Raw genomic sequence first — 72089 nt, forward strand, 5'->3', positions numbered from 1 at the left:
GGATTAAGTGACTTACCCAGCGTCACACAACTAGTAAATATCTGAAGCCAAATTTGAACTCGGGTCTTCCTGACTCCAGGCCCAGTGCTCTGTCCGTGTACCACCTAGCTACCCTATGGTGTATCCTACCAGACTACAAACTCATGATGGCATTTAATGCCTTTCACAAGGTTCCAAAAAATCCTTTTCCAGTGATTTCGTGTCATTTATATGCTCAACAGTATGGTCATATTGAACTCTCTGCTACTGTCTGTAGACAACATTCTCTCTCTTGCCTCCATGCTTTTATAGAGGCTGGGTGCCCTAAGTCTAGAACATTCTCCCTTGTCATTTTTTCCTATTTTAAACTCTCACCCCTTTCAAGCCTCAACTCAAATGACCCCTTCTACAAAAAGCCTGTCCTGGGTCCTCCCCATTGTTGGTGCCATCCCTCCAACTTGGAAATGACTTTGCATGTGTATGTATGAATGTGCTTCTCTGTCTACACATTGTTCTCCCCGATAGCATGTGAGTTCCTTGAGGGCAGAGGCTGCTTATCTTTCTTTTTCCTATCCCTAATACCTACCATAATGCCACAGTAGTTGCTTAACAAGTGTCTTTTGGATTGGATTGATCTGCAGTCCCACGGTTACATCTGGGCTATCGGTTTTGTCCTAAACTTCTAGTACACAAGGTTTTCAAGAAGTCATTCAAAGGAGACTTGTTCAAGGTAGAACCCCAGGTCTTGGTAGAACCCATAAAGGTGCTCTTCATTCCTTTAAGAAACGCTATGTACCTTCTACTGGCAGTTCTCTCCAAAATATAGCCCTATTACCTTATTAAGGTTGGGACAAGTTAAAAGGAAGATCACTTCCTACACAAAGGAAAATGAGTCACCATTGCTTCATTATCTCCTGTGCCACATGGATTTCACTTTCGAAATCCAGTTTGATAACAAGGGGCCGCTTTCTCTTCTTGTAACTCCTCATGAGCTCAGTGTGGTAGAGTTTGTGTCTTGACTCTTCATGGTAAATATCCTTGTTCTTGTCATAAGTGGAGGGTTGTTGCCTTCAGGGCCACCTCATAAATGAGTCGTAGGCCTGGATGACAAGTTTTAGTCACACTCTCCTCTTTACCAAACAAAAGTCCTGTACATTGGCTGTTTCCAGGAAAGAACCAAGGTTAAGGACTCCAAGCCTGAGGGATTGGGTCTTGACTTGATATTCCTTTCTCGTTTACCACCACCTACACTTTAAGAGTTGTGGCAGCCTTGAAAAAAGAAAGGAAAGTGATGAGAGCTTTTTTTCCCCCACAGTGGCTTTGGCAAGTCCTTGACACTGTCCTCTTAGAAATTCAAATATCATTTGAGCCCTCAACTTGGTATTTGAAGATACATTTTCTTTTCTCTTCCCACTCTTTTAAATGTTTATGCTTCATTTTTTTGTATGCAGCTGCCTTGAAAAAAGCAATATACAATGATAATGAAAAGAGAACATAGACTGGTAGGACACAATGGTATCAGTGCTGACCACATTGTTTTAATAAGAACAGTGACCTTGAGAGCCCAGATGCAAGTGGTGGAGAGAATGGTGAATGGGGATGTAGGAGGCCTGGATTCTAAAAGGAATAGTTGAGGGGGTGGGGGTGCTAGACAAATGGACAGTAGCCCTAGGACCTCACATGGTAGGGGTGCTAAAGTTTTTAGAGAAATATTTCATCCTTGAAATACCAATGTTTGCCCTTCCAGGAGCATTCTCAACTCAGGTTCAGCCCTAGGTTCTTAGCCTGCCTTTCCACTGACTAAGATATTACTTTATCTTTAGGCTTCCCTTTATGGGTCCCAGTTTTCATAATTTCTATATGATAGAGTTGAACTACAGCACCTCTAAAGTGCCTTCTGGCTTCTTTGTTTCTAACCTTTAACACTGTCTGACTCAACTCTATGCCTATCACTGGGCAGAGATGTAACTGGCATGGTGCCAATGTGATACCTTATGGCATGAACTCAGAAGAGAGGGCGTGCTTCTCCCCAATATTTGCCATTCTAGTGCCTTGTAGCCCTCTGCCAACCAATTTCTCCATTTTTCTCCAAGTTGCCACTTCCAGAGTCCTCCTGTCATGGTGTCTGTCATCTCCCTGTTCTTGTTTTTACTACTTGGGCCTACATTATCCCATCTCCTGATGGATGAACTCCTGGTCAGACCAGCTATTCTGCTATTCTTCCTATTCCAGATGTTTCTCACCCTAGTTTCAAAACTGAGTTACAGCTCTGCCAAAGAAGCTATATTTGTTTTTTGGAAAGAGACAAGAGGAATGAGCTATGCCTCTGAATTATACACAAAGCCTACTCTGAGAACTTACAATGTTTGACCTCCAAAGAGCATTAAGTAATCTCTTGGCTTATCAATGATAGTCAGAGGTGAGGTCTCTCTAAATCTTCTCTGTTGCCCAGGCCCTAACTGTGCCCAGTTCTATTTCAGGTGCTCATGGCTCTAAAATGTCCTAGAGCTTCTCTTCACCCCCATGGTGAACAGCTCCCAAACTTCTTCATGAGTCAGCCCTCTCAACCTGGAAAAACACAGAACTTAATGCTTAATGGGTGTTTTATGGCTTATTGTTCACTCTGGGACAAGGATCAGTCTACGAGCTCCTTGAAGGCAAGTTCCCGAGGGACAAAAGTAAATTTGGGGGTTCTATAAAACAATTATTAGCCCCCAAGGGAGCATCTGGACCATGGATGGAACCATTCCTTCCAGATATTTGAGCTGGTAAATAATGAACTCATTTCTGGTAAAAATGATAGTACCTAGCAATTAGAACAAGCACATAAAACAAGGAAGGTTGGTTAATGGGAAGTTTGGATGATATAGGACAGGCCAGTCATAAAACAATGGATGCAGTGATCTGAAGGTATATCCCTTTGGCTACTGTGGCTTCTCTCTTCAATAACAGCAATAGTCCAAAAACTGTACACGGACAATTAGCCCTCCAATGTGGGCTGAGACAGAAATTAATTCCTTACTATAAATAGGAATCTAACAATAGTTTAGAAAATAACTGTTGCTAGATTTACTGAGAACAACAGTGACAGACCAGTAAATCATGGTTGCTAGACTGTATGTCGTACCACACAATCCCATTAATAAAGCATAGGGGGAAAATGCACTTTGAGGTCATATTAATTGCGGAGTAATGCCTCGATAAAGGAAGGGGATGATTTAGCATGATCATGGACTGGTAAGATGACCATTTCTGAAGAAGTGTGATATTTTTAAGTTTCATGATTAAAAAAATTTGTGAGAAAATACACAATCACTTCCTCCTCCTCAACCTACCTATAATCAAAGTGAACAACCCTCTTTATTAACAAAGCAAAACAGATCAGCACAAATCACCGGGTATATCTCCAGGTGTCTGAATTAAGACACCATATTGTAGAAAGGATATTGTCCAGTTTGAGTGGGACTAAAGGATGATGGCATAATATTAAGGAGCTGTGAAATGAGACACATATCTTATTGGAAACCAAAAGGCAGAGAAAGCATGTGCCCAGCTGAGTGTAACTGGAGGCAAAATATGTTTGTCTTTGAATCCCCTATCATAGAGTCTTTCTCCTAAATGGACATTAGACTTGGGAAAAAGAACTGGACTTGAACTGAGTAAATTTTTTTTCTATAGAAGTGGTACAAAGTATGGCAGAAATATGGAAGAGAGAGCTGATTCTGTGCTTAGGGGTCAGGGAAGACTTCATAGAGGAGATGGCATTTGAAAGATATATAATCGTCTCATGGTTATAGATAGAGGGGGAAGGGTATGCCAGGTGAAGTAAACACTTTAAGTAAAAATATGGTGGAAAAATAGAGATTTTGGTGAACGTTGTGTACTCCAGCACATCTGGAGTCCAGTGGGGCATAAATGTTAGTCAAGGGGTTGCAGATTTTTCAATTGCTACGTTTGAGTTATCTCCATCTGCAGAAATAGAATTAACAGCATCAAAAGCAATAAGCAAATAAGAGGTCAGTTTTTTTTGTCCTTTTCTGGAGCTTTCTAAAATTCTTTATGTGTGTGTGTTTATACTTATTACTGTATGGGCAGGTCTGTTTTTGCTTTACTTCTTTGTTACTTCCTTATAGAGATCTTTCCATATATAGTTCTTAATTGTCATAGATCCATAATATTCAATTTTGTTAATAACCTATATGTTGTTGAACTATTAGGCATTTTAGTTTCTCTTTTCACAGTTTCAAAGAGAGCAGCTATGGATATTTTTATATAGATGAGTCCTTTGTTTCCCTTTTAATGATGTATAAGGGATAGCATCCTAGTAATAGAATCATGAGGTCCAAAATGATGTCAGGTTTTTATATTTTACTCAATGCATAGCGACATAGTGTTCTCCATACCATTTCCATCATTATTCTACAATACCACTAACAATGGACTCATGTTCTCATAGGCCTCTCCCCATCTTAGATTTTATTTTTCCATATATTTGATTTTAAGTAAGATTTAAGAGGCATCTTAAAGTTGCTTTCATTTATATTTATCTAATTATTAGGAAATTTGAAGAACTTTTCTTGTGGCTACAACCAGTTTATCCTTCTCTCATTTTCACTTCAGAGTTTTTATTATCAGTACATTATAGGTACCAGATTTCAGACATAACCACTTTTCCACATTTCCACTTCTCAGTTCATTCTCTGGAGATAGACTTTCAAAGATTATTCTTCTAATATAAAATCTGTAATTGAATAAGTGTTCTCTTGGTTCTACTCATTTCACTCTTCATTATCTCTATGGTTTTTCTAAGATTTAAAAAAATTAATCTGCCCATTGTTTCTTATAGCACAGTTGCATTCTATCACAAACATATCCTACAGCTTGTTTAGCCATTCTCTAATCGATGGGCATCTCTTTGATTTCCAGTTCTTGCCACCACAAAAAGAGCTGCTGTCAATACTTTGGAACATATAGGCTACTTTCCTTTTCCCCTGTTCTCCTTGGGAAATAGACCCAGCAAAGCTATTTCTGGGTCTAAGGACATTATACCCAGTTTTATAGCCCTATGGAAGTAATTCAAATTGCTCTCCAAAATGTTTGAATCAGTTCACAGTTCCACCTCACTTTTCCACATCTGCTCCAACATCTGTCATTTTGCCTTTTGTCTAGTTAGCCAATCTGATGGGTATGAGATGATACCTCATAATTATTTTGGTTTACCTTTCCCTAATCAGTATTAATTTATAGCATTTATGTAGCTATATATTTCATCATCTGAAAGTGGTTTCTTCATATCTTTTTTCCCATTTATCAACTGGAAGATAGCTCTTATTCTTATTAATTTGAAAAAATTCTCTATTTTAGATGAGATCTTTATCGAGAAGACTATGACAATTCCCCCCTCCCAGCTTTCCATTTTCCTTATAATTTTGGTAGCACTTATTTATACCAAAACTCTTGAATTTACTCAAAATTATCCAAATTACATCTCACAATGCTCTCTATTTCTTGTCTTCTTATAAATTCTTCTCCTATCCATAAATCTGATAGGTAATATATTCTCTGTTCTTCTAATGTACTTATGGTATCTCCTTTTATGTCTAGATCATGTATCCACTTTGATCTTCTCTTAGTAAATAGTATAAGAAAGATAATGGTCTATACCTAGTTTTTGCCAAACTACTTTCCAGCAGTCCCAGTAATTTTTACCAAATAGTGATTTCTTATCCCAATAGCCTGGATTCTATTTTTTAAATCAAATACAAGATTATTATAATGTTTTACTACTGTTTATTGTATGTCTATTCTGTTCCACTGATCTATCTTTCAATTTCTTTGCCAGATAATTTTGATAATTATTGTTTTATGATACAGTTTAAAATCTGGTACTGCTAGAACTCCTTCCTTTCTTTTCATTCTTTTGCTATTTTGATCTTTCATTCTTCCAAATGAATTGGGATAAGAAATCACTTTCTTACACCATTTACTAAGAGAAGATCAAAATGGATACATGATCTAGACATAAAAGGTGATATTTGTGGTACCTTTAACGTAATATAATTTGATGTTTTTTTCATTTGGTGTTTTTCTTTGCTATTTTAGAAGTAGGTGTTTTAGGTTCAAAGTCATCCAAATTTGTGCCCAGGCCTTCTTTGTTCCTGTAATAGTTATATATATTTGGGGTCTTTCTCTTTGGTTTACTTTTTTTTCAAATTTTAGCAGAACAAATTGGTGATAGAATATTATTGTGCCATAAGAAATAATGGACAGGATGATTTCAGAAAGAATTAGAAAGACCTTCATGGACTGATGCAGAATGAAATAAGAAGAACCAGGAAAATATTGTATGTAGTAACAGCAATACTGTGGAGTATTCAATTGTGATAGACTTAGCTACTCTCAGCAATACAATGATCCAGGACAATTCTCAGGGACTTATGACAAAGAATGCTATTATCCACCTCCAGAGAAAGAACTGTTGGAGTGAGAATACAAATGAAAGGATACAATATTTCAACTGGTCATTTGGGTTTATCTTTTGAGGTTTTGGTTTTATAAGATTATTCACTTAAAATATTCACTTACAAATGAACAATATAGAAATATGTTTTGCATGGTAATACATGTATAATCCAGATCAAATCACCTGCCAACACTGGGAAGAAGAAGGGAGGGAAAGGAGGAGAAGGAGATAAGTTCAATCATCTTACTTAGGAAAACTTTCATGGAATTGTAGTATTATATGTTATTGGTAAAAAAAAAAAGTAAAATCAAATTTAAATTTAAAAAATCAGATTTTAGCAACCAAACCTTTACTTAAGTTTAAGTCAAGTCAAGGCTTAACTGCTGATTTTATATTTATGCTTCCAAGATATGAAGGGTAGAGGTGATGCCTCAAGTTTCAGAATTTTTTGCATTTGTTATTTCATGGGCCCTATGTAGTTCTCTTAATTTTTATAATTCAGGGCCAGGTATAGTCCCTGCTCCTCCCTGGCTCAAAACCCAGTCTGTGGTTGAACTCAGGTGCTCCAACCTAGTAGTTCTGCCACTGCAAGCAGACAACTCACCTTCCTCCTGTGATAGCAGCCAGGAACTCCACTCTCCTTTTATCAGTTGGGGAATACTCTATATTTTTTTATCAATTTGACACAATTGTCTATATATCTGAGAGAATAAGCCTTTTCAGAGATATTTGCTTCAAAAACTTCCCCCATATTTGTTGTTTTCCTTATAATCTTGGTTGTATTGGTTTCGTTTGTACAGAAACTCTGATTTAATGCAATCAAAATTATCCATTTCAATGTTTTGCAATATTTTCTATGTTTTGTTTGGTGATAAGCTCTTTTCTTATCCATAAGGTCTATTTGGTACATTTTTCTGTGTTCCCATAATTTGTTTATAATGTTATCTTTTCTTTCTAGATAAAGTATCCATTTTGACTTCATCTTGGTGTATGGTATGAGATGTTGGTCTATACCTAGTTTCTTCCATACTGTGTTCCACTGTTCCCAGCCTTTTTTTTTTTCAAAAGCTTAGGATTTGGGGTTTTTCAAACACTAGGTTACTAGGGTCATGAATTACAGTGTGTTAAGTACCTAAACTAGTCCACTGATTCACTACTCTATTTCTTAGCCAGTATCAGATCATTTTGATAATTATTACTTTATAATATAGTTTGAAATCTGGTATAGCTAGGCCTCCTTCCTTAATATTTTTTCATTAATTCCTTTGATATTCTTGTTTTGTTTTTCCAGATGAATTTTGTTATTTTTCTAGGTCTATGAAAAAAAATTTATTTGTTCAATTGTCATGGCACTATATAGGTATATTAATTTAGTTAGGATTTTCATTTTTATTATATTGGCTTAGCCTATCCATTAGCATTTATTTAAGGTTTTTTCCAATTGTTTAGATCTGACTTTATTTGTGTGAAAAGTGTTTTATAATTGTGTTCATATAGTTTCTGTGTTTGTTTTGGTAGGTATGTCCCCAGGTATTTTCTCTTGTCTACAGTTATTTTGAATCAAATTTCCTTTTCTATCTCTTGTTGGGCTTTGTTGGTGGTAAATAGAAATACTATTGATTGAGGTGGGTTTATTTTGTATCCTCCAACTTTGCTAAAGTTGTTAATTGTTTCTTTTAGGTTTTTTCATGTATTCTCTCTGATTCTCTAGGTATACCTTCATAATATCTTCAGAGTGATCATTTTGTTTCCTCATTGCCTATTCTAATTCCTTCAATTTCTTTTTCTGTTCTTTTGCTATGACTAGTATTTCTAGCATAATATTAAATTGTGGTGATAATGGGGTTCCTTATTTCACCCTTAATCTTATTTAGGAAGACTTCTTTTTAATCTCTATTACAGATAATGCTTGCTGATGGTTTTAGATATGTCATTTATCATTTTAAGGAAAGCTCTTTTTATTCCAATATTTCTAGTGGGTTTTTTTAAAATAAGGAATGGGTGTTAAATTTTGTCAAAGGTTTTTTTCTGCATTTATTAAGATAATCATATGATTTCTGTTGGTTTTGAAATTGCTATGGTAATTTTCCTAATGTTGAACCATCCCTGCATTCCTAGTATAAAACCCACCTGGTCATAGTGTATGATCTTTCTGATATAATCATATAATCTCCTTCCTGGTATTTTTTGCATCAATGTTCATTAGGGAGATTGCTCTATATTTTTTCTCTATTTTAGTGCTTCCTCGTTTAGGTATCAGTACCTTGTCATAAAAGGAATTTGAAAGGATTCCTATTTTTTCAAATACTTGTGTATTAAGTACTTCAGAAGATTATACTGTCAAGCATGTCCAAGGTGGTGGTTTAACTCTATTTTGTTGTTTCAAAAGTGCATTAAAACAAATAATGTAATAGATGTTTGTTCCTCTCTCTCTCTCTCTCTCTCTCTCTCTCTCTCTCTCTCTCTCTCTCTCTCTCTCTCTCTCTCTCTCATATTTCAGCCTTTCCTTGTTCACAAATGTTATGCTTCCAACCACTGCTTCCTCCAGCTCATTCTTCTTTTGTTCATCCTTGCACACTTAGTCCCCTTTCCTTCCTACTTCTCTACAGGGTAAGGTAGGTTTCTATAGCACTGAGTGTGAATTTTTATTCCCACTTTGAGTTAATTTCTATGAGAGTTAAAGTTCAAGAATTGCTCATCCTCCCTCCATCTTCTCCATTATATTGACTCTTAGTTACCTCTTCATGTGAGATAATTCACCTCCTTCCATCTTTCCTTTTCTCTTCTCTTTGTTTTCTTCTTTCCTAATCCTTGATTATTTGTTTTTGGACACCAACCCATCCTATTCAGCTAACTCTCTTTCTTTTTTCTATGTTTAGTCCTTCTCATTGGCCTAGTAGTGATAATGTGCTTAAGTATTTTAGGTATCTTGAGTACTTTATGTGCCTTTGATAACTCATGTATCATAGATTGCTCAGGTATCCCAATTATCATCTTCCCAAGCATGAATGTACTCAATTCAACCTGCTTAAAATCCTTAAGTTTTCACTTTACCTTTTTATGCTTCTCTTGAGTGTCAAATTTGCTCATCAGATTTTCTTTTCAGCTCTATTTTTTGTGAACAAAAAAGTCTGGAAGTCCTCTATGTTGTTAAAACATCAAATTTTCCTTCTATTTTGACATTTTAATGCTAGGATAATGAAGTACTCTGTTCTATTAGCTTCTTCTGCATCTGATAATATGAAATTGATTTTTTTCTTGTTGATAACATACAAGTTGACTGTTTTCCTTGAATTATTTTTTTTTCTTTCATTCCACTTATAATACGTGGAATAAATAAATATGTGTGTATATGCATAGCATAGTTGAATAAGTATTGAATTTGAAAGCATGTACCTCATTCAGATTTCATTGTTGTAACTTGCCAAATATCACAGAACTCTTAAATGACAGGACTGGAATTTGAACTCAGGTTCTCTGATCTAAACCCAGTATTCTTTCAAATATGGATATGTTGTGACATGTTTGTGCCATATATTGCTGTATTCTCTTAAAGTATCTAATATTTTGGCACTGAAATAGATAAATCACTGGGCGTCAAGTTTTCTTTAGCTTTCTATTCATTGTTATGTGGATTAAGATCATATTTTCTATGCAAAAGCTTTAAGAAGTCTACTCTTTCAATATATTAAAAGTCATCTACATTATTATATAGAAGTCACTATTTATTAAAAGCTTGGTTGATTTTCCTTGTGAGTTCAACTGAACAGAGAACAGAATGGGCTCTTTATTTTCTCCCTCTGAGATAGTTCTGTTTAGCCTGTCCATTTATTAATTTCTGTATGTTGTATTTCTGACATAATTATCCCTATCATTTAAGGTCAAACATTAATTTACAAAGATCTGCATATAATCTCATATAATTAAAAGGAAATTTCTCTTTTCCTTCCTGGGAGCTCATCTTATCTCATTTCCAAATTTGGTGATTAGTTTCCTGTTTTTTTTTTTTAACTAGACAAGGTAAATGTCAATTTGGAAAGTCCTTTAAAAGTAATTCTTAGATTTACATTAATAGTTTTATTAATCCCTGCTTTGATCTTTATTATTCCTCTTTCTGTGCTTTGTTTTGCTTTGTTTCTCTCCCAAGATTATTTTCATTTGAAATCAACTTATGTTTTCCCCCAGTTTCATTTTCCTGTTACATTTCTCAAAAATTTTATTTCACTAAAACATTCAGAGGTTTAAATTAATGTCTGAGTCATTCCTGAGGGACTTGTGAAAAAGAATGCTAGTAACATTGAAAGAACTATGGCACTAGAAATGCAAAAGAAAAATTTATGACTTATCACTTTTTTATATGACTACATGATTTGGGGTTTCAGCTTTAAAAGATTGCTCTATGGTAAAAATGAATAATGTGGAAATAGGTATCAAATGATAATATTTGTACAACCCAGTGGAATTGCTCGTCGGCTCTGGGAGGAGGGAGACAAGAAGGGAGGGAAACAAAATGAATCATGTAAGCATGGGAAAATATTTTTAAAAATAAAATGAAAATTTTAAATGAAAAAAATTAATGTCTAAGTGTAACTTTGTATGCTATAAAGTATGGTACACACTTGATATCACTATATCTTATGTAATTCATTGATTATTCTTTTTTATTGAATGCATTATTACTTACTTTCTATACCTTTTATTCATTGCACCTTTATTTGTTTTAGTTTTATTGAACTATGTTCTAGACATATATGCCACTGACATTTTAGTATTTGCCCATATCTTTCTGGTTCAATATGTCAATAATTTTTGCATAATTTTGTGAATGTTGATGAAGAAACTATATTTTTACTCACCCTATTAGATTCTCTTCACAAAATTATTAGTATATATATATTATAATCTAGAAGAAAAGATATCTAGTAGAAAAACAAACATATATATGTGTATATATATAAATAGTTCCATATCCTGATACTTTTTTTATTCAAATAGTATTTATCTTTTTTCTTGGATTTCTCATATTCCGATAATAAGGAATTAAAAGTCCATAACTTCAAAAAACCATTTCTTTTTAGAAAGCTGTGAGGTTTCCTTTAGAGCACTACTTACATTATATTAAGTAATGTATTTTACATTTTATTTTAAAGTGTGTATCATATATATGTATATGTACATATATATGTTCAAAATCATAGACTTATTTTTCATAGCAACTTTTCAAATAATAAAATATATTCTGGTTTGAATTTAATGCCTTCTAATATTGTTAGAACAAGTTTTGCATTATATTTATTTGGTAAGTAGCATGGTAAATGTTTGAACAATCTTACATTTTTTGTTTTAATGCACTTTTGAAACAACAAAATAGAGTTAAATCACCACCTTGGACATGCTTGACAGTGTAATCTTCTGAAGTACTTAAGAGTCCACAACCTCTGTACTAACAGTAGGAATGTATACTTTGCCATCACTCTCTGGAAGTCACAATTAATCATTTTATTGATCAGAGTTCAGATATCTTTCAGTATTTTATTTTACATTTTAGGGGTCATTCTGTAATTTTCTTTTGGTCCTGCATATTACATTCTCTATCTGTTCATTTAAGTCTTCCCAAATTTCTCTGAGTTCTTTGCATTTATTGATTCTTGTTGCAGTAATATTTTATATTATTATATCACAATTTTTAAGTCATTCACTAAGTATCCCGTTCATCAATGGGTATGGGCTTTGTTTTCAGTTCTTGGCTACTACATTTTTTTGGTAAATAGAACCTTTACTTTATCTTTGATCCAATTAGCATATGTGTTCTAAGTGTTCTTCTTGTATTGAAGAGTATTTATATTTTAGTGACATTTTATATCATTCCAAATTATTTTCTGGAATGATTGGTATAGTTTAGTAAAGGAACCCAATTGGATTCTTTTTTTAGTTTTATTTTTTTTAGTTTTATTTACTCTTTAAATTTTATTTATTTATTTAATTAATTTTCAGTATTTTCCCATGGTTACATGATGTGTAGTCTTTCCCTACCCTCTTCCCTCCCCACTCCCGTAGCCAACAAGTAGTTCAACTAGGTTTTACATTTATTATTGATCAAGATCTATTTCCATATTATTAATATTTGTAATAGAGTGATCATTTAAAATCTACATCCCCAATCATATCGCCATCGAACCATGTGATCAAGCAATAGTTTTTCTTCTGTGTTTCTATTCCCACAGTTCTTGCCCTGGATATGGATAACATTCTTTCTCATAAGTCCCTCAGAATTGTCTTGTATCATTGAATTGCTACTAGTAGAGAAGTCCATTAAATTCTATTGTGCCACAGTCTCTGTGTATAATGTTCTCCTGGTTCTGCTCCTTTCACTCTGCATCCATTCTTGGAGGTCATTCCAGTTGACATGGAATTCATCCAGTTCATTACTCCTTTCAGCACAATAGTATTCCATCACCAACAGCACAATTTGATCGGCCATTCCCCAATTAATGGACAGCCCCTCATTTTCCATTTTTTTGGCATCACAAAGAGCATAGCTATAAATAGTTTTATACCAGTTTTTTCCCTTATTATCTTTTTTTGGGTACAAACACAGCAGTGGTATGGCTGAATCAAAGGGAAGGCAGTATTTTATTCACCTAATTTACTTATATTTTCCTACTTTATATTTAAGTCGTTTACCCATTCTGAATTTATCTTGGTATAGGATGTGAGATGTTCATCTAGATCAAATCTCTCCTATACCATTTTCCAGTTTTCCCAGGAGTTTTTGTTAAACAGTGGATCCTTGTCCCAAAAGGTAGGATCTTTGGGTTTATTATACACTATTTGCTAAGGACATTTATCCCAAGTCTATTCCATTGATCCTCCCTTCTGTCTCTTAGCCAGTACAATATTGTTTTGATGACAACTGCTTTATAGTACAGTTTAAGATGCGGTACTGCTAGACCCACATCCTTTGCATTTTTTTCATCATTTCCCTTGATATTCTTGATCTTTTGTTCTTCCAAATGAACTTTGTTATATTTTTTTCTAATTCCATTAAAAAGTTTCTTGGTAGTTTTATAGGTATGACACTGAATAAGTAAATTGATTTGGGTAGGATTGTCATTTTATTATGTAAGCTCATTCTACCCATGAGCAATTAATGTTTTTCCTATTATTTAGATATAGTTTTAATTGCATGGCAAGTATTTTATAGTTTTGTTCATATAATTCCTGTGTTTGTCTAGGCAGATAGATTACTAAATATTTTACATTGTCTAGGGAGTGATGGGCAAACTACGGCCCGCAGGCCAGATGCAGCCTCCTGAAATGTTCTATCCAGCCAGGAGACATTATTCCTAATCTGACAAATACAATGAAACTTTGAAAGAGTTGCCTTTGATTGACAGATGAGCATTTTCTTTCCTTTGGCCCCCTCCTTAAAAAGTTTGCCCGTCACTGGTCACTGGACTAGGGTGATTTTAAATGGCATTTTTCTTTCTTACTCTTGCTGCTGAGTTGTGTTAGAAATATATAAAAATGCTGATGATTTATGTGAGTTTATTATATATTCTGCAACTTTGCTAAAGTAGTTGATTATTTCCACTAGCTTTTTAGCTGATTCTCTAGAATTCTTTAACTAGACTATCATATCATCTGGAAAGAGTGATAGTTTAGTCTCCTCATTGCCTATTTTAATAACTTCAATTACTTTTTCCTCTCTAATTGCTACTGTAGTACAATGTTAAATAATAGAGGTGATAATGGGCATCCTTGTTTCACTCCTGATCTTATTGGAAAGGCTTCTAATTTAGCTCCATTGCAGATGGTGCTTGCTGGTGTTTTAAAATATATAATGTTTATTATTTTTAGGAAAGGTCCTTCTTTTCCTATACTTTCTAAGGTTTTCATTAGGATTGAGCATTGTATTTTGTCAAAGGCTTTTTCAGCATCTATTGAGATAATCATGATTTCTGTTGGGTGGCTTGATGATATGGTCAATTATGTGGATAGTTTTCCTAATATTAAACTAATATTAAACCATCCTTGCATTCCTGGTATAAATCCCACCTGTTCATAGTGAATAATCCTTGTGATCACTTGCTGGAGTCTTTTTGCTTGCTAGTATTCTATTTAAGATTTTTGCATCTATGTTCATTTAGGAGATTGGTCTGTAATTTTCTTTCTCTGTTTTTGGTCTGCCTGGCTTTGGAGTCAGTACCATATTTGTGTCATAAAAGGAACTTGGTAAAATTCCTTCTTTGCTTATTATGTCTAATAGTTTGTATAGTATTGGCATTAGTCGTTCCTTAAATGTTTGATAGAATTCACTTGTTAATCCATCTGGGCCTGGGGATTTTTTCTTATGGAGTTCTGTGATGGCTTATTCAATTTCTGTTTCTGATATGGGATTATTTAAATATTCTATTTCCTCTTCTGTTAATCTAAGCAATTTATATTTTTGTAAATATTCATCCATATCACTTATCTAGCCATATTTGTTACCAAATAATTGGGCAAAAAAGTTCTTAATAATTACCTTAATTTCCTCTTCATTAGTGGTGAGGTCTCTCTTTTCATCTTTGATACTGTTAATTTGGTTTTCTCCTTTCCTTTTTTATTAGATTAACCAATACTTTATTTTATTTGTTTTTTGAAAGTACTAGCTTCTAGTCTTATTTATTAATTCAATAGTCCTTTTACTTTCAATTTTATTAATTTCTCCTTTATTTTTTAAGATTTCCAATTTAGTTTTTATCAGAGGATTTTTAATTTGCTTTTTTTTTAGTTTTTTTAATTTGTATGCCCAATACATTGACCTCTTCCCTCAATGATTTGTTCATATATGCACTTGGAGATATAAATTTTCCCCTGAGAACTGCTTTGACTGCATCTGATTGATTTTGATATAATATCTCCTCATTGTCATTCTCTTCAATGAAATTATTGTTTCTATAATTTATTCTTTTACCAACCAATCTTGGAGACTCATATTATTTGATTTCCAACTAATTTTTGATTTGCCTCTACATGTACCCTTACTAATTATTATTTTTATTGTATTATGATTTTAAAAGGTTGCTTTTATTATTTCTGCCTTTTTTGCATTTGTTTGCAATGTTTTTATGCCCTAGAACATGGTCAATCTTTGACTATACCATGTGCTGCTGAAAAGGTGTATTCCTTTTTGTCCCTATTTATTTTCTCCATATATCTATTAACTCTAATTTTTCTAAGATTTCATTCACATCTCTTACCTCTTTCTTATTTGTTTTTTTTTGTTTGATTTATCTAGATTTGATGGAGGATGGTTCAGGTTACCCACTAGTATAGTTTTAGTATCTATTTCCTTCTTAAGTTCCAATAGTTTCTCCTTTAAAAATTGGGATGCTATACCATTTGGAACATACGTGTCGAGTACTGCTATTTCCTCTTTGTCTATACTGGCTTTTATCATGATGTAATTACCTTCCCTCTCTCTTTTCATCAGATTGATTTTTACTTTGGCTTTCTCAGATATCATGATTTGGACTCCTGCCTTCTTTTTCTCAGTTGATGCCCAATAGATTTTGCGCCAACCTGTTACCTTTACCCTGTGTGTGCCTACCTGCCTCGTGTGTTTCTTGTAGACAACATATGGTAGGATTTTGGTTTCTAATGCATTCTGCTATTTGCTTTTTACATTCAGAGTTATGATTTCTAATGCATTCTGCTATTTGCTTTTTACGTTCAGAGTTATGATTAACACCTGTGTATTCCTATCATTTTGGTTTCTTCTTTTAGTCCTGCCCTTTCTTCTTTCACTATTTCCTTCTATACCAGTGTTCTGCTTTTAATCAGTCTTCCTATTCCCCACCCTTATTTTACATCCCTTTCACACCCCCTACCTTCTTATTTTTCTTTAAAGTCTATTAAATTCCCTCCCCCCTCTCCTTCCCTCTCTTTTGGTACTACCTGCCCCACTCCCCACCTTGGTTTTTCCCTCTCAACTTTCCTGTAGGTGTCACATCTGATTTTGGTTTTTGTACTTTTGAGATGCTTTGTTGTGATCAGTAGTAGGAATAGTTATAAAGTTCCTTCTACTCTGTGGCCATCTTAGCCCAGAATTGCCCAATTGGATTCTGACTAGGGTCCCTTGATATGTGATTTTTCTCTTCTAAGCTAATTGTACTTTTCTTTTTGTTTCCTGATTATCACCTCCCTCCTTTTTATGGATGAGGTCATCCTATTCATGTTTATAATTATGATTGTTAGCTTTGTTTGGTCTCTATTACATGTTCTTTTTGTGGGAGAGTTCATTCTATTTGTTTTTAGAGTTACCTTTGTTAGGTTTGTTTTGTTTCCATCACATGTGAGTAGAATATTTCTTTGTTCTTACATGTTTTCTCTATTTGATACTCATGATTCCAGTTATTTCTTTTCTTTTACTTTACCTAGATTGAGATCTTTAAGGGTCTCTCTTCATCCTGGCCTTTTTTCACCTATTTTGTAATCAGCCCTCTCTATTTTTTATTTTGCTTATGTAAATCTCTTCCCTAATTCTGCCTTTTGTTATGAACCTCACCCCTCCACTCCTTCTCTTACCTGTGTTGGCCCAATTTGCTTTTTCATTCATTGAATTTCTACACAGAACCCTTTCCCCCAAAATTTCCCTTGTTTAATTCAGATAAGATCATCATGCCTTATTGCAAGAGGCATGGTGATGAAGTAGCAAGAATTTTGCATTGAGAATAAGAGGACCCAAGTTCAAATTAGGGCAGCTAGGGCTCATCTAGCTCAAATCCATCATTTTTAGATGAGCAAATTTAGTCCCTGAAGTGCTAAATGATCTAACCCTTAACTCTGAGGTCACACAGATAGTAAAGTTGCCAAGACAAGAATTTGAAACTCTTCTTCCTAGACATTTTTCAGTTTGCCATTTCAAGTTACCATGGCTTGTGTGCCTTTCTTTGGATTTTGGCCCAAGTTTCTCATAAATATTATGTTCTAATTTCTGTAAACATTCTTTGCCTTCCTTGAAAAGTCCATTATAAATTTAATTATATTTCATTGGTAAATGCTTTATTTTTCTTCAGACAGCTTGTAGAAATTTCCCTCTATATTTGTAACTTGGATGTTTAACTTGAATGCATTCAGTCTTAGCATGTCCCCTCTTAGGAATCCTCACCAATTTCTCTATATTTCACCATTTCTGAGAAACATTTTCCTGATATATAACAACCTGGTTTTTATTTTTTCAAGTCCCTTGCCCCAAATTACTTCACATTTATTTTCTATTAACTTATCTGCTCTCATTGTGTTCTTCCTACTTTCATTAAATATGAGCTTCTTGAGAGCAAAAACCTCCCTTTTGTCATTGTAAATCCTGAGTCTAATACAATGTTTGGTGTATAGGAAGTACTTCATGAATGTGTGCTGAATTGAAGTGAATTCAGTGCAGCTCAAATGAATGCCCATAAATCTGATATTGCTTCTGTGTGATCTCTGAGTCTCTTACTTATGGCTATGAATTTGGATAAATGTGTAATTTTTCAAGCCTCATTTTCTAACTAAACTGTATTGGGCAACATTATATTGTCCAATGCAATAAATATGTTGGTTGTTGCTTTTGAGGACTTTTTCCTGTAGCTTCTAACAAATAGGTCATATTCTTCATCAGTTCCTCTCATTCTTTTTTTGGTGTCTTCATTCTTGCTTAATTTCCTCACCTGATTTTCTTCTTCCTTCTTTCATTTCTTTCTTTTGGTCTTGCCATTCTCTTAGCATTCTCGTTTCTGACTTAATGTCTTTGAATGTGCCATCCATCCCCTTTGGAACAACTCTGATATTCTGGTAACTTTAATTCTTCTATGCTATTTGTCCATCGTATTCACACTCGGCTTTGCTTGGCTTATTTAAAATTTTGAGGTGCTTTTTATTTTCTTCTGTTCTTTTCTGACTTATTCTCCTCTTTTGTGTTTACTGGGCTTGTGTGTATGTGTGTTTCTACTTATAGTATTTTACATTGCTTTTTCTTTAAGTCTGCCTCTCTCTAATCCTCACATATTTTGGCATAAACTTTAGATCTTCCCATCTGACTGATGGCAAAAATTGAACCTTTGATGGATTAAGCTACTTGCTCTTGGACATAGAGCTAGTAAATATTTAGAGAAGGATTTGAATCCAGGACTCTACTTTATCTATCTCTTAAGCTATAATGTTACAATGCTATTGCCAGTGACATCTGTAACTAAAGAAAATACTGATCTTTAATAGGTGAGAGGGGGTTATGTGGAGTATGGTGAAGACTGAGTTTTAAAGAAATAACTCTTGGCACTGATAGCATTCTTGCCTTTGATCCCATTGCTACTCATAATCTTTACTCCATTATCTTCTATTATTTTGTATTCTGAATCTCTTTCATGTTTACATTGTGCCAACTACACTGTAAGCTCTTTGATGACACAAAATATAACTTCTGCTACTTTTCATATTTTCTCTCTGCCCTCTTATATGGACCTGGGTAATTTTTTGAAGGGGGGAGATATCCAATCTTATGGTTTCATCAGTGGTGGAAATGCCCAGGTTTAGAAACTTTCTTCACCACTGCAGATCTTTAATTCATTTATGACTGAAGATCATGGAAGAATATCATGGGCCATCTGTTCTTAGAGAGTTGCCTCAGAGCAATAAGAGTTTGAGGACCTAGCTCCCAATCGTACAGCTGGTTTGTTTGACTGCAGGACTTGAACTAAGGTTTGGGGCTTCCAAGTATGCCTCTCCTTGCCACTCAAAGAATTGAAGTGATGCTCCAAAAGAAATCCCCTTTTCCATCATCTCAGGGAAGGCTGAACAAATTGTGGTATGTGATTGTTATGAACTACAACTGCACTATGAGAAATAATGAGCAGAATGATTTTAGAAAAAATTGGAAAGACCAAAATGATGCAGAGTGAAATAAGCACCAGGAGAACATGGTACACAATAAAAGCAATACTGTATAATGATCAACTGTGAAAGACTTAGATCTTCTCAGCATTACAATGACCCAGGATAGTTCTGGAGGACCTATGACAAAGAATGCTATCCACCTCCAGAGAAAGAACTGTCGGGGTTGGAATGTAGATCAAAGCATTTTCCACTTGAGTTTATTTGTGTTTTTATTTGGGGGTTTTGGTATTATATGCATATTCTCTTACAATAATAGCCAAAATGTTTTACATGAGAATACATGTATAACCCTGATCAAATAGCTTGCCATCTCCAGAAGTGGAGAGAGAGGAGGGAGGGAAACAATCTGGATCTTATAATTTTAGAAAACATATGTTAAAAATTGTTATTACATGTAATTGGGAAAATATTTTTAAATGAAATCCTCTGTGGTTAGGATATGAACAGAGATCTGGGGTTCCCAATTTGAACTTGCAAATACATTATCTGCTGAAGGTATATGTAAAATATTTCATAGGTACTCAAAACCCAGCACTGTCCAGTTCTTCACCAATACATCATGTGTGTCCTTGGACTTCTGGTATAGGTAAAGTATACATATAAACCAGAATAAAAAAGGGACAGCACTGGATTGTCCTGTTCCTTGCTTCGGAACCTCAGCTTAATGACCTGTATGTGGACCAGGAAGTCATGCAGTTAAATGAAGGCTTGAATTCGCCATTTATGTGCCATTAATATAGAGATTTATCTGTTTACCCCAAGAGCTGCCTAAATTCATGGCTTTGGATGAAAGTCAACCTGTTGCTGAAAGTCGTTACAAGTACTACAAAGTTTATTAGGATCATTTCTCTTTCCCCCGTCTCTACATGCTACTTTTAGCCGTGAACATGCAATAACAAATGAAAGAAGGAAGGGAGATTTGGGGGTCAGAGGTCTAGACACATTCAAGACATGAGTATTTTCAGTCTTCTTCAGTAGTCTCCAGCCTGTGGGCTGAAAACTGCAGAGCAGGATGCAGAGGCGACAATAATATTGCTGCAGGGCTTCCATTTATTCTAAAAATAAGCAAATATACTTGGGTTAGTGTGAACAGTCTTTCTCACATAAGCATCAGGCAATTTTTAAATGTATAAGCTATTGTTATTAACAAAATACAAATTTACATAAAAGTTTTCCTGAGAAAGGGTAGCTTTTTGCTCCATCATGTGTCTTCCTAATCCATGGATATAAATAGGCACAGGTGGGACGCACAATATTTTAGGATGTTCCAATGGTGGCAGCTGTACAAAATGGTTGGAAACCAGGGCTCTCCTGTTGCAGAGCACATCTGCTTTCAAAAGGATTCTTGGGACATTCATTTTCTGACACTTAAAAATTCAGATTCAGCCAGCAGCTTAAGATCCAATCAAACTTTAGTCCTCCAGCCCTTCTCTGTTTTCAGCTGTCCTGAATTCCCTTCCCAGGGTGGCTTAGGACGGTTAATTGTATGTACCTTTCAGTAATATTCCTTTTCTCATATCAGATTTAGAAGTCATTAGAGTAATTGAGACATTTCGTAAAAACAAAATCTCTCAGACATCTCCATTTGCTTTTTTTTTTCTTTTCCTTTTAAATATGACTCCTAAGGATTGAAATTTGATGTCTTCTCTTTGATCTTCTGTTTTCATTTGCTGATTCTAAAAGGACACGGTACCTGAGTGTCTCTTTTCCTCTAACCCTTTAAATAGGGAGACAATTAAATTTTACATGGTAGGAGCAGGTGGCAGATTACATTTATAATGGTTTTCTGTTTCCTCAAGAGTTTGTTAAAACACGGGCACTTTGGACATAGTGACAAATGAGGACTTTTAAGAAAAATCAACAGAGCAGAAAAGTATTACCTCAGCTGGAATCATTTTCCTCCTCACATTGGATAGAACTTCTTTAAAAATTGAATCAAGGGATCTCTTAATTGGTTAAAAAAAAGGACCACAAATGTAGATGATAAGAGTGTGACTGGAAGTGAATTGCTGCCTTCACTTGGTTAGGTCTAACAAGAATAGGTTTTCTCATTTAAATGGAAAAAGCAAGAGGTGAATGCTTGAGTTGCTGGCTTGTTGTGATGGGTTTCTCTCTATTAATAGTGAAAAAACTAATTAAAATGTGACCCCTTCTTCAGCCCAGCGTGTTGTTCCCAGGAGTATAAAATTCATGCAGTGAAAAAGTTGAATTGTCTGTGCTGGAATTTCCAAATGATAAATTTCCCATTATGCTCGCTCCTTTGGAGAGCATCACCTGAGACTGAAACCATACGGCTTCAGAATGCTAAGCATTTGCGAAAAACGGTGATCATGGAGTAGGGGTACCCTTTACAAATGATACCTTTTACTTGAACCAAAATGAAGATGATTTCAGATACTAACCATCCCCATTAGTAGAAATTATTAAGGTAAATGGATTGTAAAATATAAGTGTGTTACATACACACACACACAAAAATAAGATGCTGAGAGACCCTTCTGGGTAAAGGTCTGGCTTTATTGCGACAGAGGAATCACAAGGCCAACTCCCAGTTCAAAACCTGATTTCATGACCATGGACAGGTTTTTAAAGGCGAGAAGAGGAACTTACAGAATGGAGGTGAAGACTTGTAGGGGCCACTCTTGACATGAGTAGTAGTTACTTATCTAGGTCTTGGAAAGGTCAGAACCCTTTTGATCCGGGCTTCTTTATAGGCCATTCTTGACACAGCACATCCCAAAACCATGAACTCTCTGAGGGCCCCTGACCTCCAAGGCCTCCCATCCTCCATGATCTTTGGGTGACTTTCTGGTCCTTGTAGCCTCTTACACGAATGAATTTGATACAAAGTACTTTGTAAAATGGATTTACACTGAGCATGAATATTATAACTTATGATTAATATGATAACACATATTAGCCTGAAGTTACTATAAGAATACATACACACACTTGAAATTATAACTCAGGCATTACCCTGGGACTACATTCTTATTCTGGTTACATACGCAGATTCTGGTCTGGGACTATATTATTACTACATATCGCACACTTACAAGGTTTCAAACTAATGAGATTATTAAGCTAATGTAAATGATGGGCTGCTTAATTAAATTTCCTTCTTATACACACATCTACTTTTTGATCTATCTATTTCTCTCTCTCTTTACATATATATAAATATATATAATATATGCATATATATTTTATATATAAATATATATATATTTTTATAGGTCCTGGGCTTCACCTATTTTTTTGCATATCATTTGCATGCGTTCGCACACATGGTTAATATAATATGCAAAAAAATAGGTGAAGCCCAGGACCTATAAAAATTCACATTGATTTATTTGTTGAAATAAAATGAACACCAGTAAGTTGTATTTCTACTGGGGAAAATGAAATAACATTAGACATCTTGAAAAAGGCATTATTATCCATTCCTTTGGGACTGCATTTCATTACCAAGGGGTGAGTGCAGAGGATAAATAATATCAAGACATATTTCACTTGCGGTGGATAAAAATAGATCTTTAAGTGCAAGAAAATGATTTCATTATGCTTTTCTTATGGGATCCAGAGCAATTATGGATATTTAAGTGTATTTCCCAAAGGATTTCAAGTGGAATAACATAAGAATAAACTCTGTTGACTTTTGACGAGCATAAAAGGGGGAAAGGGCTGCTTTCTGTCCTTTTCATCTTCTTTTTACTCTACTTCAGAATACTTAGCTTTTGGAAAGCTAGAATGGACCTTAGAAACTAGTTAGTCCAGAGGTATCAAAGACATGCAGCCACATTCCTAACTCTGGCCTGAACCGAATTAAAATGCTTACTTAAGAATATAAATATATTTAAGAAATAAATATATTTAAATAAAATACATCAAAATATAGATAATGTTAATATATGGTTTTCTAACTCAATGTGCCATTACCAGGGATCCTTAAGCAGAGTTTAGTGGCCCCCATTTGTATTTGAGTTTGACACCATTAATCTAGTCCAACCCACTCCTTTTATAAGTTGCCTTTATGTTTTTTTATACTAACCTTTTCATTAGACTGAAGTATATAGGTGACAGGAGTTTTGTAATTAGATAAGTAAAAGATCTCTTTTTAGAATAAGAAAAACATAATTATTGAGCTTTTCCAGTATAATGAAGTTACATGGAAGCTAATAATTCCGTGATTTTGAAAATCATATTTCAAAGCAGAATGAATGAGTCCTCTTGGATTTTGAATCAGAAACTTTTAACATATGGAATTTCCATTCAAAATAACCGTAGGAAGCACCTACCTACATAAGGCCTCCTGGAATAGAAAATGATGAATAAGAGAACATGCTTCTTGCCCTGATGGAGTTTACGGTGCAGGGGGAGGATAGGATACCCCAAAATGATCACATAATCAAGCCAAAGGAAGGTGCTGATGGCCATGACATGTTCACCCCAGTTGTTCTGGGCTCAAAGTAACTTCCTAGGGTGCTTGAAACACCTAACTGATTTTTAGAGGGTTGGCAAATTTAATCACCTCACTTTGGCTCTTTTGTGTGTGTGGCCCTCCTTGTCTTCACATATTGTTTCAAAGATTTTACATATCTTTTTAGATCATACAGTCATAAATTTAGAACTGAAAGAGCACTTATCAGTCATGTGGTCCAACCCTCTAAATTTATGAAGAAACTGAGGCTTAGAGAGGTTAAATGACTTGTCCAAGATCATAAGATCTTAAATGGCAAGGCTGGGATTTCAATACTGATCCTACCAACTCCCAAAGCGCGGTGTTCTTTCTATTATATCACATTTTGCTCTCCCTGTTGCCACATTTGAGGGAAACCTAATAATTTTAGTATGTGGTTCAATGGAGCCAACAACAAGCATGATTTAAATGAAAACAATGAGGACCTCCCTCTATCTGTGCAAAGTAGCACCTTCTCTGTGTAAGAAGTAAAAATTATGCTTAGACTGAATATTTAAGAGTTTTGGTTGCCAGGAATTGGTTACACAATTCCAAATTAAAGACCCAAGTCAGGATGACTTTATGGTCGTTTATTTACAAATAGGAAGAGTGGAAGTAGAGAAAATGAGAGAGGGAGAGAGATAATTACTCTGGCCTGGTTCAAAGGTCCGAATCAGGCAGGGATTCAGAAGCCCCAGCAAAGGGGGGTGGCACAGAGATTAATTAAACAAGGCTTCTAGCCATGAGGCCTCCTCCAAGAGGAGAGGCCTCTTTGGAGGCTGATGCCTCCAGAAAGCTAAAGAAAGGGAGTCAGCTTTTAACTCACCCATGTGACAATTCAAAGAGAAGCAGTCTGAGGTCTCAACTCGAGCCCTTTCAAGGCCAAATTTCCCCTCACAGGAAGTTACCACCATATTTAAAAGATAGTTCTTTGTGTCACTTCCTGCATCCACCCTCCAGTTTAACATGTACAAATGGCACCTTTAACCTTGTTTCGGACTGCCCAGGGGGCAGACACTTGTTTTTGATTTGTCACTCACTAGCACGTGTGGGTCATAGACCTCCCCCCTCGCCACTTAATTCTCATTTGGGTGGGGTGACATATTCCTGGTGTCTAAAGAATTAAATAGAGGAGAGCTAATTCCATCTTCACATCTGCCACTTGCAATCTTGGAGAGTTGTCTGGGGTTCTAAGAAGATAAGTTACTTTCACAGGGTCACAGGTCAGTTTGTATCAGAAGTGGGACTTTGGGAAGTTTGAAAAATACTTCTGCAACACATCTTCCTTTGCCCAAGGCCAGCTCATGATCCATCATGCCAAGTTCCTTCAATCTAGTTCTAGGGTAGCAGGCTTTTGAGTTGGAGCCTGCTCACAGGTGGCTCCTGTGAGATATAGTTTGAAGGAGACAGAGTTGTCTTTTCCCATTCTGGAAGACTTTGGTAAGAAATGGTACTCAGAGGCAGGGTGGGGATTTTGAACTGAGATGCAGCTGGCAGAGGAGAGGATGGTTGGCATCTGAGGAGTCAGTTGTAGCAGCCATGCCAATGGTGTCTGTGATAGTGAATGAGGAGCCCACCTCCTAACTAGTTTGGATATGTGTGCATGTTGTTAGTTGTGTACTTGGCCTGTAGGAGGGAGGAGAAGCATTTGCTTCTATTGTACAGAGATTTGGAAAGGACCTTGGAGCCCTGTCTAAAAGTACAGGTCTTTTAGCTAGGGGCGGAATCAAATCAGTTCTTATGGGTTGGATCAACAACAACAAAAGGCAGGAATTACCAAATCTAGGATTTTCCTTCACATCCTCAGGTGTAAAATGAGTCAGAACTTCATTTTTTCTGCTGGGCTATCTGGTCATTATTCATTTCTTTCCCCTCTATAATACTAGTACACGGAAACATCTCCATACGGGGAGAGTTGAGGAGAGAGACTAGAGAGTAAGACTTGTCCAGTGGGAGAAGAAAAGCTGTGGCTGGTCCCAGTCAATCAAACCCATATCCCAAAGGGAGGAGGCCTTTGTCCCTTTCAGCTTCACCTCCAGCTTCATCCCCAGAGAGGAGCCTTTAAAATGCTTAACTGGGAAAAAACATATATTTGAAATAAAAAAGGGATCAATATAGGCCGAGAAAACCGAGTTCATATATCTAGAGAAGAATAGGGATGGTACCTAGGATGTCATTGGTATAGGAACTTCTGCATAGGAAAATTTCCTTTGTCACCATAAGTCATCGATATTTTTCTCTTATAAAGTTAGCTGCATTTGAACATTTTTATTTTTGACTTTTGAATCCACCTTAACAATTTGTCCTTAAAAAGCTCGTTTTCCTGAGAGACATGCATTCTTGAGAAAGATTGATTGGCAATATTCCCAGAACGTGAATAGCAGGGTTATTTTGGAATATCACAATCCTTTTATCCTGTGGAGGTTGACCTCTCTTTTTTACCTCAAAGTTCAATTTCTTGTTAAAAATGCCGTTTGATCCTTTAACTAATACACGGAAGGTAGACAATCTTGTGCCAAATTATGCAGCTACTAGGAATCTAGCACAGTTACAAATTCAAGGTCCATTCTAACCCCAGAAGATAGCACAAGAGGATTGCTTGAGTGGGTATTGGCTTCTCTGGGCCACCAAAATCTCATTTCTTCTGCCTTTCCTGTGATTCAGTATTTCATAATGTCTTAAGGGCCTTGCTTGCCAAAATTCAGCCTATCTACTCCAAATTCAGTTCTAGCACCACACTCCATGTTTGGGAGTTAAAGGCTCTGGATTTGAATCTTGGTTCTTCTGCCTATTTCTATATGACCTGTGGAACCTCTCAACGAAACCTCAGTTTCTTCATCTGTGAAATGATATTATTGGAGCGAATGATTTTTAAGCTCTTTTCCAGTTCTAATGACAAGGATCATAGGATTCCTTCAAATTTTGATGCCATATGATGCGTAAAGTAAAAAGGGGCAATTGACTCCACTTTGTGGAATAACGAGTACCAGGTCCCTCAGATGTTGGGAATCTTATTTTGTTGTTCTAGATTGTATATTCTAAAAGCAAACTTCTGACATTAGTTCCCTTTGCTGCATCTTTTAGCAGACTGCTTTGGACTCAGGAAGATCCTGCCTCTGAAACATAGTAGGTAGATAATCATGGCAGAGCACTCAACAGTCTGCCCTCCTCTTCCTTTCTAGGCTGAATTCACATTATTTCCCTTCATGTGTCCTACATTCCAACAAAGTTGACCTATTCACTTTGCCTTGAATTTGATCTAGTGTCTCTTGCTTCATTTTCTACAATGTGTTCCCTCCTCACTTCTACTTCTTAACACCCTTCAAGGGTCTTTCAGATGTCACCTCCTACTGGAACCTTTTTATCTTTCTCTAGTTTGCTAGTTCTCCATTTTTCCTTAAATTTCCTTCTGTTAACTTATGTACATATATTTTGTATTCTTTCAATATCCTCGCGGTAAACTCTTTGAGAACAGACATATTCATTTTTTGTCTTTGTATTCCCAGTATTAATAAAGTGCCTGGCACATAGTTGGCATTTAGTAAATGCTTACTGAGTTGAACTTAAATCTCAGTATTCCTCACAACGAAGCTTACAAGTTACAAATAACTTCCCCATCTATGTCAGGGAAGGGTATTTCCAAATGAGAGTTCTCTACCATGGTGAAATCATGGATCTGGGCTAAATAAAGATAGGTAAATATTCCTAAATTCTCCACCACACTCCTTTCAGTAATTACAAATCAATGGTTGTGATATGTGGTGGTAACAGAATTTTATGAATGGATAGTTTTGGGGTTTTTTTTGGAGGGAGAAGGGATCAGAAAAACTCCAAACTACAGCCTTCCATGATCATAACACAAAAGTAGCACTGTCCTTTCTTCTGATACATGGTAGTTAAATAATGAATTCTGACTAGGGAAAAAATGAAGACTTCCTTCTCCATCATGATGTGGGAAATTAACTAATATACCAACCATCCTGTGATTCTACAAATGCTAAGTTGTACGTGGATTTTGTTGGGCAGTTGGGTGGGCAATGACCTTGAAAGTCATTTCCAACTCTGTCTATGATCTTGTCACCTGTGACTTCTTCCTAAGTAACTAAATGAACATGTGAAAACTCACATCCTCCTTAGAGGAAATGCACAAATTTGGAAGCATATCACTGTCCCTTTTCCTCCCCACACCCAGGAAAAAAGCGTGATTTCTCACTGAAAAATAAACATTGCATTGAGGCCCCTAATAGCCAGTAGTGTTTTAGCACTGTCTAATAGTCCCTTGGGAGTCAAGAAAGCCCCAGAAAAGAGGTCATTTGTAGTAATGGTCATAACTAAATATTTCCTTAAAAAAACAATGAAAGTTAGTATAAGAATCTAATCATTTCAGATTTACCATACAAACCAAAAGAAAGGGAGTGGTCATTTGCCGAGCTATTGCTTAGATCTTTGTGATCAGCCTTTTCTACATCTACAAAATCAGTTAATAGCATATATATTGTTAAATTGAATGTTACTATTTGGTCATTTTTTTTTTCTTAATTTGAGGAATGGGAAGAGAGTTCTAGGGTTTAAGACTATTCAAAGAAAGCCATTATGGCAAGCCGATTGAGTTGGAACTTATGCCTTGTAGAGTCCGTCCTTCCCCGTGATGAAGATGGTAACACCACACTCAAGAAGCTAGTTCTCAGGCTGTTTAATAGGTATGCAGAATAGCCTGGTATGGCCTCTGCTGGGATGGAGAAAATGTCCAATGAGCCATAGAATGAAGGTAGCCAATAGCTGCAGCTATAATGGATTTAGTGATGTATAAGACATCCTGGACCAGAGGTGGAGGTGGGAGGTGATGTCCTGGAGTCATCACAGATACTCACCCAAGCCTAGTCAAGGTTAATCCAGCCAAGCTATCTTGATCTACCTGGAAATAGCTGGTGTTGGGAAGAGAATAAGAAGTCAGCTAGACCCGGTATAGTAACTGGAGAAGTGATTTCTCTAACACACTCATGAGCTCTGTTGCCATCTGACCTTCAGCTGATTTCTTTCTATTTATAAACCAAATAATCATGTCATAATATGCACCTTTCTCATGTATACATGAGAATGAACAAATGCTGATTGAATTAACTAGCATTTATATAGCACTTTCAGGTTCACAAAGCTTTTTACAAATATTTTCATTTGGTCATCAGAACAACTTTGGGAGCGAGGTGCTATTATTATCTCCATTTAATAGATGGAAACTCTTGACGCAAACAGAGGTTAGATGACTTGACCAGGGTCATTTTTATTATTAATGAGGTAGTATTCAAAATCAGGTCTTTCTGAGTTCAGCTCTAGCAGTATGACCCACTATACCACCCAACGTCCTTGGAATCAGGGTTAGTGTCTTAACACTATCATGATTAAATGACTTTCCTGGTTATGAGCTAAAGATGTGCCAGTGGCCTTGGAAAACATATGTGCCTTCTCTGGAGTAGGAAATACCTCTTCTATACTGAAATATGTCTGGATGCTAGTTGATAACACCGATTCTCATCTGATTTAAGCTCACTAGATAGTTACATGCTGTGCCCACCTCTTTCTATGAGATGTAACATGGCTATTGCACTCTAAATACTAGTGTTTATTCAAGTTCATCCCACATATGAGTCATTTACTGTGAGGACCCTTGGGCCAGTCCCATCACCTTTACAAGCCTCAGTTTCCTCATCTGTTAAATGGGGATGATAATTTTATAAAGATAATATTTGCAAAGTGCTTTACAAAATATAAAATACTCTACAAATGTAGTCCTTGGCATGGCCCTATCTGAATGGCATTAGTTTGAACTGATAAATGTATAAGATTAATTATTTGCCACCTTTTTCAGGTGGTGAACAGAGTGCTGGGCTTGGACTAAATTCAGGAAGACCTGAATTTAAAACTGGTTGCAGATACTTACTAGCTGTGTGACTCTGGGGAAGTCACAAACTCTGTGTGTCTTGGTTCCCTTGTGTGTAAAATGAGGATAATTACAACATCTATTTCCCAGAGACATTGTAAGGATCAAATGAGATATTCGTAAAGAGCTAAGCATGATGCCTGGCACCTTGAAGGAACTATATCAGTGTTTCTTTTCCTTCCCTTCTTTTTGAAAACAAGGTAGTACACGGAACAAACAAGATGAGGGAGGAGGAAACGTTAGGGGCGTGAGGCAAGGAGGGAGCATGAGAGTACTGGGAATTCGGAGGGAGCCCAAGAAGGCTGAAGTTAGTGGCAGAAGGGTTTGTCAAAGAATCACTTTATCTATGTCCCCATTTTGACTAGGGCTGGTAGTGGTACAGCCCCAAAAATATCTAGGAAGAAGCAAAGAATTCACTCTATCACATATGTTTATTTTATTGAAATATGTAGAAACATCGAGAAATGTATCTCTGTATAGTAATATCAAAGCCTTCATCTTGTTGAGGATGAGAGTGTGACAGTTACTCTGAGAGAAAAGCTACCGAGTGCCAAGGATGGCAGTATGTATCCTGCACCTAGCTAAGCATCCCCTTCCTGCTCCTGGGCACCATTCTGCCTGTTTTGTATGACAACCTTTTCTCAGTTCCCCAGCCTTCTTGACCCTGTTCCTAAAGCCCCATTCAAATACAAACTGGGCATGGTCGCCAAAATGGGTTTGCATCATTTTCCATTTGGTTTCCCTTTATTGGCTGATGGGTTTCCACCCAACAAATCTGTCTTTTCCTTGCTACAGAATGGCTCCTTTTGCTGGTGGGTTTTTCTCATTTCATTTACACAGCAAGAGCCCTTTTGGAGTTTCAAAAGATGAGAGAAAACTTGTTGTCAGTTGGTTTCATAGCTTCAGTCATCAGGCATTATTTCTTTGCATCCATTCTCTCTCATGTTTAGAAATCAATCAAGACATTTACTGTATTCTGGGAGAAAGCTTCATCACTGTTATCCAGGCACATTTCCGGGACGAGCATTTTAAAAGGCATCAGTAATGAATGAGATTTTCCAGAGAAAATGTGTATTTCAAATTCTAACTTGTTTTTTCTCTTTTGTTCAAAGGGACTGATAATCAACAGTGCTGAATGCTTATCATGTGTTTGTTTTCATCATCTTTGTTTACCTTAGTCTGTCTTATCATGAAGTCAGAAATGCCTTTTTCTAAATAATCTCCTTCTCTGGTCATGCAATTTTTATGTTTGCATCTCAGTCTTGAAACAGAGTACATTAATGATTAGTGAAACCAACATTGTTTGAAGAGTCAAGACTTTGAGAACTCATTGTAGGAAAATCAGGGGTTTCTCTTGTGAATTAAAGAACCTAATTTTGCTCTGTCATCTAGCAGTGCATTTCCTACAAGTGTGAGGAGAAGATGGTAGTAGCAGCAGCAGCACCATGGTCAGTAATAGCCTCCTGGAACATCCCATCTTACCTGAAAAATATGCTGAGTTTCAATATAAAAGGAACATGAGCTCTCATGGTCAGCAGATTTCAGAGGAATCCTAAATTCTCCAGTTTCTCTTCAGGAACTTGTATTTCGAAGAAACAAATGAATTGCTACTCAGTTAAGCTTCTTCTAGAGTCGATGCTGTATAGTTAGTTGAATCTAGTATTTTGACAAATTGATATAGTAAAAAATTAGTACGAAACCCAGATTTTTTTTTCCTTCAGATATACCACTCTCCTTTTTCCATGAAATATCTTCTTTAGTATAAGCAATTATGAGGGGAAATATAGGCAGACAGAATGACAAACTCGGTGGGAGGTTGATGGCAGCTACAAAGAATGGAATGAGCATATAGCAATATGCAGAAGGGTTTGGATCGGATTGGCGGCCCCAGTGCCAATATCAAGAGAGCCAGCCATGAGAACCATCAGTTGCGATGCCTTCCTTATATTCAGTGTGATGGGATTTTTCCATATTCAGTGTCTCATTGGGCTAACGACATTGATGAATTTGTCATCCAAGTAAGGGTAAGTTTTAAAAGAAAAACAGTGAGTGATAAGCATGACTTTATACCTTGAAAGTGCAACAAGTTCATTTGGAAACTAGATTTGTGTTCTACAGAGCTTGACTCCCTTTGTTCATGGCTCTGATTTATTGAACAAGGAACAAGCCGGAGCTTTGCTCCATTTGAGTCACCTGCATGTCAGGTTGAACTTCATGCTGCTGTCATTGGTTGTCCAGAAATCTTCCTCTCTGCTAGACTGTCTGGCTTATGGTAACACTTAACCATCAACTCGCCATCCAAGCAAGTGACAATGATCTGCTTTTCACATAGCTTTTATCCAGAAATGTGGAACTGAAATTACTGGTTCAAGTCTATCTAGCTTACTTTCCCAGCAGGCCAAGATTATGAAGGGAAACAAGAACATTATCCATGCAACTGTGGTGCTTTTATGCAGCTAGGTAAGAGTGGATAAAGCATTAGGCCTAAAGTCAGAATGACCTGAATTCAAATCTGGCCTTAGAAACTCACTGTGTAACCCTGGACATGTCACTTCTCTACTCTTTGCCTCAGTTTATTCAGTTAAAAATGGACATAATAATAGCTTCTACCCACAGGGCTGTTGTGAGTATCAAATGAGGTAATATTTAATAAAGTACCTGGCCCCATAACAAGTGCTTAATAAATACATATTCCCTCCCCAACTTCTTGTGCTATTTATCCATGAAGAAAACATATCTAGGTAAGAAACTCAGCATGAACCATATTCCTCCTTAGTGGAGAGGGTAGAGAAAAAGTAAGTTTAGAGGGAGATTATCAATGATTTATTTCAGGTACAGCCTCTTCTGTATAATAATAGTATTGTAGAATTTTCTCCCTAAGGAACCCTCAGTGGCACTGGGATGACATCCGTTATCTATCTTTCCATGATTACCTATTGATAGGGTTGGCAAAGACCCAGAAAGACATTCCATTTGCATTCTAGCTGTCAGGCAGTTTTCACAAGATTACAAATATGCAAATATGTCTCAGAAGAAATCCTTAAGCTGTGTGGATATTCCCTTTTGTGGTGTATGCAGCAACCAATCCACACCTTCTCATTCTGTGTGGTTCTTGACCATGTCCTCCCCAAAATCTTCCACAGAAGATATGTTCCACTTGTTCAAAGTCTTCCTTCTTGATCTTTCTCCATTTTCCATGCCAATAAATAAGGGACCTCCACAGTGACAAATCACTGAAAGGTAGATATGAATTCTAAACACAATGTCTTTAATGAACATCAGGATGAAATGCCTCCAGCAAGTGCCATTGACTATGTTATACTGTTATCATTGCCTGGAATATATGATGGTTTAAGAAACAGGAGCACCTAGAGTGACTAGGTAGGAGGGTGGGCAACTCAGTAGTACATGGTGGGTACTTCTGTCCCCTCTAAATATCTCCTGCTGCTATTCTGGAGAGACATGCCTAGGAGGGATAAACTAAAGGCAACCTCAGTGGGCCTATACTCTTTGATTTAAAAAGTGAGACTAAAGGCATGGCTAGGTTTCAACTTTAATCTGACAGTAGCTTAGGAAAAGGCTCTCATTTCTTTTTCCTTTGTTCCCAAATCTAGCAATTTAAACAGAATGCTTTGGAAGTTAATTGTCAAAAAGGGAGAGGGGTGGTAGAAGCTCTGTTCCTTCAAAATACCCACTTCGTAGCTGTTTCACTGACGGAGACTATAGCTCTAGCTTCCTGTCAAACAGAGGAGAACAATTTAACGTTGTCTTTTTTTGAAAAAGTATTCTCTGTCTCCCAGGGGAAAAGGGGTTGTTACTCCAGAATACATGTTCTCTCCTGACTTTGGAAGCATTTAGCAGAGTTCCCTCTAGGAAGAGTCAATTAGAGACTTTCATAAGGATTTCGGAAGTAGTCATAGGTTTCGGTCCAAATTTCCAAATGGGGGTAACTAACAGAAGTCTCGGACTGGTAGAAGAGGGCATTTTCTTGCTGGGAAATCATAAAACCCGTGACTTTGTCCACTTCTGGGCATTAGAGGTCTGAATTTATATTTTAGAGGAGCATGAAGAATTAAGAGGGCCCAACTTTTCCTTTCTCAAGAACCAACCTAATCTAGTTGCTGTTCTCTCAAATACCACATTATGGTTGCAAGTTGGTTGACTTCTCCACCCCAATTTATATGCCAATTAATTAGCTTTTTTCCTCAGTACTGGATAACTGCTAAAGTGTCCTAACTGGCCTCTCTGCCTTCACATTCTGTTTTCTCTAATCAACCCTTCAGAAAGCAACCAAAATGATCTCCTGAAAACACAGGTCCAAATTAAGTCACTCTCCTAGTGTTACATTTTTAGTGGCTCCCCAGTAATTTCCCAAAGGCTCTCGTGTGTGTGTGTGTGTGTGTGTTACCTCTCCAACTTGGCTTTTAAGCTCTTCAAGGATAGTGATTCCGTTTCCTCATCTGTAAACTGAGAAGGTGGGATTAGATGATGAGCTCTAAAGATTCATTCCAGAATCTACATCTATGACTTTATGAGAATGATGTGGAGAAATAATTATCTCTCAGGGGTTTGGGAGTGTCCCAAGTTAATCTGTCCTGGTCACAAAAGAAGACTTAAGCAATGCTCTTTCAAGGTTGTTATGGACAGGAATCATCCTTTGAAGCCCAGATAAAGTGATATGCGAGAACACATAGTTAATCTGTGACAAAAAAGTTCAAACTGAATCCTATGCTAAGTCCTAGGCCTGTTCTCTATCCTTCTATCCACTGTGGGAAAATTCACTTCTAATATGCAAGGCTTGAGAATTATAATTTTGCCTAAGGCATTGTAAAAAATTACATGTGGAGCTTGAAAAACTGATTATTGCTAATAAATCAACTGGCAAGGGTTGAGAAGTCCATTGTAATCAATTATCTCATACTGGATTTTTGAAAAGTGTCAGCATTCGCATCCCTGCTTCCCCAAACAATGTTATTAGGAGCCCAATTCCTGTATTCTTTGTTTATAAGAGACCACTGGATTGACCACTTAAACAGAATTGATTCTTCAATTTTATTGGGCATGTAAACTTGTATAGCCAGCAGTTACTGGCTGCTTCCTTGTATTATTGCCTGATACAATTTGTCCAATAGAGGAATTTTTCCTGGCATTCATCCCTTCACACTTGTTGGCCAGGGTACATGTACCAGCAGGATCTTAGGAGGTTGGTTCATTTGTGATGTCCTAATAGCAATACTCTACAAGAACAGATTTATTGAAGTGTGTTGCCCGATAGGTAAGCTACAGTGTTTGAAAGGATTAAGGGGCTTGATAATAAGTTCCAGGAATATTCTCCTCTGCAACCTGGAGTTTTTCATACCCTTCTACCCCATGGCCTTTGAATTTTCTAAACATGAATTACAAGGAAACCAAAGCTAAGTCATCTTCAGAGATTGCTCCTGAACTGGAGTCTGCAATGTATACATATATCGTTAGCATGAGAACTGAGTGGGTTAGGGGGAAGAATGAAGGAGAGAGGAAAAATAGAGAAATGAGGGGAAAAAGAATGGAAGAAAGGGTAGAGAGAAAGGGTAGAGAGTGGGAAGATATTAGAGGGAAAGGTGTGGTAAAGAAGAGAAAGAAAAAGAGGAGTAGAGGAGAGGTGGAAACAGAAGGGGAAAAGGGAAGGTAAGAGACCACAAGAACACCCATCCTACACTGCAACAAGAGGGATCTCTTTTCAATACCAATATAGACTCTAAACTGGCTTTATTCAGATCCTCTTTGTATCTATGGTTTCTTAGAGTACTAGAGGTCGCAAAGGTGATTAGTGTAATTAATGAACTGGAACACCAATATAGCCAAAAATATTAGTCCGATGACTTTCCTCTTGGCTGTTCTGACCATAGTAACTGGCTATCTGGGCACTACCTAACCCTTATTTTCAAAAAAACTATCAAATGTGAATCAACATTTAAGAAGGCAAATGCTGTTTTTCTAAATGAATAATTAGTTTATTTTCAGGTTCTTTGGGGATGTGTTTGACTATCATGAAAGACTAGGATTTAGAGAAAGAGAAATTGGATCTATATCAAAGTATGGCTCTGCCCTCTTTCCCTCAGTGTCCTCCCGTGTAAAATGAAAGGGTTGGCCTAGATGACCTCTCCGATCTATTCTGACTCTAGAAGCTCAAACTTCCAGTTGGTTTCATACTCATTACCACCCATTATTCTTTAGGTAGATGATTAGAGAGAATCCAACTTAGAGCACTAGCTTGTGCTGGGATCTTACCCTCACAAGATATGGCCAGTATGTTACACTTCCTCACATGGGATAAGTTGAAATTTAGAATTTTTCTTCTTGATCCTGAATTTCATTATTTAAAATATAGCTCTCAGATGCCCGCACCCCTCACCTGGGAGGAGGCAGTTTCCTCTAGGCTTTTCGTCCCTCTATGGCGAATGTTCTCGCTCTTTTTTTTTTTTCTTGGTGTATCATTTTTTTTATCATGTGAATAAGTGTTCTAAAACAAATGTCATCAGTGATAAAAATGAAGACTTCCTAATGGGATGTTGTTGTGCTAATGATGTGCAGAACATATTTCAAAATGAATGTTAGGATCTGATATTTTTCTTTAACGAGATTTACCAGATGGATACAATAGCTGTTTACTGTTTCAGATCAAAGGGCAAAATGACAGTCATAAATTATGTAATGTTATTTATAAGACTGTAGATCATACAAGAATCCTGCCACATTGTTATGACAATCTGAGATCTCATTTGTACGATAATGCAAAGAAAATCCTGTTTTTAAATATTTAATCAGCTTCTCCTTGTTCCTGATTCAGTCTCACTATTTGCAACTCTCAGCATGTATTTTTCTTAAATGGAATTATTTTTTAAAACTCCCATTATTCAAAATTACTATTTTCTACCTATTAGATTTTTTCCTTATAAACTCAATTATTTACACAGTCATTCAGCACATTATTTTTAACAGTAGCATTAATAATCAAATTATGAGTTTCTACCTTTATTTCTTTTTGTAGCTCAGATATGCTGTAGGTCTTTATTAACCACATGAGCTAGAAGGTATGAGTTTCTTTGTATGTTACCCTTTGCAGTTAATTTTTTAAGAGGTGCTTAAACTTTGTAAAATCAATTTATTTTCATTGAATTTTCAAAATGGCAGTTTCCCACATTTTTAATAGGGTAGCAAACCTAGCTCAAGTGTTACCAACCATTAATGCCACAGAGTATATGAAATGGTAATCAAAGCTAACTTTGGCTCCATCTATACATTCTGCCAATCAGTCAGTCAAGGTATTTCCTAACTGCCTACCATAAGCCAAGTGTTATGCAAAGTCCTAGATTTACAAAACAAAAGGGAATCCTTCCCTCCCCTCAAGGAGTTTCTGCTTTACTGGAGAGGTAATGTTCACATATAGAAATATGTACAGCATATTTGTACAAGGAGAGTATCATATGCTGATTTTCACTGGTAATGGAAATTCTTCATGGGGAGCCCAAAAACCAATAAAAGTACTTGTCTGATGAAAAAGAGAAGGTAATTTTAGGGGAAGAGATAATTTAGCCAATAGAAGTCCTCATGTTGAATATGGGCCATGAGCTGTGATTTGAAGGCAACTAGAAATTCTAATGTCTTTAGAAAGTGGCCCTTCTTTTTTCTTCAGTTTTCTTAAACTTTACTCTCTGCATTCTGTGATTGTGCTCTCCTCATCTACCATCTGTTCTCAGCACAAGAGCTACCTTCTCTAGACCTTTGTACTGGCTATTCCTCATATTGAGTGACTCTACTTCCCTACTTCCTCCTCTTTGTTTCACTCTCTTTAGTGTGAGTCCAAGTGAGATTAGATAATAGTATTTGGAGTAGACCCAGTCAAGAGGGTTCTCTGATTTCCTCCAACTCCATTCAGCAGTATGTGAATAAGAAAGAGGGTATGGATGGTGGGAGTCTCCAAATGTTGGGTTTTGGCAAAACATGAGACCAAGGAGTAAGAGATTTCAGAATAAATGTTTGTATAGTATTTAATTGCTTAATGATAAGTACATGATTATGAAGGGAAGAAATGATGGCCTTGGAGTTCAGGGAAAGATGGAAGAACTTGGAAGTCTTGGTAAAAAGGAAACTAATTTTAGGAAGACAAAGGGATAGGGAAATATAGAATAATAGGTTATGTGTGGATAAAGGATTTTCAGCATTTGATCAGAGTTCAAATACTTGTGGGTAATGGGGAGACCTAGGGTATGTCTGCCTGATGTGGCACCAACAAATATAGGTCATAGGAGGTGAGAAGATAAACAACAAAGAGGCCAAGAGATTGGAGGGAATAGCAGTATCTATGTTCATATTTTGTTCTAAACCTACAGTGAGTGGGATATGAGCTGACTTTTATTTTTTATTCTATCTGTGGTTATTTTAAATAGAGTATCTATTTCTACCTCTTCTTGCAGGACTTTGTTGGCAATATATAAAAATGCTGATCATTTATGTGGATTAATTTTATATCTTGCTGCTTTGCTAGAATTATTGATAATTTCAACTAACTTTTTAGTGGAAGTTCTAAGATTTTCCACATCATGTCATCAGCAAAGAGATAGTTTAATTATCTCTTTGCCCATTCCAATTCCTTCAATTTCTTTTTCTTATTGCTACTGGTAGCATTTCTAATACTACATCCAATAATATTGGTACTAATGGATATCCTTGTTTCACTCGTGACCTTATTGGAAAGGCTTCTAGCTTCTTCCCATTACATATAATACTTGCTGATAATTTCAAGTATAGGCTTTGTATCATTTAAAGAAAAAGATCCATCTTTCCATTGATTTTTTTTAAATTTTAAACCCTTAACTTCTGTGTATTGACTTATAGGTGGAAGATTGGTAAGGGTAGGCAATGGGGGTCAAGTGACTTGCCCAGGGTCACACAGCTGGGAAGTGTCTGAGGCCAGATTTGAACCTAGGACCTCCCGTCTCTAGGCCTGGCTCTCAATCCACTGAGTTACCCAGCTGCCCCCTTTCCATTGATTTTTATAGGAATGAGTGTTGCAATTTGTCAAAGGGTTTTTCATCTATTGAAATAATCATATGGTTTTTACTCATTTTACTATTAATGTAGACAATTATGTTGAAAGTTTTCCTTATGTTAAACCATCTCTACATTCCTGTTATAAATCCTATTTGGTCACAATGTATTATCTTTTTGACATAGTATTTAGGATTTTTGCATCCATATTCATTAATGTGATTGGTCTATAATTTTCTTTCTCAGTTTTTGCTCTTCCTCATTTAGGTATCAGCATCACATTTTTTTCATAAAAGAAGTTGGGTAAAATTCCTTCTTTACCTGTTATTTCAAATTATTTATTAAATACTAGAAATGGGTGATCCTTAAACGTTTGGTAGAATTCCCTTGTCAACCCATCTGGTCTTGATGCTTTTTTCTTAGGAAGTTCATTTATGGCTTCTTCAATTTCTTTTTCTCAAAAAGGTCTACTTAGGTATATTATTTCATGCTCTGGTACTCTAGGCAATTTATTTTTTAAGTATTCTTCAAATAAGCTAACTTATAATAAACAACAGTTTATTATGGTACATATTTATACTTTAATTCCAAGAGGAATTTAGAGGAATGGGGTCACTTCATTTGGACCTTAAGAGAGGTGAAATTTGAGCAGAACCGTAAATGGTTAAGGAGTGGGCATTATGACACTAGCAAAAGTGCATTGCTGAGAAAGATAGTTCAAGGTACATTAAGGGGGGCATTTTGTCTGGTGGTCATGGTTCATTTAGGGCAAAATAATAGATAACACAGGAAAAGTAGGTTGGGATCACTGTATATAGATGGTTTTAAATGTTAGTTTAGCCTTTATGTGTCTTATCTTCTATTTTATCACAAAAATTTCTGATTCTGTTTACTCATCAAGCTATTTAGTCTTAAAAAACCTTATATTCTATCTTGGCATTTTTATTGGCAGAAGAGCAGTAAGGGCTAGGCACCTGGAGTTAAATGACTTGCCCAGGGGTCACACAGCTATGAAATATTTAAGGCCAAATTTGAATCCAGAACCTCTAATCTCAAAGTCTGTTTTTTATCCAATGAGCCACCTTAGTTCTCCCATTTTGCAAGCCTTATATCCTTTTTTATTTTACTCTTGTTAATTTTTCTGTTTTTTTTAAAATTCTCTTTTCTAATTTTTTAGTCTTGTACTTTTATTCTTTTTATTCTGTTATGCATTGTATTTTGCTCTCTCCTTTCTTTCATTGTTTCTTTCTTTTTCACTCTCTTCACTAGACACAGCTATAGCTTGCCAGTTGTTCAGCCTGCCTTAGTTATCAAAATTCCAATACCTCTCCACTCAGAGAGTGTAAAGCAACCCTCCTATTGCCCAGGTTGGCCATTTCAAATTGAATGGAAGGATTTGGTAAGGATGGCTATTGGACCTTCTCTTTCTCCATATGTTAACATTCCTTGAAGCTGACTGAACTGGAGGAAAGAGAAGAGATGGAGACCAATACTTTGGATTATTGTCTAAGGTCAGGATCTTTGGGAAGTGGTAATCAGACCAGCCACATCAAGTAACACTAAGAAAGAAATCTTGGTCCAGATTCTTTTGTTCAGAGATCTATTGGATGGACAGACCTCAGGAAAGTTATAATTTAGATTTTGCCTCCTGCAAATTAATTTTAGTATTTTTTCTAGTTCCATAAAATATCTTCTTAGTAATTTTATTAATATAGTACTAAGTCTGTATTATTGTTAATTATATTGACATGAACATAGTGGTGGCTTTTATGTAGGGCATAAGGTTTACAAAGTAGGGACAGCTAGGTGGCTCAGTGTATAGAGAGATAGGCCTAGAGATGGGAGGTATTGGTTTCAAATGTGGTTTCAGACAATTCCTAGCTATGTGAACCTAGGTAAGTCAGTTAACCCCTATTATTTCACCCTTACCACTTTTCTTCCCTGGAATCAATTCTTAGTATTGATTCTAAGACAGAAGGTAAAGATTAAAAAAAAACATATTTATCTACCTAAAGGGGATTGGTAAAGAATTTTCTTCCAATTATCAGAAGAAACTATATAGTAAAGGTAATTTTTTAAACAATTTGATACCATTTTTCTACAAATCCTACTTGACAAGTATTTTCTTTGTCTTTTAGCTAAAGTTTCCCTATTGTGCTTTTCTGAAATTGACTTAAAAGTTACATTAGGCATTCTGCTAAATTTTCTATTCTGCTTTCTATTTTTGTAGAAAATCATTTTTCTTTTGAATTCTCAGTTTTGCTGCCATTTAATTGTATGTATATAATAGGATTCAACCATTCTTTTTTGCATTATAGTGATTTCGCCTTGTTGATTTTTGTTAGTTTTATTTTCCTCCATCTACATACTAAAATTTCTTGAATACATTCAATGTAATGCTTTTCTCAAAGGAAAAAGCATATTCCTACATCAATAGAATAAAAAATAGAGTATTAGTCAAATAAATTAATAAAACTTACATAAAATAAAAGAGGAATTTTTGGAAGTTAGAGGAGAAGCAACATGTCATTTGGGGGAAAAGATGATAGATTAATCCATTAAAAAATTTTACTCTTTAAAATAGCTAACAATGTCTGTAAACCTTTTGCCAATTTAGTTAAAAAGATGTAGGAAAAGTCAATAAAAAAATAAAAAAGGTGAATCACTCCTAGAGGGAATAATATTTGACATGACAGGTATAGAAACCTTCAATAGGTATACTTAAAATTTTAGCAAGACTAACACCTCCAAAATTAGGGTTAAATGTATTGAGTCAAAAATAATTCATCTGAAAACTACAGACCAATCTCCTTAATGAATATAGATGCAAAAATATTAAATAGAATACTAGCAAAAAGATTCCAGCAAGTGATCACAAGGATTATCTGCTATGACCAGGTGGGAATTATTCCAGGAATGCAAGGATGGTTCAATATTAGAAAAAACATTCACATAATTGACCATATCAATAAACTAACAAACAAAAGTCACGTGATTATCTCAATACATGCTGAAAAAGCCTTTGACAAAATACAACACCCATTCCTATTGAAATTCTATACTAGAAAGTATAGGAATGGAAGGGCCTTTCCTAAAAATAATAAATAGTATATATTTAAAACCATCAGCAAGTATCATCTGCAATGGGGGCAAGTTAGAAGCCTTCCCAGTAACATCAGGAGTGAAGCAAGGATGTCTATTATCACCTCTATTATTTAACATTGTACTAGAAACACAAGCTGTAGCAATTAGAGAAGAAAAAGAAATTGAAGGTATCAAAATAGGCAATGAGAAGACTAAGCTATCACTCTTTGCAGATGATATGATGGTCTACTTAAAGAATCCTAGTGAAAATAATCAACAACTTTAGCAAAGTTGCAGGATACAAATTAAACCCACATAAATCATCAGCATTTCTATATATTTCCAGCATCTCAGCAGCAAGAGTTGGAGAAATTGCATTTAAAAATCACCCTAGACAATATAAAATACTTAGGAAACTATCTGCCAAGACAAACACAGGAATTATACGAACACAACTACAAAACACTCTCTACACAATTAAAACTAGAACTAAACACTAGGAAAAACATCAATTGCTCATGGGTAGGATGAGCTAACATAATAAAAATGACCATTCTACCCAAATTAATTTACTTATTTAGTGCCATACCTGTCAAGAAACTTTTTTGCTGAATTGGAAAAAACTATAACGAAGTTCATTCGGAAGAACAAAAGATCAAGAATATCAAGGGAAATAATGCAAAAACAAAACATGAAGGAAGGTCACCTAGCAGTACCAGATCTTAAACTGTACTATAAAACAGTGGTCATCAAAAAATATGGTACTAGTTAAGAGACAGAAGGGAGGATCAGTGGAATAGACTTGGGATAAGTGACCTTAGCAAGACAGTCTATGATAAACCCAAAGAGCCCAGCTTTTGGAACAAAAATCCACTATTTGACAAAAACTTCTGGGAAAATTGGAAAACAATATGGGAAAGGTTAGGTTTAGATCAACATCTCACACCCTACACCAAGATAAACTCAGAATGGGTGAATGACTTGAATACAAAGAAGAAAACTATAAGTAAATTAGGTGAACACAGAATAATATACTTGTCAGATCTTTGGGAAAGGAAATGTTTTAAGACCAAGCAAGTGTTAGGAAAAATTATGAAATGTAAAATAATAATTTTGATTACATTAAATTAAAAAGGTTTTATACAAGCAAAACCATTACAACCAAAATTAGAAGGGAAGTAACAAATTGGGAAAAAATCTTTATAACAAAAAAATCTGACAAAGGTCTAATAACTCAAATTTATAAGGAGCTAAATCAATTATACAAAAAAATCAAGCCATTCCCCAATTGATAAATGGGCAAGGGACATGAATAGGCAATTTTCAGATAAAGAAATCAAAACTATCAATAAGCACATGAAAAAGTGTTCTAAATCTCTTATAATTAGAGAAATGCAAATCAAAACAACTATGAGGTACCACTTCACACCTAGCAGATTGGCTAAAATGATAGAAGGTGAGAGTAATGAATGTTGGAGGGGATGTGGCAAAATTGGGACATTAATACGTTGCTGGTGGAGTTGTGAATTGATCCAACCATTCTGGATAGCAATTTGGAACTATGCCCAAAGGGCCTTAAAAGACAGCTTGCCCTTTGATCCAGCCATGCCACTGCTGGTTTATACCCTAAAGAGATAATAAGGGAAAAGATTTGTACAAAAATATTTATAGCCACACTCTTTGTGGTGGCAAAAATTGGAAAACGAGAGGATGTCCTTCGATTGGGGAATGGCTGAACAAATTGTGGTACATGCTGGTGATGGAATACTATTGTGCTCAAAGGAATAATAAACTGGAGGAATTCCATGTGAACTGGAAAGACCTCCAGGAATTGATGCAGAGTGAAAGGAGCAGAAGCCAGACTAACATTGTACACAGAGACTGATGTAATATGGTAAAATCGAATGTAATGGACTTCTGTACCAGCAGCAATACAATGACACAAGACAGCTCTGAGGGATTTATAGTAAAGATGCTACCCACATTCAGAGGAAGATCTGCAGGAGAGGAAACATAGAAGAAAAACAACTGCTTGAACACATGGGTTGATGGGTATATGATTGGGGATGTAGACTCTAAGTGATCACCCTAGTGTAAATATCAATAATATGGAAATAGGTCCTGATCAATGACACATGTAAAACCCAGTGGAATTGCATGTCAGCTATAGGGTGGGGAGGAGAGAGACGAGACAAAGAGCATGAATCTTGTGACCATGGAAAAATATTGTAAACTGATTAAAATTTTCCAAAAAAAAAAAGAAAAAAAATAATTCTGTAAGAAAAATCACTGAGGCAGAGCTCTGAGCATGATGAAACAATTTATTTGGGATTCTGGTAATATCCACTAGGTCCCAACAGTTTGGAAGATTATAAATAATAGAATGGGGTGGTATAATTCTCTGACTTTAGAAAATGGATATATAATTGGATAAAGAAGATGGATATATAATTGGATAAAGAACATGTACAGCAACCATAACCGTTTGTTTGCAAGGCTATCCAGCGGGGTTTAGTCAACAACATCTCAGGACCTTCTGTGGAAGTTATAAGACCTTTGTGTTTGAGCCACAGTATATTAGGGTCCAAGGAAGCCATGGGAGAAAGGAAAGGTCACAAGGGAGCAGTGACAATGATTCATAGTGAGGAGGGGCGTTGTTGCTGCAAAAACAAGCTCTGGGGTTAATGTAATGTCATTCTCTATAACAGTTATATGATTTTGTTTTATAATCTACAATGATATTAATAATATATTGGATATTCTATAATTCAAGTGTACATAACTATTATTAAAGGTATACTTAATCAATTCTGTTTAATCCAGCATAATCAACGAACCCCAGGAAATCTCCATGAACTGAATGAATGAATACTGATTAAATCGAGTAGAGGTATTAAAATTATTTTCACATTTTCTCATACACTTGAAAAGGGAAATATCTTTTATGGATCACTAAGGACACATATGGGTGGTACAAAAATCCATTGAGGGCAATAGTACTGGGCAAGGTAGAATTTAAATGTCTTCCTGCTGATAAAAGGTGCTTTTGTGTCTTAGTGACTTCCAATTCTCCTAATTCAATTTCCAGTTGAATTTCAGATGTTTTAAGTATACGGTGAATATTTCAAGTATTCATGTAGTTCTTGGAAAAAAACTTCTCATTGTCCCATTCTGGAATAGGTCTCTGTTCATAGTAGCTCTGGAGTTGAGTCTTCATAGAAGCTTTACTTTTTTACAGCCTGTTTTTCTTTATAGCTGTCTGCTGTGGGTTGGCACAAAGCATAAGATAAGACATTTGTACAGGTGGACCCTTTAAGGAGCAGTAGACATGTCCAATGGTTTGTAGCTATTCTTAGTTTCTCTCATGTGAAAAGAAGAAATTGCTAGTACCAAGCTGGCTTGCTTTTATCAAAGAGGGTTATAAATTTTTCTCTAGTCCTCATTCTTTTCTTCATGAATTTGGTTTTCTCTTTCAAATTTTTGGCTTAAGAAAAATCTAGTGTGTGAAATCAATTTTAAGAACCACATAGAAATAGGTGAACTCCAGCAAAACCTCCCTCCTGTATCCACCCAAGAGTGAAAGTGAAGTCCCTGCTAGATAAAAGAACCCAGTAAAGCTCTGTGTTCCACCAGACTTTTTTGCTGAAGTATTTATATAGAAAGAAAAACTGAGACTACCCCACCAAAAAGTTCTAAATATTGGGTAAAACAAATCACCTGAATATCATGTAGTTTTTTTTAAATTTAAACATTTATTAACATTCATTTTTTTAACATGGCTACATGATTTATCATGTAGTTTTATAGCCTAACAGTTTACACTTTTTTACTATGAAGTTAAAGATGCCTCAGAAGAATCTAGAAAGAATTCTCACACTTGATCTCATTATTCCTTTGAGTATCTCTAGAGAAGAAATTTTTTTTTCAGGAACTCTCAAGAGAATTCTACAGGGATATTCCTTATTGCAATTCCTGATGCCCCTAATTTGTCTAAATTTCTTCCAGAAGGCATTAAAAAAGCCCCTGAGAACTTTTCAAATGTCAGTCTTTTCCTACATTTAACCCTCAATTATATGAGGAATGTGTTTTGATAGTTTCTAATGTTTTTATTTTTTGATTCCGAACCTTTCTGACAGTTTTCCATCTTAAGTACTGATTCATTGTTCTTTGATTCTTGTTAATTGGAAGAGTTGTTGCTCCTCTTCATCCAAAAGGAGTAGTCCTTTTTGTCTTAGCCTCTGTTTTAGTTGCTTAAGGGTTTGCTGTATGTGTGTCAAAACTTTTTCCCTTGTCTGTTGGGGTTCTTCCATTCAAAAAGGTGTTAGAGCTGCTTTGCTTTATGGTTTTAATTTGGAGGTCTCCAGAACTCTTATTGAAAGCTTTTTTTCTAACATTATCTAATTCCCCGGGGACACATGTATGTGGAGAGATTCAAAGATTAATTTTTAATTGAAAAGCCAGTTTATATTTGTAAAAACAGGTTTTGGATTAATTTAAAATCAGATTCACAGAGAAAATTCCGTTATACAGCTAAAACATTTTAAGGAGAAAAAGGAAACTAAAGAAAAAGGGAAGTCATGTCGAGGAATCAAGTTGGCTAGAGGATATTTAGCTGGAGGAAAAAATAACAGATCAGGAGACCCTGGCAGCAAGGTTTTAGGCTTTCAGCAGGGAGTGTAATGAACATCTCAGGGACTTCCATAGGTCATAATAGTCTAGAGTTCAAGGAAGTTATGAGTGAAGGGAAAAGTGCAAAGGAAGCAGGAACAATGGAATCACAGAGATTTGAGTTTTCTTATAGTAACAAACCGTAGTGTTAATGTCATCGAATTTTTTATGACAGCCATAGTATTTTGTCCTTATAAACTACAATGATATCATTAATATATGTGAAGTTATTTAATACTAACATTTTTAAGATTATACTTATTAATCTTAAGTCTATCGAAACATAATGAATATTTCCTATAAAATTGTCATGAACTGAAGTTAATACTGATTCAATTGAGTAGAGGAATTACAATTATTTTCACAGATCTTAACTCTAAGAGTTAGAGGTCTCAAAATTATTCCCTTGAAGTGTCCTACACTAGCTGGTGGAACATAAAGACTCACTCATGACTTAGGATGAAAGAACTCCTCAAGGAAAAATCCATTGCCATAAAAACTGATGGACATTTAATTCAGATTTAAGCATACCATTTTTCATTTTACTTTCTTTATGGTGTGTTTGTGTGTGCACATATGTGATAGATCTCTTTTCATAACCTGATCGATCTGGAAATATGTTTTGCTTGATGATACATGTAAAATCTATATAAAGCACACGTGTAACACATCTAAATAATGTTGGTTACCATCTTAGAGGAAGGGAGAGAGAGACTTGGGAACTTAAAATATTAGAAAATAAATGCTGAAAATTGTTTTTAAATTGAATTAGGAAACATAAAATATTACTTAAAAAAGAAAAGACTTCAGATCATTAAAAATAAGAAAAAAGCAAATCAAAATATTTTTATGTGACATGAAGAAAATTGAGAAAGATGAGAATATACAATATTAGAGAGGCTGTGGAAAGAAAGGCACTCTTGGTGGAGCTGAGAATTAATCCAAACATCAAGGTGAGATTATACTATAAAATGTACTAAAATATACATAGGGTTTGATCCAGTAATACAAATAGTAAATTCGCCAAGGAAGTCTATCTACCAAGTGTACCAATGATAAAAGGAAAGGTCTCACATGCACCAAAATATTTATGCTAACATCTGTTTATAGTCGTATTGAACAAATGACTAAGTAGATAGATGGCCAATGATTGTGTAATGAGAAGTAAAATTGTAGTAACTAAATGTAACTGTGTTTTAATGAACAATGAACATGATTATTTTAAATAATGATCAATATGATGAATATATTTTAATGAAATAGGGAATTTTTTATCACACTGAGGAACTATATACATGTGTCTATACACACACTCAAATTAGTTGATGAAACAAATTAAAATAAAGTACTACAGATAGATGTGTAGTAGGGAAATCTACAGGTGCTTTTGAGATATAATGGTTAATATTAAGCTTAAACCCCATGTGCTTCATTAAGTTTTTTTCTTTTTAAATATTTTTCCATATTTACATGATTCATTTTCTTCCCCCCCCACCTCCCAGAGCCAGTGAAAATAATTGTAATTCCTCTACTCAATTTAACCAGTATTGACTTTAGTTCATGACAATTTCATAGGAAATACTCATTATGTTTCAATAGACTTAAGATTAATAAGTTAATCATTAAAAAGTTTGGGTTATACAAATGTTATCACTTGATACCTACTTCCATATTATTCATTTTTGCTTTTGCATTTCTACTCCCACAGTTCTTTCTCTCAATGTGGTTAGCATTCTTTCCCATAAGTCCTTCAGGAGTGTCCTGGCTTGTTGCATTGCTACTAGTAGCAAAGTCCACTACATTGGATTGTTCCACAATGTTTTACTTTCTATGAACAATGTTCTTCTGGTTCTGCTCATTTCATTGAGGTTCTCCCAGTTCATATAGAAATACTCCAGACCATCAGTCCTTATAGCACAATAGTATTCCATCACCATCATATACCACAATTTGTTCAGCCATCCCCCAATCAAGGGACAACTCTTCATTTTCCAGTTTTTTTGCCAACAAAAAGAGTACAGCTGTGAATATTTTTGTACAAATATTTTTCATCATTATCTCTTTGGAGTACAAGTCCAGCAGTGCTATGGCTGGATCAAAGGGCAGGCAGTCTTTTAAAGCCCTTTGGGCGTAGTTCCAAATTGTCTTCCAGAATGGCTGGATTAATTCACAGCTCCACCAGCAATGTATTATTATTTTTTTTATATATGTTTTTTTTGGCGTTAACACTTTTATTTTCCTGGACTTCCAGGGTTTATACATGCATAAACTGGTGGAATAGAATGCAACTCAATTTTTTTAAGTATATAAGAGAAAGACAGTTTTATAAACATTTTAAGATACCTCAACAGTGTATTTTAGAGACCAAGGAGTAATTCAATTCCATTATTCAGCTGATAGCTACATACTGTTATCAGACCACAAGAATGTTAGTGAGCTAACATTAGGATGACAATGTCTGGACATATTAAAGATATTTCTCCCTCCCTAAAATAAAACCAAAGTAAACTACAGTGATTCAGCAATGTATTATTAGTGTTCCAATTTTGCCACAACCCCTCCAACATTTATTATTTTCCTTTACTGTCATACTGACCAATCTGCTTGTTTTTTTTGTTTGTTTTGTTTATACAAAACCTTTTTAATTTAATATAATCAAAATTATTCATTTCACATTTTGTAATACTCTCTATTTCTTGCTTGGTCATAAATTCCTTCCTTTCTTTCACATAGATCTAACAGGTATACTATTCTATGTTCACCCAATTTGTTTTTGGTTTCCCTCTATATATTTAATTCATTTACAAACTCTGAGTTAATCTTGGTATAGGGTGCAAGATGATGGCCTAAGCCTAATTTCTCCCATACTGTTTTCCAATTTTGCCAGCAGTTTTTGTCAAATACTCGGTTCTTGTCTGAAAACCTGGGATCTTTGGATTCATCAAACACTAGCTGACAGAGGTCATTTATCCCTAGTCTATTCCATTAATCCTGTCTCTTAGCCAGTACCAGATTGTGTTGATGACCACTGCTTTATAGGACAGTTTAAGATCTGGTACTGCTAGGCCCCTATCCTTCACATTTTTTTTTCATTATTTCCCTTGATATTCTTGATCTCTTGTTCTTCCAGATGAACTTTGTTATAATTTTTTCTATTCCTATAAAAAAAGTTTTTTGGTAGTCTGAAAGCACTGAATAAGTAGATTGATTTGTGTAGGATTGTCATTTTTATCAGGTTAGCTTGTCCTATCCCTGAGCACTTAATGTTTTTCCATTTTTTAGATATAGTTTTAATTATGTGAAAAGTTTTTTTGTAGTTGTGCTCATATAATTCCTGTGTTTGTCTTGTTAGATAAATTCCTAAATATGTTATATTGTATAAAGCAGTGATGGGCAAAACTATGGCCCACGGGGCCAGATGTGTGTGTGGGGGCCCTGAAATGTTCTATCCAGCCAGGCAACATTATTCCTAATCTGAGGAATATAATAAGTAGGATACAATACAATGAAACTTCAAAAGAGTTGCCTTAGAACAGACTGACAGATGAGCATTTCCTTTCCTTTGGCCCCCTCTTTAAAAAGTTTGCCCATTACTGGTCTAAAGTGATTTTAAATGGAGTTTCTCTTTCTAACTCCTGCCACTAAATTTTGTTGGAAATATGTAGAAATGCTGATGTTTTATGTGGGTTTATCTCGATCCCTTCAATTTCTTCCCTAATTGCTACTGCTAGTGTTTCTAGTACAATATTAAATAATGGAGGTGATAATGGGCATCCTTGTTTCACACCTGATCTTATTGGGAAGGCTTCTAACTTGTCCACATTGCAGATGATACTTGCTGATGGTTTTAAATATATACTGTTTATTATTTTGAGGAATGACCCTTCTATTCCTATACTTTCTAGTGTTTTTATTAGAAATGAGTGTTGTACTTTGTCAAAGTTTTTTTCTGCATCTATTGAGATAATCATGTGATTTCTGTTAGTTTGATTACTGATATGGTAGATTATGTTGATGCATTCCTGGTATAAATCCCACCTGGTCATAGCAGATAATCCTTGTGATAACTTGCTGTAGTCTTTTTGCTAGTATTTTATTTAAGATTTTTGCATCTATATTCATTAAGGAGATTGGTCTCTAGTTTTCTTTCTGTTTTTGGTCTGCCTGGCTTTGGAATCAGTACCATATTTGTATTATAAAAAGAATTTGATATGACTCTTTTGCTTATTTTGTCAAATAATTTGTATAGTATTGGGATTAGTTGTTCTTTAAATGCTTGATAGAATTCACTTGTGAATCCATCTGGTCCTGGGAATTTTTTCTTAGGGAGTTCCTTGATAGCTTGTTCAATTTCTTTTTTCTGAGATGGGATTATTCAAGTATTCTATCTGCTCTTTTGTTAATCTAGGCAATTTATATTTTTGTAAATATTCACCCATTTCACCTATATTGTCAGATTTATTGCCATATAATTGAGCAAAATAGTTCGTAATAATTACTTTAATTTGCTCTTCATTGGAGGTGAGATCACCCTTTTCATCTTTGATATTAGAGTCTCTTCTTTTTTAAATTAGATTAACCAGTACTTTATTTTGTTTTTGTTTTTATCTGGGGATTTTTTATTTGTTCTTTTTCTAATTTTTAAGTTGCAAGCCTAATTCACTGATCTCCTACCTATTGATTTTGTTGCTATAGGCACTCAGAGATATAAAATTTTCCCTGAATATTGCTTTGGCTGATTTCCATAGGTTTTGATAAGACATCTCCTCATTTTCATTCTCTTTAATGAAGTCAATAATTGTTTCTATGATTTCTTTTTTGACCAACCAGTTTTGAACAGTTAGATTATTTAATTTCCAATTACTTTTAAATTTGCCTTTCCATGGACCTTTGTTATGTATAATTTTTATCACATTATGATCTGAAAAAAAGTTGTATTCATTATTTCTATGCCGTAGTACATGGTCAATCTTTGTATATGTACTGCTGAGACAGTATATTCCTTTTTATCCCTATTCAGTTTTCCCCAGTTCACTTCCTTTTATTTCTTTCTCATTTATTTTTAGGTTCAATTTATCTAGGTCTGAAGGGGGAAAGTTGAGATCTCCCACTAATATGGTCTTATTATCTACTTCCTCTTTGAGCTCCTTTATTTTTTCCTTTAGAAATATAGATGCTTTGCCATTTGGTACATAAATGTTTAGTAATGCTATTACTTCATTGTTTATAGTACCCTTTNCCATTTGGTACATAAATGTTTAGTAATGCTATTACTTCATTGTTTATAGTACCCTTTAACAAAATGTAATTTCCTTCCTTTTCTCTTTTTAATCAGATCAGTTTCTAATTTAGCTTTCTCTGGTATCATGATTGTTACTACTGTGTTGTTTTTTTTTACTTTAGATGAAGCATAATAAATTCTGCTCTAGCCTTTTACCTTGAATCTGTGTGTGTTACCCTGCCTCAAATGTGTTTCTTGTAAACAATATATAACAGGATTCTGGTTTTTAATCCACTCTGCTATCTGCTGTTTTATGGGTGAGTTCATCCTATTCAGAGTTATGATTACTAACTATGCATAGCCCTCCATCATATTATATCCTTTAAATGCTGCTCTATTCCCTTTCTCTATGTTCTTCCTCACCAGTATTTTGCTTTTTGTCACCCCCTCTTCCCTTGTCTTATTCCCCTTCTACTTCTCTGTGGGGTAAGATAGAATTCTATACCCCATTGAATATACTTGTTTTTCCCTCTCTGAGCCAGTATAAGGAGAGTAAAGTTTAAGTATTGCCTCTCACCACCCTTATCCTCCCCTCTCTATAACGATTTTTCACAGCTCTTTATAAAATTTAGCCCATTCTATCTCTCCCTTCCCTTTTACCTCAGTTTACCCTTTCACCTCTTGATTTTTTACATATCATTCATATGCATACATATCATACATATAGTTTCATATCATCACAATCAGGTTACTTCCCCACCCTCTTTCTGAATAAATTTCTTCTATGTTCTCTACTACTAAGAGTAATTATTGAGAATTATAGGTATCCTCTTGCCTCTAGCTTAAGTGTAAGCTTTTGATCTCATTCTGATCTTGGTCAGGTCAGAGGCTGATCAAATTGTAGCCTCAGGCTCAGTCTCAAGTTTTTGGCTTCACTGTGCACTTGATCCAATCAGGCACACCCTTGATTGTCCTGTCTTGGAGCTCCACCCTGAGTTTTAGGCAAAAAGATCAGTACTTAGTACTATCATCCCATGGTGTGAATGAAGTCCTTGTCCCAAACCCAGACTATAATTCCCTGGACTGGGGCTCTGGACTTCTCCAGGGATTTGAAATTTCAAGGGGTATGGGTTGACTTCTAACTCTATTTGTTTAGGCTGGGTCTCAGGGTCTGGATGTTGCCTCAGGTATAGGCTCTCAAACCTAGGACAGGAGTGTGGCTCACTCTTCCCCTCTTACTATAGCTTCTTTCTTGCTCTGCTCTCCTCTCACCCCAGTGCCCCAGATGATCTCTACCTACATTTTGGGTTTTTCTTGAAAGTTGATTCCTTGTTGGTTATTTCACTCCTGTATTGGTTTTGTGACAATATTTTAATTTTGGTGAGAGAGGATTCTCATGGTGGCACAGAGCTGCTAAGGATTACTCTGCCATCTTGGCTTCACCCCCAGAACTCTTGTAGAATTTTTTAATAATTTGAGTTGCCTTTTTTTTCCTGACAAGGTTTCTGTGTGTCACATTTTGTTTGGAAGTTTGCCAGAATAGTCCCCTCATCTTTTTTTCTATCACTGATTTTCCTGATGGCATCCTTTACACCTGAGCATTTGCTTTCAACTTGACTTTTATTGGAAGCCTGCTTCTCTTTCTCCAAGCCTCTTCAGTACAGTATCTAAGGGAATAACTAAGGCATCTGTTACCTCATCTGTTTTCTATCATTCATTTCCTCCATGGCTTCCTTCACAGCCATTAATCCAAGAAGTTCCAACTTGGCTAAAGCCTGAAATGTACTTATAATAGAAGGAAGTCATAGCTTAGTGGTAACAAGACTGTGCCCCCAAGTCAGAAAGAGCTGAATTTAAATCTGAAGAAGGCATTTGCCAATAGAATCCCAACATTGTCTCCTATTTATTCTCTATGCCCTAGGAATAAATTTCAATGTAAAATAATCAAGGTCATTAGCATTGCTGCACAAGGTCCCACCTATGTCATGCATAATTATATTTGTTTCACTTGTCCTTCCATTACCTGGGAATGATAAAATCACATTTAAATTTGTTCATATTAATAATTGTAGAATGGAGAGAGTCTTTCTTTGTAGAAAATTTTATGGTTTGGTTTAAGCGAGGTCTTTTTCTAACTTTTCTTAGAACCTTGATTCTTTTTGTCCCAATGTGTTCAGAATATTTAACCTATATTTTTGTGTTAATTCTTTTCCTGATGGCATCCTTAATACATGAACATTTGGTTTCAATTTTATTTTAATTGGAAGTCTGCATCTCTTTCTCTGAGCATCCTCAGTATACTATCAGAGGGAATAATAAAAACCTCTCTTACCTAATCTTTTTTTTTATCATCCAATTCTTTAATAGTCTCCTTAATAGCCATGAATCCAAGAAGTTCCACCTTGGCTACAGATTGAAATGTCCTTACAATAGTAGGAAGCCATCGTTCAGTTGTAGCAAGGGTCGTCCTCAAGTAAGAAAAACTGAAGTTGCAATCTGCAGAAGGCAGCTGTGGATAGAATCTCAACCATTTTCCTTAGTTTTTGTACATAAGATAGTAATAAATTTCAATTTGATTTAATCAAAATTATTAGAATTGCTTTTCAAGGTTCTGTGATTAATTATGTATGTTTCCCTTTTCTTTCTCTCTATATATGAACAATAAAACATTTCTAAAGTTTTTTAATATTGTGACTGTGGAATGTATTGTATAATGTGATAGAAATCTGTTTCAAGGTAGCATGCTTTTCATTTGTTTACAGCAATATTTGTGGAATGGAGAGACACTTTCCTTGTAGAATAAATTGTGATTTGGCTGTAAGAAAGTGTAATTGTTTCTTACTTTTCTTAGAAGGTTGATAGCACTGTATTGCTTTAAAAAATGAAACTTGATTGACTGAAAGGTATTAAGAATACCATCAGTAAAATAACTTAACATGTATATTTAAAGAGTAAGAATTCTAAGCACACTGAGAAAAAAAGGCAATGCGGAGATAACGTATCAAAATTTATGGGATATAGAATTCTATCAAATACTTAAAGAACAATTAATCCCAATACTATACAAACTATTTGGCAAAATAAGCAAAGCAGGGGTCCTACCCAATTCTTTTTATGACACAAATATGGTGCTGATACATAAGCCAGGAAGACTAAAAATAGAGAAAGAAAACTACAGACCAATTTCCTTAATGAACTTTGATGTAAAAATCTTAAATAAAATGCTAGCAAAGAGCCTACAGCAATATATCACAAGAATCATTCCCTATGACTAGGTGGGATTTATACCAGGAATGCAAGGCTAGTTTAATATTAGAAAACTAGCAGCATAATTGACTGTATTGATAACCAAACTAACAGAAATCACATTATTATCTCAATAGATGCAGAAAAAGCCTTTGACAAAATACAATGCCCATTCCTAATGAAAGCACTAAAAAGCAGAGGAATAAAACGGCTTTTCCTTAACATAATAACTAGTATTTATTTAAAACCATTAGCAAGTATCACCTGAAATGGAGATAAGTTAGATTAAGATCAGGAGTGAAGCAATGATGCCCAATGTAGCCACTATTATTTAACAATATACTAGAAATGCTAGATTTAGCAATTAGAGAAGAAAAAGAAATTGAAGGAACTAAAGTAGGCAATAAGGAAACTAAACTCCCTCTTTGCAGTTGATGTGATGGTATACTTGGAGAATCCTAGAAAATCAATTAAAAACTAAAAAGGCAGTTGAAATAATTCATAACTTTAGCAAATTGCAGGATACAAAATAAACCCACATAAACCATCAGCATTTCTGTATATTTCTAACAAAATTCAGCAGCAAGAATTAGAAAGAGAAAGTCCATTTAAAATCACTCTAGACAATATAAAATAATTTGGAATCTACTTGCCTATAATTTTCAGGAATTATATGAATACAATCAAAACACTTTTCATACAAATAAAGTTAAACAACTGAAAGAACATTAATTGCTCATGGGTAGGCCAAGCTAATATAACAAAAATGATAATCTTACCAAAATTAATTTACTTATTCAGTGCCATACCAATAAAACTACCAAACTAGAAAAAATAATAACAAAATTCACCTGGAAGAACAAAAGGCCAAGAATATCAAGGGAACTAATGAAAAAAAAAGTGAAGGATTGTGGCCTATCAGTACCAGATCTTAAATGGTACTCTAAAGCAGCAATCATCAAAATAATCTGGACATGCTAAGAAATAGAAGGGTGGCTCAATGGAATATGTTTAGAGGTAAATGACCTTAGCAATCTAATGTTTGATAAATCCAAAGATCCCAGCTTTGGGATAAGAGCTCATTATCTGACAAAAAATAGCTGGGAAAACTGGAAAACAACAAGGCAATATTAGTTTTAGATCAATATCTCACCCCCTATACCAAGATACAGTTAAAATGGCTATATGATTTAAACATAAAGACTGATAGTATAACTAAATTGGGGGAACAGAGAATAGTTTACTTGTCAGATCTATGGAGAAGTGAAGAATTTATGACCAAATAAGAGATAGGGGACATTACAAGGTGTAAAATGAATAATTTCAATTATATTAAATTTAACATTTTTGTATGAACAAAGCCAATGCAACCAAGATTAGAAGGGAAACAATAAAAAAGGAGGGAAATTACGACAAATTTCTGTGATAAAGGTCTCATTTCTCGAATCTGTAAATAATTAAGTCAAATTTATAAGAATACAAGTCATTCCCCAATTGATAAATGGTCAAAGGATATGAATAGGCAATTTTAGATGAAGAAATCAAAACTATCAATAATCATATGAAAAATGTTCTAAATCCCTCTTGATTAGAGACATGCAGATTGAAACAACTCTGAGGTACCACCTCACACCTAGCAGATTGGCCAATATGGCAGCAAAGCAAAATGATAAATTTTGGAGGGAATGTGGCAAAATTGGATCAGCAATGCATTGCTGGTAGAGTTGTGAAATGATCCAACCATTCTGGAGAGCAATTTGGAATTATGCCCAAAGGGTTATAAAACAATGCATACCCTTTGATCCAGTAATCTCACTACAAGGTCTGTATCCCAAAGTGATTTCTTTTAAAATGGGAAAGGACCTGTTTGCACAAAAATAGTTACAGCTGCCCTTTTTGTGGTGCCAAATAATTGGAAATTATAAAGATGTCCCTCAATTGGGGAATGGCTAAACAAATTGTGATATATGATGGTAATGGAATAGTATTACAATACTATCATAAGGAATGATAAAAATGATGATTTCAGAAAGAGTTGGAAAGACCTACATAACTGATGGAGAGTGAAATAAGCAGAACTAGGAAAACACTGTACACAGTAATAGCAGTATTGTGGAAAGATCAAATGTGATCAGCTTAGCTACTAACAGCAATACAATGATCCAGAACAATTTTGAGGAACTTAGGAAAAAGAAAGAACTATTAGAGAAGGAATACAGATGAAAGCATATAATTTATCACCTGTTATTTTGGTATATGTTTTGGGGTTTTGATTTTATAAGATTATTCACTAAAATGAATTATGTGGAAATATGTTTTGTGTGATAATGCATGTATAACCCAGACTGAATTATTTGCCAGCTCTGGGAAGGGGGAGGGAAGAAGAGAGGAAGACAATTTGGATCATATAACTTTGGAAAACTTGTGTAGAAATTTGTTATTAACACTTTTTAAATAATAATGAAATAATTTTTTAAAATAAAGTACTTGAAGACAGCTATCATGTTTCCTCTTGAGTCTTTTCTTATCTTGTCTAGCCTTAACATGGCCCTTCCGCAACCTGGACACCCTCTTGAGAAAAAAACACTGTAGATGTAGTCTGGCAGAATATAGACAGGACTGAAAATGACTAACCCACAAAAGCAGCATCCTACAACTACAACTATATATTATAGGGATTGTAGGACTGGAAAAATGCTCCAAATCAGTATTGATTAGAGAAATGCAAATTAAATTATCTCTAAGGTACCACCTATCAAAATGACTAACATGACAAAAGAAAGGAAAATGATAAATGTTTGGAGGCAATGTGGGAAAATTAAGACACCAATACGCTGTTGGTAGAGCTGTGAACTGATACAACCATTCTGAAAATCAATTTGAAATCATACCCCACAGGCCATAAAACTATGTATATCTTTAGACTCCCCAATATCACTAACTAGATTTGTGTCCTAAAGAGATCAAGGACCTACTTGTACAAAGATATTTAAAGCAACTTTTTTTGTGGTAAGCAAAGAATTGGAAACTGAAGGGATGTCCATCAGTTGGGGAAATAACTGAACAAACTGTAGTATATGATTGTAATGGAATACTATTGAGCCATAAGAAATGACAAATAGAACAATCATTTTTTAAAAAACTCCAGAAAGACTTATATGAAGTGATGCAAAGTGAAGTGAGCAATAAGGCACAATGATCAACTGTGAATGACTTAACTATTATTAGCAATGCAAGGATGCAGGTCAACTCCAAGAGACTCATGTTGAAAAAAAGCTATCCACCACCATGGAAAGAACTGATATAATCTGAATTCGAATTAAAGCATACCATGTTTCATTTTATCTTCTTCATGAAGTTTTTTTCTTGTATAAGTCCCACTCAGGAGGCCCTCTGAAGTATTCCTTGAATGAAATGGATTTCCCATTATCTCCATAATCCCAAAGGGGATTATTACTAAGGGTTTCCTGAAATCATATTCAATGTCACTGCCAGGGAGGCTGAGTATTATTTATGTCATGCCACCTACCCCAACCATCTTTGCCTCCCATGATTTATGGAGGGACATGATGGCTCCTTTTCCATGTGTACATGACAAACATGTCAAAGACAGACTTCATTCTGTGAGATGTCAATATGCATATCAACATTCCTACAAAGTCACTATATTCCCAGCATTCAATCTTTTCAGAATTTTTGCTGGAATATTTGTATATGAAATAAGGATATGACTTTGTACATATAGCTGATTAAGAAGTAGAGGAGTTAAAATATGAGAGATGAAAAGATTCTGAATTTCTTTTATCATAATCTTTTTTTTCTCTATTACATCTTATATTTCCTGAAACTATTCTTCATCCTCACAATTCTCTTCTCTTCCTCCATCCCTCAATACTATACCAGGTTATCATCCCTGGATAGTCTATGCTCTTTTCCCTTTCCAATCTTGACTTCCTGGTGAAGCAGTTCAACTCCACACTAAACTACTCCTGAATCTTTCATCCTTTTATCCAGGTTATCCCCACTACCATATTTTCTCTCACCTATGAACACAGAATGGTGGAACTAGAAGGAAATTTAGGCCATTGAAAATCAGAATTAAAAGGGTTCAAAGAATACAGAAGGCTTTGCTTCATCATTTCATAGAATACTGCTGAGAACACAGTGAGGTGGTGAAACACAGTGTGACACGCCCACTTCATAGGACTTAATTTTTAACCCTATAAGCTCCCTTGGAGAAGATCATCAATGTTCATATACTGTTTTTAGTCTTGGCCACTATGTGTTTAGGAGTCTTTAGTATTTTAAATATTTCTTTAGTGTGGAAGAAATAAATACAATATACATTGTGATGAATAACTTTCTTCCCTTTTTTGGGAAGACCCAAGATATGAATCAAATATAAAGTTTAAGTGACTTTCCACTGTGCTGTGAATGGAGGCACAAAGAGCCTAAAACAGGAAGCTAATTGAACCCCCAGTCCTGGATTCCCCCAACTTCCATGGCAGAGCTGGTCTGCAGATTAGCCCCGTTACATCTAATTTTAAGTGACACTGCTACCAAATGACCTGTTTTCCATCTCTACCTCTAATCCCAGGGGAATACTGAGCACTACTAAAAATATCCTTGGCTGCTTAAAGACTTTGCTTGCAAAGTCTAAGTTAGAAATCACACTTTTGGAGATGGAGTGGGGGTGGGGGGCACGGAGTGGCATAACTTCCAAACCTTGAAGTTGTTTTGTTTCTCAGTGACTCCTTGACCACCTGGTCTCTAAGGTCAGCTCCAACACTAAATCTCAGGCTCAAGCCTGAGACAAAAGAGAGATAGAAAGGGTGGAGAAAACACCAACCAGCCCCGATAGACTTATCAGGGAAGATGGGTTTTCTCCATTCTTCTCAACTGCCTCCCTTCCAGGAGGCAATCTATACTCTCATCAGACCCCACACCAGGTTGACCAAGTAGGAAAGGATTTCCAGTGACCTTAGAGATGTATCATCAAGTCCCAACATAGTAAATAGAGAGAAATTGAGCCCTCAAAAGGAGAATAGACTTAGGATCATGGAGATCCTAAAATAATCATTAAACAATACTAATAAAGGGCCAGACCTGAGGTTTTACAGACCCCCTCAGGGAACTTGTATTCCTTCTTTGTACACTTTTCTTTTCCTAGCTCTGTCTCAGCCATCCTTCCCTCACTCCTCTATCTCTCAGATGGCGCCATTCCCAAACTACACGTCTCATTCTTTATAAGTCACTTTCGAAACTTAAGACTTCATCTCTGCTCGTTTCCAGTGTTGGCCACCATATTAAGGGTATGGTATAACATTTGCTACAGGGTCTAGGTATTTATAGTCTTAAATTAACTCACTACAGATGAGTCTGATACATGGACCGAAGGTATAAATTGCTACTGGAAGCAAAGGGTCTAGATGTTACATATAGCCTTAAATTAACTCTCCGTGGATGAACCTGATATCACTAATTAATGGCTCTTTCAATACAAATCATAAAGGAAAATCGCTTTTTCTCTATATGTCATTTCTACAACCAAAGGCACCTGGCTTGAAGGTTAAGAACAAGCAACTATGCAGTGTAGTTCATCCAATAAGGGAGGACTGGTATAACCAACTACTGAAATCCTTTTGGAACTCATGAACTTTTGGAACTAGACATGATTTTTAGCCAATGGCCACAGAACCAATAGAAAGCCCATTAAATACACTCCGGATTTTGCTCAACCAAAGAGGGATTAATAGTGACGCAAGCACATGAACTACATAGGGGAAATTCTTAGCTCAGAGAGATCAATATGTCTCAGAGAGAAACATCCCCATGGTCACAGAACTAGAAAGTCCCAGAGGCAGGAGTTGAAACTTAATTTGTCCTTCTTAGCCTCAAGTTGATGCTATTTTATTTTATTTTATTTTATTTTTTAAACCCTTAACTTCTGTGTATTGGCTCCTACGTGGAAGAGTGGTAAGGGTGGGCCATGGGGGTTAAGTGACTTGCCCAGGACCACACAGCTGGGAAGGGTCTGAGGCCAGATTTGAACCCAGGACCTCCCGTCTCTAGGCCTGGCTCTCAATCCACTGAGCTACCCAGCTGCCCCTGATGCTATGCTATTTTAGATGAAAACCTTTTTTAAAATGTATAAATACCATTCCTATCCATATACATTCTTTATGAAATGGATAAAAATCTATTCTTCATAATACATGAAAATTCATATATCGGAAAATGACGGCATTCAAAGTAACAGAATCACCTTCTCTTTATGCCCAAATATTAAACACTTCTAAATTGTGTGTTTAAATATTAAACACACACTGAGTGACACCTCCTATACAGAATAGCATGTAACAATTGAATCTTGTCACTTACGGTAATCAGGTGACTGATGGGCAGCAGAAGTGCTGAAGAAGTATCTTCTGCCTAAACTATGCATCATCTAGGAATATGTGTGAAGTCGTATTCCAAGCCATGAAAAGAGGCCAAGCCTTTTTTTTTGAATGTGCTGTCTTTAAAGAGGAATGTTTCTTTAAGTTGGTATGGGTGTGCACGTGTGTGTGTGTGTGTGTATACGTACATATATAGTAAATACGTATAATGTGTGTGCATTACTTTATATACACACATACACTAAAATATATAGTGAAAACGGGAGCTAGTCCCAGGATAGCAGTGGGAGGTATGGGTGGAAATGTCTAGTCAAGTTGCTAAAAACAATAAACAATACTGTTCATGGCTGCTGCTCGGTCCATTAAACTAAAAGTTATTCAAATAAAGAGAGGAGAGGGAGCTTCAACACTCTCACTTAATCATCAAAAGACATGATCAGATTTTGGGAAAAAATTAGGTATATGTATATATAGTATGATCCTTTCCTTTTGTCAAGAGATCAACTTATCTTTATTTGGTTGAAGAATCTAAGAGCTGATTGGCCAACGAAATAAGTTAACCACAATAGTTGGGGGCCGTTAAGTAGCAGAGAAATTTTTGCAGTAGTTACAATGAGGCATTGAGACTCTACTGATGTCGTAAGAAGTCCTATTTTCATCCTCACCACTTCTGATAGCAATCACATAGCAGGTAATAAATGTATCAAATAAATGTAGAAGACGCACTGAGGATAAATACAGACAAACTCAAGAAGAATGCCACCACGAAAGACAAATGCAAGTGCTAGACTCCAGAAGGGAGTCGCTGTGACTATATATATGCACACCACACATATGTCTCCCCCTCATCCACTAGCCTTAAGTTCAAACCCATTTATTCCTCTGGAAGTGGCAGAAAAGGGGGCACAACACCTGAAGTATACAGGCTATTTTAATATCAAGAAACAAAGAAATGCAGAGAAAATTCCCAGAACTTACATAGAATTTCCAAGGGCTGGTCAGCGCTGGTTTGAAGCAGAATAGGTCTCAACTAAGCTCAATTAAGCAGCTCATATGTGTGAATCTGGAAGGCCCAGATGGCCTATCATTTTACCCAAGGCTGGCCTGAAGAAACAGGTAGAAAGAAGGGGAAAATTCAGTTAGTCATCTGAATATTTTATTGAAATACTGCCAAATGTGGGGATGTTCAGAGGTGTTGGACACGTTCTGTGAGACAAACTGAATTCTAAATATGGCAGTGTAAGCCTCCCATACCATATGCTAAAATGCCAAATGCCATATTGCCCTGTCCTCTGACTTCTGGGCCCCTGAGTTTTAGAGATGAGTTTGCTGCTACAAGTTCCCTTTCTATCAACTCTTGACAGAGTGTTTTAATGTCACTTCCTCAATGGGTGGGACATTAAGAGTCCTTTTAAAGTTTTGAAATGCTAAAAATTTGAAGGCATACTTTCAAGTTGGCTATATTAAGCTGCCCTTCCATTCCCTCCCATGTTTAGAAATCATTAAAGAGACGAGATAAGAATTTCTGGCTAAAGACTCAAAACCACCATCCCAATGCAACTATCAACAATTTGGAAATAGGTCTTGATCAACGACACATGATAAAACCAGTGGAAATGTGCATCGGCCATGGGGTGCAGGGGGTGAGGGGGAAAGTGGGAGCATGAATCATGTAACTATGTTAAAAACAAATATTAATATATGTTTAAAAAAACAAACAAAATAAAGAATTTCTGGCTAAAAAAGTTTTAGTATCCAGGAAAACATCAGGTTCAGGGTGCTAGTTAAGCATTTTTAATTGGTAATCTGGCTTAATACATCCTTATTCATGTGTTCAGTAAACATTAATACTCTGAAGTCCATTCTTTGATATTGTGCTATATTTCCACTTGACTGGAAACATTTACCACACCTAATATAACTTTGAATAGTGAAAATTCTAATGGCATGTGATCATTTCAGAGGATTCATTCGTACCATACTCAGAAGATTTGGACTGTTCCAATCAATCTATGCCAATCATTCATCCTTTGGACACAGCCAGGTGTATTATATTTTCAAGTCAGAAATGCATTTTTCTAGGTCATACAATTTTCATGTTTTCATTCCAGTCATTTAAAAAAGCACTTTAATTGGAAAGTGAAACAAATATTCTTTAAAAGGCTCTTAAGTTTCAGGAACTAATTAGCAGAACTCGTCATTTGGGTTTGTTCTGATATATGTCTGCAATAAATATATGTGGGACCCACTTCTGTTAATTTCAATGGTTTTAATTCAATATTTTATTCTGAACTTAAAATACTAAAGAAGAGCATGTCAGTATTATAAGACAGCAAAAAAGTAATATGAAATCATTCATTTCATTTGATGTTTACTTTTGTGTGTGTGCGTGTGTGTGTGTGTGTGTGTGTTTTAAACCCTTAACTTCTGTGTATTGTCTCATAGGTGGAAGATTGGTAAGGGTGGGCAGTGGGGGTCAAGTGCCTTGCCCAGGGTCACACAGCTTGGAAGTGTCTGAGGCCGGATTTGAACCCAGTACCTCCCATCTCTGGACCTGACTCTCAATCCACTGAGCTACCCAGCTGCCCCTGATATTTACTTTTTAACAAATAATATGTGTATATAAAATTCCATATTACTTTCAAAACTGTACTTGTATGTCTCCTCTATTGTTCATCATCATTACCATCAGCAAATATAATAATACTTCACAGCTAAATAAATTCTGGAGATACAAAGAGAAACAAAAACAGTCCCTGTCCTCAGAGAGCTTACATTTTAATGGGGGAAAACCACATGTGTACACTCTTAAAAATATACAAGTATCATAAATATTGTAAAGCTTAGGGAAGTGGGAAAGCACTGGGAGAACTTTTGGCAAAATAGCTTTAGAACTGATTCTTGAAGGAGGAAAGAAGGAAAGGGGGAAGGGAGAAAGGGAGAGATAGACAGGGATGGAGAGGCAGAGGGAGAAGAGGAAGAGAGAAAGAAGAAAGGGAAGGAGAGAAAAAGATGGAGGGAGAGAGGTAGCCATAGAGTTTGAGGAGATTGTTGTGTGCGAAAAATAGCAAGAAGGAACAGAATTGATCATTGATCTGGATCATATAAAGTAAAAGAGGGAAGTTTAGTAAGCAAAGTTGTGAAGGACTTGCTAAACCAAAGAGAAGATTTATATTTGCTATTGGACTCCTTAGAGATTATATGAATTGGGGAGGTGACGTGGTCAAGCCACTTTAGGAAGATCACATGACAGGAGTGGGAAGAGACTTGAGGCCAGACCAACATAAAGGTTGCGACAACAGTCATGGGTACCTGCGCCAAGGTGGGGAACATGTGAATACTGTGAATGAAAGGAGATAATATATATGAGTAATATTGTTAAAATAGAAATGATAAGACTTGGTGATAGACTGGATGATATGTGTGTGGGTTGAATGCAAGTGAAGAATGTGAGATGACACTGAGATTGACTATGAGAATGATGGTGCCCTAAATAGTAATCTGGAAATTGAGACTAGAAAATGAAGTTAATTGGGAAAGATAACAAGGTTCTTTTGGGGTCATGTAGTTTGTCCAATGGGAGATCTTATTTGAGATATCTAGGTAATTGTGAAGAGGTTACGGCTGGATGGATATATAAATCTGCATAAAACTGACATAGGAATTAATAAAAATGTTACCAAGATTTTTTTTAGTATATAAAGAAAAGACCTTCAAGGATAGAATAATCCTTAACTCCTTAGCGAGTGGGCATGACCTGGAAAAAAAAGCCAAGCAAAGGAACCTGAAGAAGAACAGTCTCAAGAAGGAAAATTGGGAAAGTGCTGTGTCACAAAAACCTAGATGACAGGAGTATCAAAAAAAGGAGGATGAAGATTTTTGAAGGCTGAGGGGTCAAAAAGGATGAGGATTTTAGAAAGCCTTAGATTTGTTCGTGAAGAATGAGATCATGTCCCCCAATCGATAAATGAACAAGGGACATGAATAGGCAATTTTCAGATAAAGAAATCAAAACTATCAATAAGCATATGAGAAAGTATTCTAAATCTCTAATCATTAGAGAAATGCAAATCAAAACAACTCTGAGGTATCACCTCACACCTAACAGATTGGTAAAATGACAACAGCGGAGAATAATGAATGTTGGAGGGAATGTGGCCAAATTGGGTCATTAATGCATTGCTGGTGGAGTTGTGAACTAATCCAACCATTCTGGATGACAATATGGAACTATGCTCAAAGGGCTTTAAAAGACTATCTGCCTTTTGATCCAGCCATAGCACTGCTTGGATTATACCCCAAAGAGATAATAAAGAAAAAAACTTGTACAAAAATATTTATAGCTGCGCTTTTCATGGTGGCAAAAAATTGGAAAATGAGAGAATGTCCTTTGATTGGGGAATGGCTGAACAAATTGTGGTATCTGTTGGTGATGGAATACTATTGTGCTCAAAGGAATAAAGAACTGGAGGAATTCCATGTGAACTGGAATGACCTCCAGGAATGGATGCAGAGTGAAAGGAGCAGATCCAGGAGAAGGTTGTACACAGAGACTGATACACTGTGGTACAATCAAACATAACGGACTTCTCTACTAGCAGCAATGCAATGATCCAGAGCAAGGCTGAGGGACTTATGAGAAAGAAAACTAGCCCCATTCAGAGGAAGAACTGTGGGAGGAGAAACACAGAAGAAAAACAATTGCTTGAACACATGGGCTGATGGGGATATTATTGGGGATGAGGACACTAAACAATAACTCTAGTCCAACTATCCATAACAAGGAATTAGGTCTTGATCAATGATACATGTAAACCCCAGTGGAATTGTGTGTCAGCTAAGGGAGGCTAGGGAGCTTGGGGGAGAGGGAAAGAACATGAAACATGTAACTAGGGGAAAATATTCAAAATAAAAATTTAAAAAAAATTAAAATTAAAAAAAGAATGAGATCATGTAACTAGGGAGAAGACAGTTTCAAAGTGAAGACTTAGAATAATCTACTACTAACATTTTGTCTCTTTGCCTATCTTAAATTTATCTTGTTTATAGCTTAAGTCTACATTTCCACAAATATGGGTCATTAGAGTAGCATACTGCCATAAGCTCATAAGTACATACTGGTTACAGGACAGCCTTATTTTACCACAGAGAAGTATTAGAGAAGATGTAAAAGACTCATAGACATCCAGAGTAAGTTGCAAGCAAAAACCCTCCACATATAAACCATTCATAATAACAGCTGGTCATCTTCCCCTATTCTCCTAGAAGGGAACTGAACTTGAGGTTGCCATTAAGATAACCCTTTGACATTTTGACAAATCCCTCTTTCCTATTATATTTTAGTACTATTTTATATACTATTTCAAGATTCATAGTATCATTAAGCTAAAGAGCAAGGTTTAGAATAGAACTGAGAAGAGAGGAAATTTCAGGCACCATAATTGTATGTAATGGTATCTCAAAGAGCTTCATCTCGGAAGGGAGGAGACATGGAAGGGAACAGAGATAACATACAAAATATCTAGGCAGGCATGTTCTTCATAAGAAGAAATTAATATTCTGAAATGTGGTAGATGTGTTCAACAGCTCTCTTTTATGTTTCAGATAAGAATGAGTGCTATCCTCTTCTGCCTTGGAACCAATACACAGTATTGATAGGTAAGGGTTTAAAAAAAAAAGAATGAGTGCTATCTATCATCATAATGCCAACTTATCTCTTCTTCTATACCACAGGCACACCAATGAGAATACTCTCTACATTATTAATGTAGATGAACTTATAGCAAAGTTTATTATGGGGGTGCAGGTCAGGAGAGTAAGTGTTTTTTCAACTCTTTGTTCTTTTAAGTTTGAGGTCACCCTCCCAGGGGAGGAGAAGGAAGCAAGTTCCAACTCCTCTATCTATTTTAGCCTTTCTCCCATGCTTTAAGCACACTTCATTTCACAAACCTCCCAATTATAAGAAATAGCAAGTCCTTCTACAATACTATATTTTATTTTTACCATTCTTTCTCTCCATCCTCTTTCTCCTCCTTTTAAAACCCTCAGAACAAAACATTACCAAACCCTCCACCCAGGACACAACTACATCAATACTCTGACGGTATTGAAGGAACAAGTTTCTTTTCGTCTTCTTTGTATCTTCTTCCTCTATAATCTGATGAACCACTTTTCCTAAAATAATTTACCTTTCTGGGTAAATTGACTCACGTTATTTAGAAGTTCCATTTGGCCTTTTGGTCTAAAAGTCCTAATCCATTAGAAAGTCCACTTTAAAACATTTTATCTGAAGTGCTTACAAGTCCTATCCATTAAAAATCCATTTTTCTCAAACAGAAATTGTTTTGAAGAGCTTTTAGAACTCAAGTACTAATTAGAAGAAATGTCCATTTTGGTCTGTCCTGATCCTGATGTCTGTGAAAATTATTCATATAATGAAAACAAAATTTCATTTAATTTTTCTATTTTCCATTTATTTTTTAAAACCCTGAGCACTAAAACTGTATACAACAACAGAACTTCCATATACAACAGAGAATATTTTCTATATACTCAATTTTCATAACAAATTGTATTGTTTTGTGTGAGAAGGTGGGTTCTTTGAAACAGTTTTTGTTTTTCCACGATCTCCTCTTGTTCATAGCATGAACTGTTAGGTCCTATGATCCCATGTAGTTTTTTGGCATTTGCCATTGCTACCTTCTCAGTGTTTATATAATATTTCCTCTTTGATGAGAGAGGCTCTAAATTTTGGCTATGATATTTCTGGGACTTTCTCATTTTTTAGAAGGCAGATTTGATCTTTTATTTTGCCTGTCTGGTTCTAAGATGTCTGGATCAACTTTCATTATTTAATTTCAAAGGTACTATATAGAAGCTTTCCTTCCATAATTCTTCCTCCTCCCAGGACTTTCATTGGTCCAGTAAGTGTCACTCCTCAAGGGATCCTCCTCCAACTTTCCAAGATTTCCACTTGGAGGCTTCTTTCCCCAGCCCTACTCACGTGTAATTTTTAAACCTCTTTGGATTTTTCACTAAGGTCCTCCTCTTGTGCTTCTTTGATTAATTACAGAAAAGATTTGGTATGCAGATTACACAAGTCTCTGGTCTTTCAAGGCTGCTAAATGGTTTATCTGTTTTCTATTGGCTTTGCTAGTGGCTCTTCTTATTATGGACACAATTCTTGCCAATTTTTTATGTAGATTTGGGTGAAAGTCACTTAATTTAGCTTTCTTGATAATTTTAACCTGATATAAATTCAGGGGGTTTTACTGGGATCTGAGTGGTCTGACTCCCTCTGTTAATATTATTAATATGGAGAAACTTTCCCCAGGTTCTCAAAGTCAATAGTAAAGATGCCATGCAAGGCTGGAAAATTTGTATATTCCTTTCAAATTCAATCCACACCAAAGGACCATAATTTTTTCTTAAAAATTTATTCAGGACCTACTGCCTTTTTCCTGTTAATTCAATGTTGTCTAAGAACCTGCTAGAGAAGCAATCTTTTCTGGGTTTGGCAGAGTTATTACAAAATAACTGTCACTCCTTCTTTGTCCAGCCTTTTTAAGTCTTTCCAAATATCTCACTCATATATATATGTGTGTGTGTGTGTGTGTGTGTGTGTGTGTGTGTGTGTGTGTGTGTGTTATACACACGGACATTATTCTGACATGTTTTGATTCTGATATTCCATTATATCATTCTGAAATATATTATTCAAATATATATTATTCTGATATGTATATAATTTATTATATGCATACATTATAAATATGTGTATGTTATATGCATATAATGTGGATAACACATTACTCTCCTTTATGACCACTTCAATTTCCTTTTGTGTATCCTATCAGTTTTACAAAATGAGTTCCCCCATTTTTAAATTAGCTGAACTCTTATTGAAAAAACTTAGATCTAAGGGACAACTTTAAAGATGGCATTTGGTGTGCTTAAAGGGAAAATGAACTGGAGGAATTCCACGTAAACTGGAATGACCTCCAGGAATTGATGCGGAGTGAAAGGAGCAGAACCGGGAGAACATTGTACACAGAGACTGATTCATTGTGGCACAATCGAATGTAATGGACTTCTGTACTAGCAGCAATGCTAGTAGAGATTCAGGACAACTCTGAGGGACTTATGAGAAAGAACACTATCCACATTCAGAAGAAGAACTGTAGGAGCAGAAACACAGAAGAAAAACAACTGCTTGATCACATGGGTCAATGGGGATATGATTGGGGATATTGACTTTAAATGATCACCCTAGTGCAAATATCAATAATATGGAAATAGGTCTTGATCAATGACACATGTAAAACCCAGTGGAATTGTGCATCAGCAATGGGAAGGGGTGGGGAGGAGAGGGAAAGAACATGAATCTTGCAACCATGGAAAAATATTCTAAATTAATCAATTAAATAACATTTTTCAAAAAAATTTAAATAAAATAAAAATAGAAAATTGCATTTGGAAAGCCTATTTAATGTCAGGAACCTAGCCAATCATCAATATACAAAGAAAATTTTTCTGACTCAAATTAAGTTTATCTATAGAGGCTGACAAATAGACACTTAAGAGTCCATCATCTGTTTTCACACAATAATTTTATGACAGGAACAAAGAAGATCAGTAAGTTACAGGATTTCTATTAGGATTTAAAGCAGTTGTGACTTAAAATGTTCCTAATTAGGGGGCAGCTGGGTAGCTCAGTAGTTTGAGAGCCAGGCCTAGAGACAGGAGGTTGTAGGTTCAAATCCGGCCTCAGACACTTCCCAGCTGTGTGACCCTGGGCAAGTCACTTGACCCCCATTGCCTACTCTTACCAATCTTCCACCTATAAGTCAATACACAGAAGAAAAGGGTTTAAAATTAAAAAAAAATAACTTAAAAAAATGTTCCTAATTGTTTGAATTATTAAAGCCTGCCTTAGATGTTAGTAAGACCATCCTCTTTGGTTTCACCTCTTCTCATGCCTAAAGTTTCCTGGGCTTGCAGGTGGTCTTGAATAGATAGGATTTTCCTTGTGCACTCAACTTTTTATAAAGTGTGACAAAGGTGAAATTAGGGGTAGTCCTGGTCACAGGACATGATGCCTTTCCTTAGGAATGCCAGTTTTTGTCTTGCATCAGATAATTGCAGATGCCAGCTGAATGACGAGGAGATAGGCCCCCACTATAGTTCAGTATTCTTCCAGGTACTTCGTGAGCTCTTGGATAATTATTTGGCACAATAAATCTAGGAGAAACCCAGCTCTTAGGAAGGTGAAGAGCCGATGGCACTGAATAACCCATCAGACAAAATCTTTGGAAATGTTCTTCTCCCAGGAACTTATCAGATAACAAAATGAAGCCAATTTTGTCAAGTTTGTGCAACTAGTGGAGTGGAGCTAAAGCCCTCAACTCCTAGACTTGTCAAAATGCCCAATGTTAGTCTTTAGCAGGCATTAGAGCCCTATATGTATCCTCCAGAGCCATGACGTGCTCACCTTCCTAACTATGGGCTTGTCTACCTTACAATCCAGAACAACACAAAAGACAAGTGATGCCATCTTGAAGGAAAGAATTTTTTTTTACCAAATATGGCAACTTTTAAAAGATCTTGACCATATTTACCATATAACCATGTGACCTAGGACAAGTCATATAAATGAGGGGGTGAGAAATTAGATTGGTCTAGAAGGTTCCTTCTAACTAGAAATCTAAAGAACACAGAACTGATATAATAAGAAAGGGCTTAGAGGATTGAATAAAATATTAAGTGAAATTGAATTTTATTAAAAAGTGAAAAAAATTTATAAAACAGATGTTTTATATATTCAAGTGTACATACAACTTTTGCTTGTATCTATTTTCTTGAATCAACTATAAAGGTTAGTGAGACCACTTATTACAGTCAAGATAAAAATGAATATAAAACTAGTAAATAGAAATAAACAAAAAAACTTAATGTATTAATACAATTCCAACTTGACCTACTTAGACTAATGGCCTAAACTGACTAAGATGAAATTCAACAGGGACAAAAGCAAAGCATATAGTCAGGATGAAAAAGTTCCCCTCAAAAATACAAGGAAATAGAACAATAAAAATCTGGGAAAAGAGAATGGTATGCTTTATCTATCTGAAATTTGATTTTAAAAAATCAACAGGATGATATTACAACAAGAAGAGTAACTGCTATCCTAAGAGATCTTTATATATATATATATATATATATATATATATATATATATATATATATACACATATATATATATAGACACAATACACATACACATACGTTTCTAGACAAATATAGACATACACATATATATATATATACACACATACATACATACATAAATATGTATACACATATAGATATAGCACACCTAGGCTTTGGGAGATGATAGTCTTACTATACTCGGACCTGAGCAGTCTATCTCTGGAATATTCTATGCCCCACACTGGAGAAAAGACAATGATAAATTGGAAATTCTCCAAAGGCAACAAAGTAGAAAAGAGACATGACAAATGAGGCGAGGTCAAAGGAACAGAGGATATCCAGTCGGAAGAGGAGAAGACTTAGAAGAAACTCGATTTGATAAGTTGCCTCCAACAACAAGAAATGTTGTTCTGTGGAAAAAATAACGCCTGTTCTGATTGACCTCAAAGAATAAAGACAGGTTGCAAAAAAAGACA

The sequence above is a fragment of the Gracilinanus agilis genome, chromosome X, assembly GCF_016433145.1.
Source record: "Gracilinanus agilis isolate LMUSP501 chromosome X, AgileGrace, whole genome shotgun sequence".
NCBI classification, from domain to species: Eukaryota; Metazoa; Chordata; class Mammalia; order Didelphimorphia; family Didelphidae; genus Gracilinanus; species Gracilinanus agilis.